Source organism: Mustela nivalis (assembly GCF_964662115.1).
Source record: "Mustela nivalis genome assembly, chromosome: 2".
NCBI lineage: Eukaryota > Metazoa > Chordata > Mammalia > Carnivora > Mustelidae > Mustela > Mustela nivalis.
This window is the reverse complement of record NC_139021.1, coordinates 179,669,358-179,739,946: the sequence shown is the minus strand read 5'-3', so window position 1 is coordinate 179,739,946 and position 70,589 is coordinate 179,669,358. Positions and strand designations below refer to the sequence as shown.

General features: G+C 51.3%; 2 long non-coding RNA genes across 3 annotated transcripts; one reads left to right on the top strand and one right to left on the bottom strand.

The window, feature by feature from the left end:
• The first annotated feature begins 43,988 nt into the window (after positions 1–43,988).
• On the top strand, positions 43,989–64,589 carry LOC309860122. 2 transcript variants are annotated; one of them, XR_014309172.1, is made up of 4 exons: positions 43,989–45,111; positions 60,781–60,949; positions 62,103–62,803; positions 64,509–64,589. It is a non-coding gene; the product is annotated as an uncharacterized lncRNA (long non-coding RNA). The 2 variants fall into 2 exon arrangements; XR_014309173.1 differs by lacking the exon at positions 43,989–45,111 and having other exon boundaries at positions 60,593–60,949.
• Positions 63,842–69,160, bottom strand: LOC309860123. Its single transcript, XR_014309174.1, has 2 exons — positions 67,754–69,160; positions 63,842–67,658 (listed from the first exon to the last, which is right to left on the bottom strand). It is a non-coding gene; the product is annotated as an uncharacterized lncRNA (long non-coding RNA).
• Between the last annotated feature and the right edge of the window lie 1,429 nt (positions 69,161–70,589).

The window sequence follows — 70,589 nt, the reverse complement described above, 5'->3', positions numbered from 1 at the left end:
GAAATGTGTCGTCAGTTTTGCTGACGGCAAAAATCCCCAAGTCAGTGGCAAATGTCCCCCCTGCAGGAAAGGCAGGAGGAACGTTCTGCCCAAAGTCTAGGCGTCTTCAAAGCAAGGAGTGGGTAAGGCAGTGTGGGGTTTGGCGATGCCGGGCATCAGTGCCATCGCTCAGGGCCTCCCCCTGCCCTCCAGCACCTCCCCCGCCCCGGGGGGGGGTGGGAATGGCGAAGGGGTTGGGAGTGAGCCCCCCGCCTGCCTGGGTCTGAATCCTGGCTCAGCCTCGGCTCCATGGACTGGGTGACTCACTGTCCTTCTCTGTTCTCCTGGGATTACGATCGAAGCTCAGAATGTGCCCCGACGGCTAACCACAGTCTCAACAAGGGGCTCCCCCTCCGTTCCCATACCTGATGCAGGCGTGGGGTCCAGGGCTGCAGGGGTCAAATGTCTGACTGGAGGTCCCGGCCGCTGGCTCGGATGCGGAGAGCGGATGGGGCCAAGCCATTCCCCAAAGACGGGGTCTGCAGGGAGGTGGGGAGCCCACCAGCTCTGAACCGGCAGCGTGCTCGGTACCCACCCCAGGAGAAAGGCAGGCCCGGGTGCCTGTGCGGGAATCCTCCCGGTTTTAAAAAATTTTAATTCCAGTGTATTAACATCCAGTGTTGTATTAGTTTCAGGCGTCCAGTGTAGTGGCTCAGCGGTTCCATCCATCCCTGGTATAAGTGCTCTCCTTAACCCCCCATCTCACTCCCCTTGCCCATTGCCCACCACCCACCGCCCCTCTGGTCACCATCTGGTTGCTCCCTACGGTCAATAGTCTGTTTTTTTGTTTTGTCTCTCTCCCTCTTTTCCCTTTTTTCACTTATGAAATTGCACGCATGAAATCATACAGTATTTGTCTTTCTCTGAGTTATTTCTCTTTGCATTATACTCTCTAGCTCCATCCATGTGGTTGCAAATGGCAAGATTCCATTCTTTTTTTCTGGCTCAGTAGTATTCCACTGTGTATGTAAAGCCACATCTTCTTTATTCATCCCTCAGTCCATGGACACGTGGGCTCCTTCTGTGCCAGGGTTGTTGTCAATAATGTTGCTATAAACAGCGGTGTTCATATCTCTTTCCGAATTAGTGTTTCTCACATTTAGGTCCTTAATCCACGTCACGTTTATTTTTGTATATGACGTAAGACGGTGGTCCGGTTTCGTTCTTTTGCACGTTGCTGTTCAGTCTTCCCAACACCGTTAGTTGAAGACTGTCCTTTCCCACTGTATATTCTTGCTTTCTTTGTCAAAGGTGAATTGACCATATAACTATGGATTTATTTCTGGGATTTCTGTTCTGTTCCATTGATCTATGTGTGTATTTTTGTGCCAGTCCTGTTTTGATGACTACAGATTTGTAATATAACTTGAAATCTGGAATCGTGATGCCTCCAGCTTTGTTTTTCTTTTTCAAGATTGCTTTGACGATTCGGGGTCTTTTGGGGTTTCACACAAACTTCAGGATTGTTTTTTGTAGCTCTGAAAAATGCTCTGGGTATTTTGATAGAGATTGGATTAAATCTATAGGTTGCTTCGGGTGGTATAGACATTGTAACATTATTTGTTCTTCCGGTCCGTGAGCAGTCTTTCCATTTCTTTGTATTCTCTTCAATTTCTTTCATCAGTGTTTTATGGTTTTCAGAATATAGGTCGTTCACCTCGTTGGTTAAGTTTATTCCCAGATATTTTATTACTTTTGGTGAAATTATAAATGGGATTGTTTTCTTAATTACTTCTCCTGCTGTTTCATTATTACTGTGTAGAAATGCTATGGGTTTCTCTACATTGATTTGTATCCTGCGACCTTACTGAACTCATGTATCACTTCTAGCAGTGTTCTGGTGGAGTCTTCAGGGTTTTCTATATATAGCATCATGACATCTGCAAATTGTGTAAGTTTGACTTCTTTCTTACCGATCTGGATGCTTTTTATCTTTTGTTGTTGTCGTCTGATTGCTGGGACTTCCAGGACTATGTTGTATAAAAGCGGTGGGAGTAGAGAGCCTTGTCTTGCTCCTGACCTTAGGGAAAAAGTTCTCCGTTTCCCCCCATTAAGAATGATGTGAGCTGTGGGTTTTTCACACAAGGTCTTTATTATGTTGAGGTATGTTCCTTTTAGACCTATTTTGTTGAGGGTGTTTTTTTTTTTTAAAATCATGAATGGATGTCATACTTTGTCAAATGCTTTTTCTGCATCTCTTGAAATGACCATATGGCTTTTATCCTTTCTCTTGTGGATGTGACATATCATGTTGATTGATTTGCCAGAAATCTCCCAATTTTTAAGTGATAGAACCACTTCAAATTTCTGTAAGATGGTACGAGGAGCCAAGCCAGGTGCAGTGGTAGAGCAGATGGGCGCAGCAGACAGAGAGACAGGAGATCACACCCCTCCCTTCCTTCCCCGGGGCTGGCTGGTGCACGTCCTGTGTGGGGGGGTGCCCTCCGGTTCCTCTCCCCAGCTGCTCCTCCCCAGGACACACCACATCTTCCCCCCTCCCCTCCCATGTCTGCCTTCTTGTCCCCTCCCTGAGCATCACTCTACCGTCCCTTTGCCCCCTTCCAGGTCCACCTTTGGATCTTGCCTGGTCTTCCCCTCCGGACTTCCCTGCCATGTGGCTCTTGGGGTGACTGGTTAAGCAGCAATAGTGAGCTGAGCGCAGGGCTCTCCCTGTTGTCTCCTACTGAGCTTCCGGGTGCATCTGCAGGGGGAAGATAGAAAGGGTGTGGGAGAGGACATCCGGAGGGACTTTCTGAGGCCAGCTGGGGTAGCCTGAAGAGTGGTACACCCAGAACTTCCAGGACGATGCCGGGAACAGCGGCTGGGGAGCGGGAGGTGTTGTTGCTTCCAAACATGTTTTCCAAAGGACACACCTTGGAGTTAGCGGTTTTTGATGAAGACTGTGGGCGAGCCACTGGAGTTAGCTGAATGGACAGGCCAGGAGAGGGAGGCGGTGGTGGGTGCACCCGTCACATGCTTCCTTCCCACCAGTCCCTGGCCTGCTCCTCTGGGTTAGAACCAGGCGGAGCCTTAGACTGCGAGGCCATGGAATGTCAGGACAGCAGCACGGCCAAGTCAGTTCTGATGGTGACTCTACACAAGGGCAAGCCCAGTGTGCCTCGCTCAAGGAAGATGTTTTGCAGTGAGTCCAACACGGCACAGTCTGAGGAGCTTGTCGGGGGCTCTCTGGAGCCTGGCAGGCTGCACCCTGGAGGGACAAAAGTGTGCATGTGTGAGTGCACACAAACCTGCCTTCCTGCGCGTTTACGCAGTGCCTGGGCCCTGGAGCTTTGTATTGGGTTAGTCTGAAGAAGTACAAGTCTAGCCTCAGACACCAATGGAGGGCCAGAGAGGCAGCTTGGGGCTCTCCAGTGAGCGAGTGTGAGGGTGCACACTCTCTTGCCTGTGGATACTGTAGTGTGGGTTGGTGTAGACGGGACCTCCCCCTTACCTTTCTCTTCAACATTCCAGAAGGGCCAAGGTGTCTAGAACTCCATGCTCTCCTGCGCATTCTGCGTGCCATGTCTACAATGTGAATGAAGCCCCCTCAGTTAAGGCACCCATGTGCAGGGTGCAACCTAAACACCCATATAAGGCCATCCTGGGTTATAAGTATAGGTTTGGATAATAGACTCTTGGGCTTGAATCTGGGCTCTGCTAATAGTTAGCGTAAAGCAGTGCTTTGCATAAATTAATCACTCAACGTGTTTGGCTATTACTATCACTGAATTACAAAAACAGGCAAATCCTGGCTAAAAGGGTCTTGGGTATTGCCAGTGTTACAGCTTTCAATGGACAAGTCAGGCCGAGGGTCCTTGAATGTGGAGGTCGGGGCTGAAAGAGGAGGCAATGCTGAGTCTTTTTAAAGGGTGCCCTGGGTATTCTGGCAAACACACCCTCAGCCCATTGCCCCCAGATGAACTAGATTAGCAAAAGTTCTCCAAACTTCTAGGTCTTCCAGGACTTCTGCCTTTACTCCTGCTGTCCCCTGCCTGGGCCATTCAGACCTGGTGAGCTGAGCTTGTCCCTCTAGCCTCCGTGTGAATGCCTTGGTCCCTGCGTAGTTAGTCCTCCCTTGTCTGAGCAGCTGGCCCTGGGCTTGGTCTCCTAGGACCAGACTGTGGGCAGCCCTGGGGCCGCTGGGGCCGGGCAGACTCATCATTGAGCCTCAGCATGGCCCCAGCATCCAGGACCCCGGCAAATGGAGCGTCACCGTGCAGGTCTACGTGTCCCCTGGGCTGGGAGCTCCCGAGGGGCAGACACTGGCGTCTGTGTAGTTTGGAATCGCCTGACCTCTGACAGGAGGCAGGGGTGGAGAGGCACTGGGGCAAACGGGCTCAGAAAGCCCCGGGTGGAAGCTGCTGAGGTAGGGGGCAGCCTCCCCATCCAGAGAGCAGAGCGGGAGGGGCCGCCCAGCTTCTGGGCTGCCCGACAGGAGCGCGTGAACTCCTCCAGAAATCGCTTCACCAGGGGCGTTGGGGCTGGAATTCCTGCCGGACACCAGAGATGGTTCTATGAAAATACCCTTTTAAAAATAGCAGCAGGTTTTGTTTTGTTTTGTTTCCTAAAGGCAATGGAGTGTGTCTTCCTGATTTGGGAAGATAAGTGTCCGGGCAGCGTGGGGAAGACCAGGGTTTGGGCCCCGCAGAGTCTGGCGGGGAGTTCCAGGTCCCCTCCGTACTCCCCTGCGAGTCCTGGGGGCCACGCGTGGGCGCCTCACCCGGCAGCCCGGCCAGTGGGCAGGGACACAGGGACGGAGAGGCATGGAGGCTTTCAGCCTCGCATCCTTCACTGACTCTTCCTCTTCCCGTCTCTGCTCCCTCCCCTTCCCATCCTCCCCCCATTCTCCCTCCCCCTCCCCCCACGCCCCTTCCCTCCCTCCCCCTCCCATCTCCTCCCTCGCCCCTCCTCTCCCCTTCCCCACTTGTACTCCCTCCCTCTTCCCCTTCCCTCCCCCAACTTCCCCCTCCCCTCCCCTCCCCTGCCCTCCCTGCTCCTTGCACAGCCACGAGGTTCTGAGGTTCCGAGAGCTCCGGAGACTGGCACCCTGACGTGTGAGGCTCGTTCTATCACTTCGCAGCTCTGAGATCGTGGTGGAATAACTGTGCCTCTCTGGCCCCCTTTCCTTCAGCTATAAAATGGGAATAACAGGAGTCCGAACCTGGTGGGCCCCTGTGGGGATGAGAGAAGCACAGCCTCCCCTGGGAGCCGATGGTGGAGAAGCCCCGGGGGTCCCTGGGGCTGTCAGGGCCTGTCGGGGGCCGGTCTGCAGCTGGGAGACCTGAGCGTCCCTGCTCGGTGGAGTGAGAGCGATGTGTCTCCCTCTCGCTTTTCCTTTCCCGAAAGTTCTGCCTTTGGCTGCGCTGTATTTGTGGTCAGAAAGACAAAAGCAATAAGTACCATTTGGGAAAAAAAAGCATTTGTGGAGCTCTTCTGCTTTCTGACCTCAGCCGGAACGCCTGGGTCCAGGAGAGAGGGCGTCTCGGGGGCTTCAGATCTCTGTGGGGAGGTGGCAGCTGCCAGGCAGCGGGGTGGGGGTGGGGCTGGCAGGGGGGCCACAGACCTGCTGTCCCCAGCCCACGTCTCTGCCGGGACCTGACCAGCACCCTGGGCCGGGAGGCCTGCAGGGAAGATCTGTGCTGGGATCTGCTCCTGTGTCCCCCACTCCCTCCCTCCAGGGCTTGTCCAGACAGATTCCGACCCCTGCTGCTCTGCTTTGGGAGGTGGTGCACCCCCCCACCTTCCCTGCCCTTTGGGGCTGCTGATAAAACCCCAACCCCTTGATCAGAGCTGGGAATATTTTGACCCGAGGCTCTATTCCTGTGGACATTTTGACCCCAAGGCAATTTGAATGCAAGCATTTTAATCAGAATTAGTCAACAGTGATGAGTTTTCCCCTAGAAAGTACCAGAATCCCACAGGGAACTCCAGTAAGCCATTTAATCCTTCTATGAATCTTCTGCACAGCACAGTTAAACCATTTCCACTGCTTCCGTTTCCATTTTGCTGAAATCATTTTCATAGAGATCAATTCTTTTGCATTTAGATTTTCACGGTGGAGGTTTGCTCCATAAATCAGTTTTTCTCCATGTTGGACTTTACTAATCGCAGCTGTTGTTGTGGCGAGTAGCATGGTGTCCGTCAAGGACAGTTTTCCTGGGTGTGTTATAGTCCACGTTTCTCCAAGTTAATCCATGAGGACACGGTGAGCAGTTTTAGGAGAGGGGGAGCTAGTGGGGCGGGGGAGGGGTGGCCCGGGAGGGGAGGGGGAAGGAACACCGGGAGACAGAGGGGCCGCTGCACGGAAACAGGGCCACAGCTGGCCGGGTGGCCGGGGTGGGAGGAGCCAGAGGTCAGAGTGTCCCCTCGGCCCCAGAGGCATCCTGTGGCACAGTCCTGGTGAAAAACCATTGTCCTCTCTCTCTGCCAACCTGAAGCATCTTCCAGGAGCATTGGAGCTGCTAGTGATGGAGAAGGCGTGTGTCCACTTGGCACACACGCTGGAAAGTGAGCCTGAAGGGCTGCCAGCGGCCACGTTCTGCTGCATGAACAGAACCTAAGTAGGAGAGTCAAGGGGCACAGAAGAACAGTGGGCCAGGAGACAGCCAAGAAGGGAAGTCCAAGGGCCCTAATCACTTCAGACCCTGGATCCAGCTCTGCCTGACAGCAACTCTCCCAAGCTGCTCTCTTATATCAGCCAATTACCTTCTCCAGTGTTTTTTTCTTAAGGTAATTGATTTAAGATTCCCCCGCACACCCTCCAGCTCTGTGCTCATGAGTCTTCGGTGTCTGCCTCAGCTCGTGTGACTTGGTGTTCCTAAATGCCTTGCAGGAACCCGCTTGTCCTCTCCTCACAGCCCCCTCTGCTCAGTGGTGACATATCAGGGGTCCGTTTACTATTTCTTTTCAGAGGACTATTGAGTGCCCAGCACGTTCCAAACGGCAGGCTGGGGACGGAGAATGGGGTGGGGGACATCAAGACAAATGTCTTACTCGATCTCACTTCTCTGCTGCCTTCTGCATAAAACAGGTCAGTCACAAGGACCGAGACTGTGGCTAGCAGGGCTATCCAGGTCAGAGAAGACAGTGGAGTGTTGACAGAAAGAACTCCCCTGGGCCTGGGGAAGGAGCCTCAGGATGGCTTCCAAGGTTTCTCCGCTGTTAGACGACAGGGAGTGAGTGACCCGTGACCCACCCTCGTGAAGGGAAACCTCTGGATGGAGAGGCCAAGAGGGGTCAGAGTTCCCCGAGGGACAGGCTGGGTGCCCGGCACATGCCCGCGGTGGCGAGTGGGGCCGCAGGTGGGCAGCCTGGGAGATGGGCACGCCCGCTCGGCTCCCTGGAGCCCTGGTCTGGGGCTTGGATATTATTCCACATGCTGCGTCTGCATTTTTGGGCTGCGCAGTGGAAGCCAAAGCCTCAGAAATGAGCTGGCACCTTCCTTTCTCTTGGCGCCTCTAACCACAAGCACATCAGTCTCTGTTGTTTACCAGAGGCCAGAAGGGCACCTTCTGTGGCATCTTGGACCCCGGTTCTGGCGAAGATGTTTGTTGGAAACAGGGAGGGAGCCTCCGCAGGGCTCCCTGGCAGTGTGGCCGTCCACGCAGCATTACGCATCTGTGGGGTGTTGCCCTGCATTCTGGGGGTGTCTGCTCAGTGGTGGTGAGTTAACCTCTATGTTTGTTGAAATCTGGGTTGGGGGGAAGCTTTGACAGGTGTTTTTGGAGCAGCCTACGCAATACTCAAATGTAATTTTATATTTTGGAAACTAAAAAGCAAAACCAAACAGCTTCTATAGTTTTAATAAAACAAAGAAAGTAAAGCTGGAAAAATGTGCCCGGGCTGCGGAGGCGCCGGATGACAGAGCATACTCACAGGTGCAGGGGTGCGGCAGAAGCATGGCTGGGGTCAGAGTGCGCCACCAGGGAGAGCTATCTCCCGTCCTGCTCCAGTCCGCCTCGCCTGGATTAGCCTGGACCTGATGCAGGATCAGCTGTCCTTGCCCCACATCCTCAGGCAGCAGAGTTGAAACATGTCAGAAATGTCCTTCCTTACCACAAAGAGCATGTCTTGTGTTACAGAGAGGGAGGATGATAGGTTTGTGTAAGCCACGTGTTCCATCCAAGAATGCCAGGGAGGGGTGGGGCTTGAGCCTCTGCAGGGGAGCTGGGGGGAAGACAGTGAGGGGCAGAGGAGTCTACCATGGGTGTCCTGGGAAGGTCTGTCCCCTTTCCTGGAGTCCTGGCTGAGCCTTGGACCTCAGAAGACCCTCTCAGAGAAGGCCAGGAGCCCTGGACTGTGGTCCCCAGCTCAGAAAGACAGGAGACAGATGAGATGACCTGGTCGGAGCTGCAGGTGTGGCAGTCATCAGCTGCGTGAACTTGGACAACTCCCTTGACCTTGGGTTCCATTTCTATAAGTTGGGGCGGCAGCTCCTCCCCTGTTCCTCTGGTTAGCACCAAGACAACCTGTGTTCTCCCTCCCTGAAAGACTGTAGGCAGTGAATAGATCTCGAAGGTCCTTGACTCGAATAACCAATATCCGTGGAGGGCATCTGTGGGCCGGGCATCATTCAGATGCCTCTATCTGCGCGTAGTCCACAAACTCTCCCCACAACCCCGTGGCACAGGGGCTATCCCTCTTCTTTTTTACAGGGGGGCCACCCAGGCAGAAAGCTGAGAGAGGAGGCGCCAGTGCTTGAAGTTGGCAGTCTGGCCTCGAGTCGGAGCTGCTGGGCGCCGACCCACCGGTTGGTGGGTGAGTGACAGCACACCCTGGAGGCCTCCGCTGGCGCAAAGGGAAAAGGACATCCCAGATCTTCCGAACTCTCGGCTCTCCGTGGACGGAACCGTCAGTGTTTCTCTCTCCACCTCCTTCTCCTCTTCGGCTTTCTTCAAGCTTCCAAGATGAATTTTTGATCTATTTGTGTTTTATTCCTTAGAGGGCAAGCTCCCAGCCAAGGAAGGTGAGGCACAGAGAGGGGTGACTTGTCCAAGGTCACGCGGCGCCCTGCTGGCAAGAGCGGTTCTCGGGCGCACGTCGCACGGCGTTGTGGCCCAGCCCAAGTCCCTTTTAAGCTACAGCGTATGACAGACGGACTGGGAGGGAAGGAAAGGCGGAGAGGGAAGAGCTCCTTGTTTCAGACCGAGACCCCCCGAGACCCCCCATTTGGGGAAATCTGCCTAGTGGGCAGGTGCCTCTTAGCACGAGGACCAGCAGAGCAAGAGTGTAAAGGTAAAGGCTGTCTGTCTGCAGGCTCAGGGACAGAGCCTAGCTACAGACGGGGGGACGGCAGTCCGGCCTCACACTCCCTTCCCTCTGACAGCTGACAGACATGGCGCCTGGAGGAACCTGCCTGGCCCGAGGGTGGAAGGGAATCATCGAAGGAGCTTTGTTCCCGAGGCATGGGGACGCACACCTGAGCTGCTGACCTCACTCCTGCCCACGGCTGCGTAGCTAGCACGTGGCTTCAGGGCCAGGTTTAGAACCCTAGCTCTAGGGTTCTTCACTGGGGGTAGCAGAATGCTCAGTGACACTGGTAGAGATGAAGAGGGATTATTTTTTAAGCTGGCCTCACCAGAAGTTTGGTGTCGACGGTCCACACTTATTGCAATGGCAGGGGCCCAAATTCTTTTTTTTTTTTTTCTTTCTCCCCTCCCTTAGAATGTTGGCTCTGTCCTCATGGCTTCAAAACGGTTGCTCCAACTCCAGCCTCTGGTCTGCGTCCCAGTCAGAAAGAAGAACGAGGCATTCATTCTGGTTCAGAAGGGAAGCCTGCCTTTGCCTGATGTCTTGTTGGCTAGAATGACAGTGAATGGTCACCCCTATCTTCAGCGGGATCTGGGAAATAAACTATTTTAGCTCCCTAGACTCATCAGCAAGGGGAAGGCAATTGTGGGTGCCTTTAGGTAACACATCTCCCCATGCTGGGCCTTACAGAGGATGTATCTAAAATGCTAACTCCAGTGCCTGACACAGATTAAGTGCCTGAGGAGGGAACATTTCATCCTTATTAGCTAAATTCACTAAGGAATGAATTTTAAAAAGGGGAAGGATTAATACCTTACAGTGCAAATGAGGCCTTAGTAAATAGATTTCCTTCTAGTTCTTCTCTTGGCTTCCACTGGCTGGCGTGGGGCTGCTCTCGTGTCTCCCATCTCAGACAAAGCTTCCACTGAAATCCCCAGCATGGGGGGCCATTCTGAGCCCCCACCCCTCTTCCTGGGCTCTCTGCAGACTGGACGCTTTGTGCTGCCTGGAGAAACTTGGCTTTGCACACCAGTTACAAAACAACTGGAGAGTGTGTTAGGCCAGGGGAAGGCTGGATTGCCCTCAGACCTATCAGTGAGAAACGGGGTTCACCTGCACATTTGTACCCCGCCCTGATTTAATTGATGATGTCACCATGGAGACCCTGAGGCATATTCCTTTCAGCCTCCTGACTTCTCCAGAAAGCCACCATTCTGTTCTACATGGTCTTGTTTTTAAGCGTATTTTTAAAAAAATGTGTTCATCCAGATAGAACTCAGAATTCATGATAAATTCATGATTACATCGCGGGTGTTTACCGCAGTAAGTTTTCTTTGGGCTCCTGATTGTTTACTGCCTGGGGTAGATTATGCATGCAGCAGGTTAAGGAAGGAAATTCATTAATTTCACAGCTAACCACAGGTCTCACCGTGCAGCTCGCACCTCACCTCCAACCTGTCTCAGCAGCTAATGAACCTGAACCTCAAACTGGGAGCCATGCTTCTGGAACTTGAACGGAGGTAGTTCTCCATTGGTTTGGGAGCCAGGCTTGAGGGGTTGGGTGGGTGGTGATGGGGAACTACCCCGAGGACTAATCAGACTGACATGCTGATTCCCAGGTGCCAACGACCTCCAGACAGCGCGGAGGCATTGATCTGTGTGTCTCCCCCTGAGCAGGCGCTGATGACGGCAGCTTGTGATTAACTCTAGGACAGAAGGGGGTTGAGTTGAGTAACAACCCCTTGGAAAGTGGGAATTAAAAAGATCCTTCTGCCTAGCCTCCCCTGCTTTGTGCGCCCTGCTCACAAATCACAGGCTCGGGTGCCCGGCCATCAACACTGCTGAGGGAGATGGGGCGGCTGGGTTTTGACGGCAGACTTGGTTGATGCTTGGACCGAGGGTGTCATCAATCTTGGAACTTTTGGAAAGCTGTATGGATTTTGTTGGGGGAGGAGACAAGCTATATTTGTAGGTTAGGAAGGCTTATAAATTAAAGGCATATTCCTGGTCGTACTTTTGAAGTTCTCCGTGGCATTTTATATCTACGCTTAACATAACATCAAACAGTTACCTGCGTACCCGCCGGGCGCCGCTATGCCGAGGTCTTCCCTGGGTGAGACCCCTGTTATTTATCCTCACTATGATTCTCTGAGGGGGAGCAGTTCTTTTTTTTTTTAAAGTTTTTAAAAGATTTTATTTATTTATTAGAGAGAGGGAAAGGGAGTGAGAGAGAGCGAGAGAGAGCGAGAGCGAGCTAGCATGAGCAGGGGGAGGGGCAGAGGGAGAAGGACAAGCAGATTCCTCACTGAGCAGGGAGCATGATGTGGGACCTGATCCCAGGACCCCAGGATCGTGACCTGAGCTGAAGGCAGATGCTTAGCTAAGGGAGCCACCCAGGTACCCCAGGAGGAGCAACTTTTATCCTCACATTGAAGACGATGAAATTTTGGCTCCAAAAAGGGAAGGTGCTCATCTTGGGCCACACTGTAAGTGTCGGACCTGGCCTGAGAGTGACATTTTCTTCCTTTAGCGTTTGATGGCTGTTGACGACAACTGGCAGTCCTTAGAATTACCATTATCTCCGTGTCTCTCCAGTGCTAGAGCTATTGTGTTAGCAATATTAATAATTAGTAACTAATAATTATTCTTAATAATTATATTACAGTTAACTATAATAATATCACTAAGTGATAATAATTAGCAATGGCTGGTGTATCATCACCCACCTGTACTCTGCCTTAGCTCACCAAGGTGAGGGTTACTTGTTTATTTATTTATTTTTTAGGTAAGCTCCATTACCAGCATGGAGCCAAAGGTGGGACTTGAATTCATAACCCTGAGATCAAGACCCGAACTGAGATCAAGAGTTGGACACTTAATTGACTGAGCTTTCCAGGTGCCCACCCCAAAAGATGAAGGTGCTTAACCGTTGTGCCACACAGAACACTGGGGGTCATCTGGTCACCCCCGTGGCACTCTTTTGCTATTAGGCAGGCAAATGATCCAGTTCTAGAATCAGAGTTTGCTTTCTACAACCACTTCTTTCTTTCTTTCTTTCTTTCTTTCTTTCTTTCTTTCTTTCTTTCTTTCTTTCTCTCTCTCTCTCTCTCTCTCTCTCTCTCTTTCTTTCTTTCTTTCATTTGTCAGAGACACAGCGAGAGAGGGAACACAAGCAGGAGGTGCGGGAGAGGGAGAAGCAGGCGGACGCTTAGCCGACTGAGCCACCCAGGTGCCTCCTTTACAACCACTTCTTAAACCATCTTGGGTCGGTCTCCCCCAGAAGAAGACCCTTGTGAGCAGTTTATTTAGGAGGTGATCTAAGGGAGCATCTGCAGGTAGAGGAGAGAGGAAAGGTACAGCAGCTGGGGACGGTGTCCTATTGAGTCGGGTTCTAGCTTCGAGCGAGTGGAGCCCATTTCCACTGGAGAACTGTGCCGCCGGTCCTAACGCAGCCCAGAGTCACTGTTCACGGGGTGTGGCAGCTGGGATCTTACCCTCCAGGCTGTGTCAGTGAGGGCTGGAGGGCTGCTTCTGGAGGCTTCTTATCCTGCAGCCCTTCTGGTGTATACAGCCCACGGGCTAAGACTGTGCCTAGAGCGGAAGGGACCCCTCAGGCAGCGTCCTGGGCTTGGCAGTAAGCAGCCTTTGGCATCTGGAGAAGAATGTTGAGGGGATCTGTGTGGGTTGCTGACTGCCTCTGCCCTGGGAGGGGGGCGGTCCCCAGCTCCCAAGCAGTCTATTCTGACCTTGGACTCCAGGTTGCTGGAAAGCCCTTTCTCCAGATCCAAAATCAGTCTGTGGCCCCTCCAAGGGTATCAAGCCCTAATGCCTAGAACCTGTAAATGCTGCCTTATTGGGGAAAGCAAATCAAAGATCTTGTGATGAAAGATTATTCAGGATTTTGGGGGCGGATCCTAATTATTAGCACAAGCGTCCTTGTGAGATGGGCATGGGGATCTGAGGGCAGAACAGGAGAAGACAAGGGGACTGCGGGGTGGAGATTAGAACACTGTCGCTGCAAGCCCAGGAATGCAGCGGCCCCAGAAGCTGGAAGAGGCGGGGGAGGAATTCTCTCCTGGAGCACCTGGAGGGATGCAGCCTTGCCCACACCTTGATTTTCGAGCAGGGATACTAAGTTTGGCATTTTGGCCTCCAGAGCTGGGAAAAAATAAATTTCTCTTGTTTTAAGCTGCCAAGCTTGTGCTCATTTGTTCCAGAAGGCCTAGGAAATTCACATAGTGTTTCCGGATTTTATCTCATGGCTTCGAGCTTCTCAGCTCTGCCAGGACAGTTCCTTCAACATCCTTAGAAGGGCCCGTGCTCCCTGGATCTCTCTCCCTACAGGCAAAACACAATACCCCGTGGTCCTCTGTGTGGTCCTCCCGCGGACAGGCTCCCTCCTCTCCATTCCTTTACATGGGTAAAGAAAGTAGGTGTAGCAAGAGACAACAGCCAGACCATCCCTGAACCTTCTCCCAGATTCTGGAAGCTGAGCCCAAGAATTGATGCTAGCCCCAACCACGCCTGAGCTTGCCAGGCTCATCATGTGTGGAAGATCATGCCTCTGTGTCCACCTTCGTGGCTGCCTGGGCTGGAGGTCTTGTCTCTCTACGGTCTCACAGTCCTGGTCCGAGGTCCCAGAATGCCTAGTGGCCGAGTCCAAAAATCACTAACTTCCAAAGAGTGACCGACTGAGAAATCACAGGTCACTGGTCCTCTGCAGGTCTCAAAACCCTGACTGAATCCTGCCAAGTTTCCTGCCTCAGTCAACCAGGACCCCAAGGCCTTCATATGAATCATCTAGAGATCCTGTCACAATGCGGCTTCCATCTGGCGGATCTGGGGTGGGGCCCGGATCCTGGCTTTCTAACAAGCTTCTAGGTGGTGCCGAGGCTGCTGGGCTGCAGATCACACCTTGAGTAGGACAGATCTAGAGACACCAAGTTAGTTCACTGGCTGAATATTTACCACGCCTCGAACGCAGGTCATTTTTCTGCAAAGCTTTAGCAAATCTCAAACACAAATCTCTCTTTTCTATTGTGTAGAATGCTGTTTTCATGGGTTTGTTTCCAAGATTGTTAGGAAACACCTCATCCGTGGCTTGCCTGGAACGGAACACGGACTTGAGTTTGCTCCAAGAGACCCTATCTGGCCTTGGTCCTCATTCCCTGTTGGGCTATAGAGTCCGAGTAGATTAACAATGTGCCCTTCTGCAGACTCTCTAGGACTTGAGTTTGAGAAGGACTTTGGAAGAGAACTTCCAGAATGAAGGTCAAAACAATCATGACTCCACGTTTAAATAGAAGGCACCAGAGAATGGAGAAGACAATGACACTTCCCTTGAGCTTGGGCATGTGCCAAAGCAAGAGATTCCGAATAGAGCTCACTGCCTTTCCACCCAAACCCACACCCTCCCCACCTCGCCTTGGTGGGGACATCACTGTGCTCCCAGCCTCCTGCTGCTAAAGCCTGCCTCCCTCCCTGGCCCCTGGTGTCTCTGGACAGGAATGGTGTTGGCCCACCTCTGTGACTCTGGTACCTGTCTCGTTAGGGGCCTAAATAAATGTGTGCATTAAATATATATCTCCCCAAAGGCTTTTACTTTATGTCCCTGCCTGAGAGGCCCCACAGCAACAGTGACAGGGAAGGCAGGTGCCCCATGGCTATGCTGAACCAGCCTATAAACTCATGGAGAAGGAGACTTCGTCCAACCTGATTAGCTGATAAACTGAGGCCAGGGAGGGCCAAGGAGTTGACCCGGATCCTACAGTAAGTCAGACATTAACTGGGCCTGGATTCTGGCTATCCTGGAGTAGGTCTCTGCCCAGATATCCTTTGGGATTCTATATGATTCCACTTAAAATGTCAAGAGGAACGATGATGAAGAACATCTCCCAAGCTCTATAAAGAGAGGAGGGGGCTGAGCCTGTGAGTCATCTTGTCTTCTGGGTTTGGGGTTGCCACCAGAGGCCCTGCATCGGTTTCCTGCGTGGGACTGAGGGAGTGCTCCCGCCATCTGTGTCAGCGGGAAGGGCGAGACCCTGTGATTTTGTTTGTCTGAGGGAGCAGGGGTGCCCTGGAAAGAACAAGCGCCAGACTTCAGAAAATGTCTGCCTTGTACCCAGCAATTCCGTTTCTCGGGCTCTTTTACAGAAATTCTTAGATAAACACACCAACATTTATGTACAAGGATACTCGTTGCAGTTGTGTTGGAAACAAACTCTACCCCTCGGAATGTTGTGAAGTCATTGGCAAGAAGGCTGGAGAAGCTTCTTTTATGTACCTCCATGGGGAGATCCAAGACAGGCTATTAAATGACAAAAGCAAATCGCAGAAATGTATGTATGGGGTACCCTGTTCATTATTTATAAATTTGCGTATGTGTCTACAAATATGTAGGAAAGTCCTCAAGGGACTCAGAACTGTGTGGTTGCTCTCGGGAGGAGGAGTACGATTAGTTGTGAGGGAAGGGTGAAGAGGAGCTTCTGATTTTAATTGTATGTATTTTTTTGTTTGAATTCTAAACAAAGAATTAATAAAATATCCCTTCCGTGGGTAAAAAAAAACCATACAGAGGGCAGCCAACAATGGCTTTGGCACTGTCCCAAGATATGCTTGATCCCTGTGTTTGTTCTCTGGGCCCCAAACCCAGGGACACGCATTTATTACCTCACGGTTTTTCTGGGTCAGGAATCTGGGCATGGCTGAGCCTGGTCCTCTGGCCTGTGGTCTCTCACAAGGCCGCAACCAAGACGTCAGCTGGGACATTTGTCTCATCTGAGAGCTCCCCCCAGAGGAAGGTGCTCTTCCGAGGCCACTCATGTAGCTGTTTGCAGGTTTCAGGTACCTGTGGGTTGTTGGCCGGAGACCACCCTCCAAGGGCAGCTCACAACATGGCGGCTGGCTTTCCTCAGCAGGAGTGAGCAAGTGAGAGAACGGGGAAAGTGAGCTAGGCGAAGCCAGAGTCTTTTTGTAACCGAATCTATGCGGTGACCTCCCCTCACCTTTGCCATATTCTACTCAGAGCACAGCTGTCACTGGCTCCCACCCACACTCGTGGAGAAGGGATTATACTAGGAGGTGGAGGCTATTGAGAGTCAACCTAGGAGTTGCCTATCATACTCCTAGTCTCTTCTCTTCAGTGTTCGCTAGCTGTGAGACACTGGGCAGGTCACTTAAAACCTTGGAACTCCAATTCCTTATCTGTAAAATGGGATTCTAGCGGTTGTCTTTTGAGGCCATTGTGAGGATGACGTCCGATGGCATGTGTGTGAAATAGCCAAGCAAGCACTTCCATGGGGCAAGTCCCCATGTCCTTCTCTCCATAGAAGGACCACAGATCCAACATTTTTCATGATGGTCTCTACAAGTTAGAGATCTATCCACACAGACTCTGCTTCTCCAGAAACTCACTTTCAGGGGAATCTCTAGAAAAAATTATGCTTATGTCAAGGAGCCTGGAATAAAGAGTTCTCTATTTAAAGGCTGCCAGCACGGGAGGAGGCAGGATGGAGAGCAGTGTTAATAATTGCTATGTGGGCATGGAGGTGCCATAGATTATGGAACACTTGGAGAAAATGGGGTCTTTTGCTGTGGGTCTCAGTCATTAGCAAAATTTCACATTCAAAATTAGTCAGAAAAGGTAATTAGTGTCAAGGAGTGATTGCAGCCGTACCGTTAACATGACGGATGCTGGTGCGGGCTCATGCTAATGACTTATGGAATTTTCATTCGGGAGAGACAATCGGAGCAGTTTGGTGGCCAGCAGAGAGTCTGGGAATCAATCACCAGGATAGTCAATAATTTATCATCTCTATTTCAAGTCTGGAATCTTGTATCCGCTTAAATAGAAATGAGCGTCGATGAAGGAAGGTTAATATCCAGCAAAATCCTGGGTCCTGGGTCCCTCTGTGTAGGAGACATCCATTTCTCCCCAGCGCAGAGGAAACAGCGTGGTTTGAAGGATCTGCTTCTGACTCCGTGTTGGGGTGAACTGGATAGGCTTCGGGCTGCTGAGACATCAGGATCTAGATGTTAAACTAGATTTAACTTCACAAGTTTGTCTCTTGTGATTGGAAAAACAGCTCCGACCATTCAGGGATCCCCTAATGATGTCATCAGTAACTATGAGGTAGGGAGGGGTCAGCTCCCCCCAACAGGGAGGACATGGACTCAGAGACCACAGTCCTGACCTTGGTCATGTCCTTTCAGCACGAACAACGTTGATGATGACAATAATAGTAATGACACCAGCTAACAGTTCTTGGGGGCTTACCGTGGGCCTGCTGTTTGCTGAGGATCTGGCACATATTTAGATGAGATCTTTACAGATGGAGGCTTAGAGAGGTTGAGGACGCTGCTCAAGGTCATACAGCAAGCAATTACTGGGTGGCTCTTCACACCCAAATCCTGGTCTCCTAAGTACTGTGTTATATTCAGCCACTGGATACAGGAAATTGAAGCTCAAGTCTCATTACCTCAGCCATCTCATCTATAAATTATGAATAACAATGGGCTCCATACACAACTTCAGGAATAGGTTGCCTGGCGAGCTGTTGTGCGGGGCGTCTAATGCCTGAAGGTAACTGTGATCTGCTAATTGGAATACCCGGTCACACAGCGGGCACCCGTGTGCTGTGGGTTTGGATCGAGGCTGCACATGTCCACTCCCTCCCTCCTCACACCCACAGCCCCCTCCCCCACCCACCAAGTCCTGCCCCGTTCTTCCCTGCAGTCTCCCGTGTCCACACTGTTTGCACTCATATCGCCCGTGGTCTATATAGATGCTGCCACATTAATTTTCTACTACTGTCTGTCTCTGAGTCCCCTCTCCTAAAGCTTCCGGTGGTTCCCCGTTTCCTTTAGGATTAAATGAGGCCTCTTCAGGGTAGCATTCAAGGTGCCCCATCTCCTTGCATAATCTGCCTCCAATCTGTGTCCAGAGCATGCTCAGCTCAAGTCTCAAGTCCCCCCCTTCCTCCTCCACCTCCTCCTCTCCGCCATCATCATCACAGTTAGCGCCCTCCTCATGATAATGACAGCAGCCCGTCAGTTCCTCGGGACCCCCACCAACAGCCCCAGCCCATCAGGTTCCTAGGAAAGGGTTCCTGTCCCCGCCCCCAAGCAGGGACCATGTTCTTGGTCCCGTTCTCTAGACTACAGCTGCTCTAATACAATCTGGCACCATTTGCAGGTCCAGGAAGCCCCGGAGCCATGGCTGGGGCTGGAGACAGGCTGGACTGGAGGGAGGCAGAGCGCTCTGCCCATGGATCAATCTTCCCTGCTCCACGGGGTGACGTGGTCACCACGTGGTCCAAATTTACAACATTTCCTTTGTCTTCTTCTCTGTTTTTCATATCACCTGTCCAGCTACAAATTCACATTTTTGGTTCAAAATAATAGCCACCAAACTTCCATTCTGGGATAGCAAACTTTCAGGATGAGAGAATCCCCTGAAATCACATACAAATACAGATTTAAGGCAAAGGCTTCAAGCTTCCACAATTAATCCCAGAAGCCCCTGACCCAGTATGACTTCCCCAAGAGACTTGAGGTTCTGGGGGCGAGTCCCACACCAGAACCTTGGGACACACGAAAGAGGCATAAGCAGGCCTTGACTGCACCACAAAGAATTACAAATGCGCAATCACAGCAGATTTTAACATGCTTCCCTCAGCAACCGTTAGATCAGGCAGACATAAAAGTAACAAGGTTGTAGAAAAGTTGAACCACACATTGATCCAACGACAAAAAAAAAAAAAGAGCTCTGCTACCCGCCAATGAGAGAATGCATATTTTCCCCCGGACATGATTATATTTACCAAAATGGATCATATTAAGCCAGAGAATTCATCTCGACAGATGCCGAGTCATCACATCCTATAGAAATGATGTTCCTGGCTCACATGTAATAAAATTAGAGAGCAAAACCTTCTATATGCTTGGGAATAAAAAAATTAGTATATAATTCATGTATCAAAGAAGAAATTATAATGGAAATGTTATGATACTTAAAACTGAACAATAACAGAACACCGTGTGTATCGGCCAGGACAGGCGAGGTTATGTTAGGATAACACACAGTTTCCAAGTCTGCGTGGCTTACACACCGAAGAGTTGTTTCTCCTTTCCGTTACGTGTCTCTTGTTGGCCGGGAAGACATTCTGCTTCACACCTTCTTCACTCAGAGACAAGGGCTGAAGGAGCCTCAACCAACTGGAATGTCACTAATCCCTGTGGCTCGGGGAGGAGAGCTCTGGAAAGTCTGGAAAAGAGGAGAGCCCTGGGAAGTGGAAGCGTCTGGAAAATGCTTCCACCCAAGGGCAGCACTCGCCAGTTCTAGTCGCTTTTCTGCACAGGGAGGTCCAGCTTGAAGTGGGTGAAGGGATTCAGTCCTCTTGTCGGTAGGAGGACCCCAGCCACCAGCAGGAGGTAGTAACGAGTAATGGTGGCACCACTCACGAAAACACGTGGGATTCAACTCGGTCACTGGTTTGAGAGAAACAGACGGCCTCACGGGCAAAAATTAGAAAGCAAGAAAGGCCGAGAATGGATGAACTAGGAGTTCAGCTTGAGAAGTAGAAGGATCATGAAGCAGAGAAACCACAAGAAAGCAAAAGAAAATGATGACATGGGCAGGAATGAGTGAGACCGAAAATAAAGGGATAATTGAAAGGATGAAAACCTAAAACCGATTCATTAAAAAAAACCAAAAACCTAGCAAAATAGAGAAAGGTATGTCAAGTTAGAGTAATTAAAAGAGAGAGGAAAAAAAACCCCACCAATCCACAGTATTAAGCATTTCTTATGATAAAGTCAGAAGGGGTCAGCTTCAGTGGCAGTGGCAGCCAAGAGTCTGTTCGCTACAAGCAGGGAGGAATATTGTGAGATGTGGGGTGTGTGGGGGGGCGATTAGGAAGGGAGGGCACAGCCATGCTTGCTGCTGGAAATCAGGGAAGGAGGTGCACCCTTAGCTTCTGAGGAGGGCTGGGAGGGAAAGAAACCTGCAGCCAACTTGCTGCCTGGGCTTTGGTTTTTTGATGAGCTGTGAGCCTTTGCAAGTGAGAGCGCACATTAACTGAGGTTCTAGAATGTTCTAGGCACTGATCTAAACCTTTCATATACAGAAATTCATTTATTCCTCCTCAAAACTCCAGGACTAGGTGCTGGTGCTATCCGTTGATTGTAGACGATGAAATTAAGGTCTAGAGAGTTGGAACATTTCCCCAACATGGCTGGTAAGTGGTGAAGTTGGATTCAAACACAGGTACCAGACCCCAGACCCAGCGTGGTCAGCCAGGTCACTTCTATGGCCTCTGGTCTAGAAAACGAGTCCAACTGCCTATCAATCCAGGTGCAGACTTACCCGGAGACAGGAGCCCTCAGCCCTGATGTCACCTGTCTGTACTTATAGATGCTTGGTTTGCCATGACAAAGCGTTTGATGTCAATGTCAAATTCTACAGTCTGTTCTCTTGTTGCTTCTGGTTAAGTGTGTTCCGTTCCCAGGTTATACAGGCCTTCCCCCATGTTTTCCTGTAGTACCTATAGGGTTTCAGCTTTTATATTTAAATGTCTGATCCATTTTGGATTTTGCCTCAGTGTGCAGTGCGAGCTCCAGGTCTGACTTTTTCCATATGGCTATCCAATTATCTTAACACCGCTTTAAAAAAAAAAATCATCTCTCCACATAGACTTGCGAAGCCGCCTTTCTCATATAATGACTTTCCAGATACAGTTGGATCTATTTCTGGATTTTCTTTCAGTCCCACTGGTCTGTTTCTTCATGTGCCAACACCAAACTCCTAATTACAGAATTGACAGTATGTGTTAATGGTTGGTAGCCCTGCCCCCCATATGGCTCTTCTTTTTCGGGGTTCTTCTGGCTCGCTCTGCTTTTTTGTTCTTCAGGATAAACTTTTTAATCAACTCGCCTAGCTCCAGAAAAAAAAAACCTGGTGGGTTCTTTTTTTTTTTTTTTAATTGGCAGTGCATTCGATCTGTAAATTAACTTAGACAGAAGTGACGTCTTTCTGAGAATGAGTCTTTAGTCAAGGGGATCGTATGTCTCTCCAGCCAAAATAAAATTTTGAGGGGAAAGGTAAGTTCTTACAGAAGAATTCCTACTTAGATGAACTTAAAGAAACATACAAGTTAACAGTCTATTCAGTGTACGGATTCGTACGAAAATTAGCATGTGAGTGATTCACATCATTTCAGGGCAGGAGTTACTTGTGGGGAAAGAGGGAAAAATGGAATGCATGGCTCTAGCTGATTTTAAGTGATTTCAGAGGGAGAGAGAGAGAGAGAGAAATCTGAAGCAATTATGGCAGATGTTTGATCTTGGTGGAGGATAGTCTGTTATATTCTCTATAATTTTCTATATGTTTGAAATGTTTCACACATTAAAAACGAAAAAAAAAAAAAAAAAGGAAATATAGCTGTTCCCATGGCTTACGGGGACTCCCCAGAAAACAGCACAGTTCAATTTTTTTTTATGTGGCTAAGGAGTCGCGCCTGCCGGTTAGGCCTCTGTCGGGGGAAGCCTGTAGTTCTTTCTATGGAAAGGGATTTTATTAAAGACTTTGCAGCCGGCTCAGCAGCTGGAGTGGGAAGATTTCCTTCCTTTAAATGGGCATCTTTAGCAGCTCCAAAGCAGACATGAGATGGTGTGAAATTTGGAGTTGAATGAAATCTTCCTGCAGTCGCCTGAATTTGTGATAGGAAGGGTCTCACGGTATTAAAAACCGGTTTCTCAGTATGTTGTAAACATCTCATTTTCTTCCTCTACATCCAGCCACGAGATTTAAAATCCCCAGAAAAAAAGCCCAACAACTTCCAAATGGAAGAGGGAGTTGTTTCTCCTCCTGACTATACAATAGTCTTAAAAGGACCTTATTTAGAACAGCTGACAGGAAATTGTATTTTCCTAAACTGATTTATTGTGCCGTCCTAATACCTCCCGTTTCAATAGGACTTAAGAAAACAGTTTCAAAATTGAGTTACTGAGGCGGTTCTTTTCGGAACAATTTTCTTCTATGAGGAAAAGTTTTCATTACTGAAAGTGGCCCAAATTGAGGCAATCATGTTTTTCTGGATTCATCGCCTCCCAGGAACGCCCTTCAGGGGGGCTTGGTGGCCTTGGTTCGACATTCCGAGCTGGGTTTGTTTTCTGAAGCAAGTGAGCTTAGTGTGAGCCCAGCCACTGGACACAATTCCTTCATTTCTATTCTCGCATATATTACAACTGCCTCCTCAGGTCCACACAAGATTTCTAGAGAAATGAGCATTGCATTAGACACCCCATTTTATGTGAGGAGAAACACTGGTAGGTAATGAGGCCTGGCAGCGCACCTCATCTCCACAGATGCCAGAGGGAAGGCCCCCAGGGAGCCTCCTCTGCCTCAGGGAATCCTTCTCCCACTCCCTGTCTTCCTTGAGGAAAAGTCCCCACCAGAATCCTTAAATAAAAAAAAAAGAAGAAGACTTAAATTGCTGGTGAGATGGTTAATTCTGAGAAAGAGCTGCTAATAAATGTGAGACAACCCTTTGCGAAACATGCTAAGTCAAGCTGACATTCCCAAGAAGGGCTTGAGGGAATCTTGAGCGTCTCAAGGAAGGGAGAATCTTGAGCGAAGCCAGCATAAGTCGCTTTTCCCCAAACTGGAAACAGAGAATGGAGGACGGCTCTTAATGCAAGTATTTACCAACAAAAATTTCCTGAGGAAAATAGTTGACCTTGATTGAGTTTTTAATTGAAATCATGAACATCAAGAAAAGGACAGGAAAGGAAACGACACCAGTTTCCCATTTAATTGTTGGTCTTTCTGTGGGACTAGACGTGGAAATGCTCAGTGTCGCCCTGTGTGAGGGAGTCGAGACAGAACCGGGGCCCTGCCAGTTTGGGTTGCCCAGCTCCAGCCATTCTGGCCTCTTCTTGGTTCCTGAGTTCTGAAAGCTCTTTCCTACCTCAGGACATTTACACATGCTGTTTTCTTTCCCTGGGACGCGGCCTTCTCCTTTTGTCCCAGCTGGTTCTTCGTGCTTCAGATCTTGGCTTCGACCTTACCCTCTCGGTGGAAATTCTGTGAGCATCTATTAGCAATTCTGTTATGATACCACATGAATGCGACATCCATCTTAGGAATGACAATTCATGTTTATTTACTGGCTTATTTCCTTATTTACTATCTGTTTTATCGTGCAATTGTAAACTCTGCTTGTTGACTGTGTTTTATCATTGAATCGTAAACTCCACGGGGCAGGAAATATGTCTTTTTTTTTACTCACCCATGAATATTCAGTATCCAGCACAGCAAAGGGCAGGTAGCAGATAATCACAATGATTTACTGAATACATGAATGAATATTTAGCATTAATTATTAGAAGTAGAATTATTACATCAAATGGACTGTGCACATTTTGGAAGTTTTTGATGCATGTTTCCAAACTGCTTTCCAGAGAAGTATACAAATTTACATTCTGCTAGTCGTGTGTGCAACTGACCGTCTCTCTCCATGTCTGCCAGCATGGTGTATTCTTTTTTTTTAAAGATTTTATTTATTTATTTGACAGACAGAGATCACAAGTAGGCAGAGTCAGACAGAGAGAGGCGGAAGCAGGCTCTCTGCTCAGCAGGGATGCTGAGGCAGATGCAGGACTCGATCCCAGGACCCTGAGACCATGACCGGAGCCGAAGGCAGTGGCTTAATCCACTGAGCCACCCAGGAGCTCCACTGTGTATTCTTTTTATAAACATTTGCCTTTGTGAAGGTGAAAACAGTTTATGTGATAACTAATAGAGTTCAGTGGTTTTTCTTATTTTCCGTTTTCCCTAAATTTTACTTATTTCTTTTATTCTTCTTCTTTTGGGGCTTTGGGGGAGCTGTTCATACATGCTTCTGTGGGGCTCACTCACTTGACTGGAGGACGGTAGCTTCCGATTACCGCTGCAGAACAACACGCACACTTTTCACAGACACTTAGCAGGGGATCCTTTCCTCTGTTTTCAAATGTGGTTTGTATTTAAGACTCTGCAGACGTCATCTGTTGTCTGTGTCTCCGTGACCTCTAAGCCAGTACGGCAAAAACAAAAACCCTCAGACCAGTGGGTTGACATGACGGATTATGTTTTGTGTGTCTCCTCTGGAGTTCTGGGTGTTGTGCACACAGAGACTCTGGCTCCCCGGGGAAAGCTAAAGAACACTAAAAACAGTTGCCTTTTCTGTGTTTGTTTTGTTTTCCTCAGAAGAATGTCCGGCTTTTTTTTTTTTTTTTTTTTTAAATGTGGCCGACGAGATGGGGTGGGTCCTTAAAAGTCAGGGAATGCGCCTGTGGCAAAGCAGATACTATATGGATGCCGTGTCTTTGCACACTGCTGCGGACAGAGGCTACTGAGTTGCCTGGGGATGGCCCCAGATTGGGCCATAAGCTTGCTAATGTTTTCATAGTGGTTTCCTAGTGACGGGTCCCTGCATGAACGTGTCCTTGACCATGGGCAAGTGTCAGAGTCTATGCCAGGCTCCCTCCTTCATTCAGCAAGTAGTCGCGAGACAGTATTTCAGAGCAGTCTGCCTCACAGACTCTGTCTTTTGTTGGGAAGGACAGATAACTAAGAAGTTGGCAAATAAGTAGGGTGCCAGGGAGAGAATCCAGGTAGGGTATGAGTCTGAGGAAGTGTTTGCAAAGAGAACACTGACTCTTTCAGCCAAGCACCAAGAGCAGCAAAGAGATGCATCAGGCAGGTGTGTCTGTGGGCTGGAGACCTGTGAGGCCTCTGCCAGGCCCTGGGAAAGAAATTGTTCATTGCCCACTGATACCCTTTCTCTCCTTTCCTAATATTGGAACCCCCTAGTTTTATCTGGACACAAGACTACCACGAATAAAAACTGGCCCTATGACTAAGTTCTGGCCAATGGGATAGAAGCAGAAAGGGGATGTATAATGTGTGCCAACTGTCTTTTGTGCAAGAGGGTGTACCTTTCCCTTATTTCTTCCTTCTTCCTTTTGAGATCAAAGGAATGTAATGGCTGGCACTCACGCAGCCTTCTTGGATTAGGAGGTAGATGGATCTTGCTGATGATGGAAAGTTACCAAGACAGAAGGAGCCTGGGTCACTGACCTGGTGGAGTGCCATTGTAGATCTAGATTGTCCACCTCTGACCTTGTTTACTTAAGAGACACAAAAGTCTATCTTGTTTAAGTTACTCTTCCTGTGTGACCAATAGCAGTATGGTACATGCAGCCAAAGTGATGCAGGCCCCGTGGTGGCATCCCCTTGAGAACAGGGATCATGCTCTGACCCATCTAGGACACTGATGGGTGCGGGGGTGGGGGGCGCAACTTCAAGGAGCTCACTCATACTGCTGGCAGGAGGCACCAGTTCTTCTCACGTGGTTGTTTCCAGGGACGAGGACATGGCGGCTGCCTCCTCCCTGGGAGAGTGGTTCAGCAGAGAGCAAGGCAGAAGCTCTCTGCCTTTCATGGCTAAGTCTCCCAAGGTCTCTCCTGTTGTTTCATGTTGTCCTCTTCCACCCTATTCAGTGTGGGAGGAACGATTCCCTGTGTCAGCACCAGGAGGCTGGAATCCTTGGAATCGTTGGACGCCATCTTGGGTCCTGTTCCATTTCATTCTTCAGACCCTTCTCCATCTTACAGGAGGGTACCTCAAGGTTCTCTTTTTGTCCCACAGCAAAGAGAGTCTTAGCTGGAGGTGCCACATAGAGGCCTCGTGGGCCTTTGGGTCAGTGGGATAGAGCCAATATTTGACACAGGGCCGCCTTTGAGATGATCCCATGGAGGAGGAGGATACGTATGCATGAAGGATGAGCACATTAGTGTCCAAATATCCTTCTTACAGGAGTTGGAAATAGAGTTCAGGGACCAGATCTCATCTGTGGAGGGAGCAAAAATATGTGATAGCATTTGAGCTCAGCAGGTGCTCAGGCTGACTGATGAGAAAAGGAAGTACCAGCCAATGATCGGTCCTTCTGGGCCAGTGTCTTTGTAGCCGAGCCTGCGAGCCAGACCATGGCCCTTTCTCAAGTATGTCCACACTAATAAAGGTGATGTGTGGCCAGTGACTTTCAGCTGAGGGGGCAGTGGCGTGCTCCAGCCAGACTGAGCTGATTGTCTGACTTTCAGGAATTTTGAGAACTGGTTGTTAACTACAGTCATTACTAAAAATTAAATTACATAAACTAATAATGAAATTCTATTAAAAACAAAAAGCGATAGATGCTCAAAACTCATCACCTGCTAATTCGTTTACTACAAGGCACGTTGTTGAGGTCACTCGGGACTCTTGTATCTGTGTGGTGAAGATACTGTGTGAGGCTGAGCGTCTCTCCAGGGCCCGCCCCAGGGACCTCACGCTGGTAGCCCCAAGTTGGCGAATTCTTCCAGTGAATGACACCTCTGCCCCCGGAGTCTGTCGCTCAACATTCTGCCAGCACACAGTTGTGAGGGACATGGCGAGGAAGGATCGCCTGGCTTGATGGGTGTGTCACCCAGGGAAGAGGGCACTCAGGTGGCAGTAACATCTCTCAGGCTTTCGTCCCTGATCTACCTTGACCTTGACTGAAAAGGTGACTTCTTCCCTCTGAACCTTAGGGGGAGCTGGCCATCTCTGGGTGTAGACAGAGACCCCTCTGACCCTCGAGTGTAGACAGGCGCTATTAATTTTAAGAGAGCTATTAATTTTAAAGGGTGGGCCTTTAAAATATCCCAGATGTCAGCCACCAGAGACTTCCTGTCTCGTGGAGGGTTATTAATTCTGGGTCTGGGTGGCACTGAGCTTGCGAAGGTGAACTCCTGGTGGACTTTGAAGGAGAGAAAGATGAGCTGGATCTGATCAGAAGGTTACGTCCTACCCGAGTATCGACGATGCAGCCGAAGCAGGAGAACCCCAGAAGCTTTCAGGTAAACCTGTTCCTAACTTCAGAACGCGCTGTCTTGACAACCCGGTGTGCTGTGCCCCAATTTGCTTCCCTGGAAGATGGAAAGAGACCAGAAAAGAAGGAGTTAATCTGTTGCCACCACAGGAATGATCCCTCATTCTGCCTTGGGTGCTGCAGACCATTAAAATGTAATATGGCGTGTATCACGGTCCATTTCCTGTGTGTGTGGAGTGTGGCAGTGGGTCTGGGACTGCAGGATTCTGCGGGCTATGCTCCGACTCCCCAGAGCCATAGATCAGGCTGGGATGGGCAGGGGGGGAGGCCTGGGCATGAGGGTCAGCTTGGTGGGGTTTGGAGCAATTTGGCTTTCCCTCAGAGAACCCCCACCCCCACCGCCTTGCAAACCCTGCTGAAGCCCAGTCAGGGAATGGGAATGGGGAATCCAGGAGCCATTTTGCTTTCCCCGAGGTGAGAGTGGGGGTGTTATTCACACCGGAAGGGACCCTGGAGAGCCCATTGTTCAGATGACAAAGCTGAGGGGCTCAGACCAGAGCTGCCAGGGGTAGAGAGGCAAGGGGGAGGCCCTGGGCTCCTGGTCTGCTGCTCAGGAGACAAGGCTGAAAATCTGTTAGTTACTAGCTTGGGGTTCCAGGATGCAAAGTCAGAGCACCCCAAAGCTGTTTATGCGCCATCGCCCCTTAAGTGCAAATCTATAATCCTTTCAGTTACAACTGCCAGCTCCAACCCGGAATGCCTGGGAAGCAATGTGGGATTGGGAACCAGGAGAGACCCCCCGTCACCCTCACTGTCACTGCCAACCCCGGGCAGCTCCAGCCCTCCCTAAGGGCGGGGCTGCCTCTGGGCGGGGCTTTGCAGCCCTCCTGGGGAGAGCAGGTGGAGAGGAGGGTGAGCGCCGTGTGCTCCCGAGGCTGGGGCCGGTCTGCGTGGCAGGGGTAGCCTTGCTCTGCGTGGCAGCGACTGGCAAGCCAGACTCAGCCACCTCCATGGCTGAACAGAGCCTGCTTGTGTTCCTTGCTGCATGTCACTTGGGACCGTCCCTTCCTCCCCCTCTCCCTCAAGGTCATTGCCCAAGTGCCAGCATGTTCATCTTCTTTTTAAAAGAAAAGTTATTTATTTGAGAGAGAGAGAGGCGGGGGAGCAGCAGAGGGAGAGGGAGAAGCAGACTCCCCACTGAGCGTGGAGCCTGATGTGGGGCTGGACCGCACAGCCCCAACATCACGATCTCAGCTGAAATCGAGAGTCCGATGCTCAACCGACAGAGCCACCCAGGCACCCCTGCACCTTCTGACTGGACCTGGGCAGAGGCTCACCCACCACCCACCTCCAGCCCCCCACTCCAGCTGCCACGGTTGCTCCTTACGCTCCCTCCTCCTGGCCTTGGGTGGATCAGGTCACTAATCCCTGACCGTCCTCAGGGGGTCCCTGGGGCCCACATCAAAGTCCAGCAACTTTCCAGCCTTGCTTGTCCAGGGGAGATTCTGCCCTGCACATCTCTCCTGGGTCCTAGCGGTCCCCTGAGCCTGAAATCGTCTCCCAACCTTGGGCGTAGCAGGCTCCCCCGCTCCTGGGCTGTTTCTTCCTGCCATTCCCTCTGCTCAGAATACTCTTCCCCCTCTCTTTACTGGACTGATGAACTAACTAATCCACCAAGGCCCAGTCTTCTGTTTCTGTAGCCTTGGAGCTTCCACGTTAGGGTCTCTCATCACAGCATGTGGAGCTTTGCTTTGCTCTGGGCTGCTTTCCGCTCTAGTCTGGACATCGTGGCATCAGGGTCCGCCTCTATCCTGGTGGCTGTTAGGATGAAGACCCAGCACGGGGCTTGGCACAGAGCATCCTTAGCTGAACTAACTTCGACCAAGGGACACAAACTACCAGGGACAGAACTTTCTAGAACTTTCCACAGATGCTGCACTCTACCTTGGAAGGTAGTGAGTTTTCTGGCTCTGTAGATACACCAGGAGAAATTAGACACTCCCTGGCAAGTTGATGCACTGTAGTGGGCGATGAGTTTGGATGGATAACGAAGATTCTAGAGTTTTCCTCATGTCTCAACATGGAAGCTGAAGAATGGGGAGTGTGGGGCAGCATAGGCCAGAGTTGGGAGGGAAGAGGTTGGCATCAGAGAGGAGAGAATTTGGATGGTGGCTTCTCTTCACTGGGATGTGCCCGATGGCTTCATTCACTGATGTGCTTCTGTGTCGGGGCTTTACACGTATGTGCTCAGCTAAGTCCTGACTGTGGACCTATGAGAGAGGTTCCATTATTATACTCCTTTGACAGAGAAAGAACGAGGCCCAAGTCATCCAGCAGGTGGATAGTGGAGGTGACATGTGACGGGGCTGTCTGCATCCAGAACCTGGGTTCTTAGCTAAGATACCCTACCACCTCCCCGAGTATTGAAAAATGCCTCCATTGCTTTGTCCCCTCCAGGCTTTAACTGCTCTATCCGGACCTCGCTTCCACGGGCTCCTGCCCTCACTCTGCTATGCTGTTTCTTGAACCTGCCATGTCTAGACCTGTCCCTGGACCCTACCTTCAGGTGCAGGAGACAATTTTCTCTTACTGGCACCTGATTACTGATTACATGACCTTTCCGTGTATCTCCGCTCAGAGACTTCCCCAGAGACAGTCATGGTCAGTTTCCTCCACCGTTGCCTGAGGGATGCCTCCCACCAAGCAATAACTTCCTTTCCAATTTTTTTTTTAAAGATTTTATTTATTTGAGGGGGGAGGGGGAGAGAGCGAGCATGAGAGGGGAGAAGGTCAGAGGGAGAAGCAGACTCCCCGTGGAGCAGGGAGCCTGATGCGGGACTCGATCCCGGGACTCCAGGATCATAACCTGAGCCGAAGGCAGTCGCTTAACCAACTGAGCCGCCCAGGCGCCCGATAACCTCCTTTCCTATGTGAACCCTACACAGTGACGATGAAAGGTAGAAGGCTAGAGGTTGGGTTCAGGGGCTGATCCCCCTTTGACCCAAAGAGTAACTTCCTAATTGGAGTTGAAGAAGGAAAACAATGTTCTCCCTCAAACCCTGCGTGGAAACAGCTCTTCAGGAGAGTACTAAAAACTGCAGTAAAAGCATGGACGCAATCGCTCTGGGCATGGGCCACTCTGTGTGTATCCTCTCATCTCACCTCCTCATCATCCTATGAGCCGAGATCCCCTTCTCTTCACTTTAAAATCTCATTTTACAGAAAATAAACTAAGGCTAAAGAGGTAAGGTCCCCACAGTGCGACACTGAAGGGTCAGAGCCGGGACGCCAGCCTGTGGTCCATTTGGTTCCCAAACTTGAACGCCTAACTTCCTGGTCAGCTACCTTCTGGAAGAAGGCTGTTAGCAGCTAGAGTGGCCCTTGCTGGCGGAGACTGGAATCGGGCGATGACAGACCTCAGGCCTGGATGGGCACCCGCTTGGATTCCCCCAGGCCTCTGCTGTCCTCTGCGGTACAACATGCTGGAGGCAGTCACTTGGAAAATTGAAAAATGATGAAGGCCCAAGCGAGGTGACCGTTTTGATATCAGTCAATGGTTTTATGTTGTGGGAGAGCCTGGGCAAAAGCAGAAAGGCCTTTTGTCAAAGTTGTCTGCAGGGAGATGAAATGAGCCGTAAGATGGAGCGAGGGCCAAATAGAAGGGGCTGGAGCTTGGCCATTTATTCCCTGTGGGAGCCCACTTAGCGGACAGCCTCTCCAACCCTCGGTTGGGGCTCCCTCCTGGCACAGAGCTTTGGGGGGTGGAGTTCCCAGCTCTGCTCTCTCCCTGGGAGCCGGGACCATACCAGGAAGGGAGGAATTTGCCCTTTCACCGAGAGCTCCCCTTTCTCAGGGATCTGGCTGCATGGGTTTTATTTTTAGTAAGAGTACAGATGATGGAATTGACAAAATGGGCTTTAGTTAAAGGGCAGTAGGAGTAGTGCAGGGAGATTTGGGAGGATTCTCGGAAGACAGAGAGGCAGCCTGGGCTGGCCGGCGCTGGCAGGAAGGCCCATCGGTGCAAGGGCTTTGGTCCTGGCGGTCTCAGGGCCACCCTGAGCCCAGGGCCCCAGAATCCCAGCTGGCAAGGGGCCTGGCCTTGACCTGTGCAGCCAGCGCCCACCCCAGCTCCTGAGACAGGCTGATGTTTGTCAGCATTTAGTCCCACCGTAGTGCCCAGAAACACAAACTCGAGTGAAAGACGAGGTAGTGGGCAGTCCCTCCGAAGAGCGGCTCTGTTTACTGAGTGTCTGCTGGCGCCAGGAACTGCGCTAGGTTCTTTATAATTTCATTCAATCATCGTTGCATTCCTCTGAGACACATATTAAAGGAGACAGGAATGTGAACTGTTGGGTCTCTGCCCTGGACCAAAGCACTGTCACGCGTGTTATTTATTTCCCCATCACAACAGCTCCCTGTGGTTAGGAGCACGAACCCAGACTCAGGGAGGTCAAGGTACTCGCCAAGCCCCCGGAGCTCTGACCTGGCAGAACAGCATTTAGCCTGTTCCTGCTTCCAAAGCCCATGTTGCCAGTCGTCGGGGCTGCCTTGTTCCTCCCCAGTGCAATAGCGACAGGCCCCGGGTTAGGAGTGAAGCCCCTGGGGTTGGGGCCCAGGGAATGAGAATGAGTAAATCCAGTGCCATAAGAGGAAAACAGGGATCGGACAGCGCTGCTAGGTTCTGGGGGTGACGGAGGCGAGGCAGAAACAACACCTTCATGGTTATGAGCACCCTCGCCCACTGAGCATAGATGGGAGATATAGGATAGAGGTTGACTTGCATAAGTAGCAGAGTCACGGTTGACTGGGGCAATGGGTCCTGACCGAGGTTGGAGGCTGATGGAGAGATTGAGAGTATAGAACAACGGTACTTTGAAGGCTAAGGTTGAGAGTGCATTCACGTGCTTGGAAGATTCCCACGGCCCGGGCTCCTTACTTAATAGTCCTCAGCGTCAGCATGGGGCCCCACAGGAGGTGTGTTTCTTTTGACCCGGGATAGATTTGGTTAGACACAAGGATAGTGTTGTCAGCCCTTAAAGGAAGGGACTGGTCTCGAGAAACCTGCGATGCTGAGTGTACAACCACGCAACCCCGTGTATCATACAGTGCAGGCCATGTGCATCCACGCGGATCTCAAGTCCCAGCTGCAACGGTGAGCAGCTGTGTGAGTGCAGGCAATCCGGGTAACCTCTCTAAGTTCCAGGAAGCCTCAGTTCCCTTGAGTGCTCAAGAGGTAGGCTAATATACCTTCCGGAGTTATCTTGCAGTGTCCTTAGCAGAGTGCCTGGCCTAGAGCACACAAGGGATGGGAGCCACTGGCAGAATAGTCAAGGCAGAAAGTGGGGACCTGGAGATAAGTCATAGGTGAGGAGACAAAGCCCTAGGCTTGGGCAAAGTGTTTCCCATCTGAAAACTGGGGTGGGTTGGGTGAGCTTCACTATCATATGGGCCCTTTATGCCCCTTCCAGCTAGTCTAGTTTCAGATTCTGGGATTTCCAAGATGTGAGTCAGTAAGTTATGGAAAGATCACCTCTGCATGATGGAAAGATTGTGATGGGAATCCCGGGTAGACCAGTTGGCTAATTGCTCAGGGACACAAGAGTTGAGCCTCTGGTAAGGTGTGTGTCTCTCTCCCCACAGTGACACTGATGGCTGGTGTCTCCACTACGCCACTCCCCTGAGGGAGCCCTCTGATGGGCAGAACCTACTCCCTGCATCAGAGAGTTTTCAAGCTGTCTGCATCAATAGGAGAATCACAAATGGGAAAGTGATGAAATGGGGTCTGATTTCGTCTTGACTGCATCTACTATTCCTCTACAGCACCTCTATTCCTACTCTTTACAGCTGCTAATTGCCTTCTCTGGCCCAAGCTGTTGGGACTTAAAGCTTTGTAACAGGTCCCTGCTTCAACACCAGCCAGTATCTGCTGTCTTTGTTGGAATAGGTCATCTTTGAGCCAGGACCGAAATAGCCCTAAAGTTTGGGGTAAAGGGTATAGGCGCTCAGGGTTTCTTTTTGGTTCTTTCCAGTTATTTTTCCCCAGGGAATGGAGAAGATGGAATATATTAAAAAAAAAAAACCAGTCTCAAAATACAAAAGGCCTTAGTTTAAGCTTCTTTATGGTTTGTTTCCGATTCTCATGAATTACAGAAAAAAAATAGAATATTGTCACTTTTTCTTTAGTAGTTTTATAGGGCTCTTAAGTAAATGTAGAATTCTATCACAATCTGTTTAGATTATGTAAAAATATCCTACCTTGGATAGAGGGATAATTTCTTTAAACCCCTCCTTTCCTCAAAAATCATCACTGGATTCCCATTGCTCACGAAGAAAGTCTAAACTCCTTAGTGCCCTGTAGACTGGATTCAACTACTTCACCAGGCTCCGGTCTTCTCACCATCTTCTATGGTTGAAGACGGAATGCTCACCGGTCTTTCCAGCTGACACAATCCATCCATTCTTCAAAGCCTCCCCCGAATGCTCCCCCGCCCCCAAAGCCCCTCCCCTCCCCACGATATTCGGCTCCTTCCATCCTACAGCACACTAATACTCCCCCCCCCCCCCCTTAACCCTTGAGTCCTTCCCTGGGTGCTGTGGGTCTCTGAGCACATGTCTGTCTTCCTTTCCCAACCTCCTCCCAGATTCGAAGTGACGGAGAGCCGTGGCCAGGGACAGTCACCCTCACTGACCAGCATTTAGCAGAGAGGTGGCGTTCAGCCTCTGAGTAAGAAGCCCAGGGACCCTTACCAAGAAGACCCTGATGGGTAGTTGGTCCAGTGAGGAATGAAGAAACAGAACTACTCCCAAGTCTTAAACCAGTGAGTCAGTCAGGGGTTTGGCAGGCAGGAGAGGGACTCATTTAAAGCAGTGATCTAAGAGAGCTAAATGACGGGTCCATTTACAAAATGGGGGCAGGATGGAACCCGACAGGGCGTGGGATGCCATCCTGGAGCTGGGCACAGGAAGAAGCCTTTGCCACCTCTAAGCTAGCACGAGAGGAGGTGGAAGGGCTTCCTAGAAAGGGCTGTAGGAAAGCTTTAGGAAAAGAGATTTGTGTCTCTCAGGCTGTGCCTGGTAGGCAAGAAACAGGATAAATAAATACCCTTGGCTTTCTCTGCTCCCACCCTCCCATCTCCAGCCTGTTCCTCCCACTGGCCTAGACCAAAGGCAAAGAGGGCTTGGCTGATGCACCCTACAAGGACAAGCCTCCCGGGCCACAGTACAGAATGGGAGAAACACCTGGAAAATGCCCAGCCAACACAGTTACTGGGTGTCCTTGTGCCTGGCTTTACCCATTATATAAGGGATGGCTGGTTTACCCATCATGAGTCTCCAAGGAAATCGGTCATCAGTACCGCCCTTACACCTGTTCAAGCCATGCCCCTGCCCAGGTCCAGACTTTGGAGGGCCTTGCAAAAACATTTTAAAATCTGTCTCCAGTGCTTGGAAGAGCTGGGGTGGCAGTGCTGGCTGGGCAGGAAGCCCAAAGCCTGGACTGGGACCGAGATGGGCCCCAAATCCCATCTCTTTTCTTTGACGATCTCTCCAGTCCTTTACTCTCTGCTCCTCCCTGACCCCACATCTCTTGTGTGACCAGATGCTCCAAGGAGCTCTGGGACTCCCTCCTAGGCAGTCGTCCTAGAGCCTGGCACGGCATCCCCGTTCGCTGGGCAGGGAGAAGGGGAGGACCTTGAGGGAGGATTGTTTCCATTCACAGGTGTAATATTTATTTTTCTGCTTCAGTGACATAAAATTGACATATGGTGGAAGTTTAAGATGTATAATGTGTTGATTTGATACATTTATATATTGCAAAATGATTACCACTGCAGAATTAGCTAATGCCTCCATCCTGTAACATAGCTACTCTGTGTGTGTGTGTGTGTGTTGGTGTGGTGAATACATTTGAGATCTTCTTTTACCTACTTTCAAGTATATTATACAGTATCACTAAATACCATCACCATGCTGTACATTGGACCTCTGGGACTTCCTTATTTTGTAACTGAAAGTTTCTACCCTTTGACTAGTATCTTCCCATTTCTGCCTCCCCCAGGCCCTAATAACCACCATCTACTTTTTGTTTCTATGACTTTGGTTTTTTAAGTTTTTTTAAAAAATTTTTTATTTAAATTCAATTAATTAACATACAATGTATTTTCAGAGGTAGAGGTCAGTGATTCATCAGTCTGATGCCCAGCGCTCATTACATCGAGTGTCCTTCTTAATGCCCATCACCCTCTCCTCTCCCTCCCCTCCAGCAACCCTCAGTTTGTTTCCTATGAGTCTCTTACGGTTTGTCTCTCCCTGATTTTGTCTACCCCTTTCCCGCTCTTTCCCTATGATCCTCTGTTTTGTTTCTTAAATTCCACATATGAGTGAGATCATATGAAAATCGTCTTTCTTTGATTGACTCATTTTGCTTAGCATGATACCTTCTAGTTTCATCCATGTCATTGCAAATGGAATGATTTCATATTTTGATGGCTGAGTAGTGTTCCATTGTATATATATACTACATCTTTTTTTTAATCTGTGCAACTTTCAATGGACATCTGGGGTCTTTCCACAGTTTGGCTATTGTGGACATTGCTGCTATAAACATTCAGGTGCATGTGCCCCTTCGGATCACTACATTTGTATCTTTAGGGTAAATACCCAGTAGTGCAATTGCTAGGTCATAGGGTTGTTCTATTTTCAACTTTTTGAGGAACCTCCATGCTGTTTTCCAGAGTGGCTGCACCAGCTTGCATTCCCACCAGCAGCATAAGAGGGTTCCCCTTTTTCCTTATTCTTGCCAACATTTGTCGTTTCTTGACTTGTTAATTTTAGCCATTCTGGCTGGTGTGAGGCAGTAGCTCATTGTGGTTTTGATTTGTATTTCCCTGATGCCGAGGGATGTTGAGCACTTTTCCATGTGTCTGTGGCCATTTGTATGTCTTCTTTGGAGAAGTGTCTATTCATGTCTTCTGCCCATTTCTTGATTGGATTGTTTGTTCTTTGGGTATTGATAAGTTCTTTATAGATTTTGAATACTAGCCCTTTATCTGATAAGACATTTGCAAATATCTTCTCCCATTCTGTTGGTTGTTTCCTTTGCCGTGCGAAAGTTTTCGATCTTAATGAAGTCCCAATAGTTCGTTTTTGTCTTTGTTTCCCTTGCCTTTGTAGACATATCTGACAAGAAGTGCTGCGGCCGAGGTCATAGAGGTTGCTGCCTGTGCTCTCCTCTAGGATTTGGAGGGACTTTTGTCTCACTTTGGGTCTTCCATCCATTTTGAGTCTAGTTTTATGTATGGTGTGAGGAAATGGTCCAGTTTCATTCTTCTGCATGTGGCTGTCCAATTTTCCCAATACCATTTCTTGAAAAGACTCTTTTCTGAGCTTGCCTTTTTTAGATTCCACGCATAAGTGAGCTCATACGGCATTAGTCTTTCTTTGTCTGACTTATTGTATTTAACATGATGTCTTCAGGTTTTATCTGTGTTGTCATGAATGCAGATGTCCTTTCTCATGGCTGATAGCATTCCATTGTATATGCACATCACGTCTTCTTTATCCATTTATCCTTTGACAGACACTTAGGTTGTTTCCATGTCTTGGCTACTGTGAATAATGCTGCAATGGACACGGAAGAGCAGATTCCTCTTCGAGACCCTGATTTCCATTCCTATGGCTGTATGCCTGGAAGAGGCTGGACTCCTCCATATTGCTGGATCATCTGGTAGTTCTATTTTCAGTTTGTTGAAGAACCTCCATACCGTTTTCCACAATAACTATACCAAATTATGTCCCCCGCATCAACGCATGAAGGTTCCCTTTTCTCCACATCCTCAAAAGTATTTGTGATCTCTGGGCGCCTGGGTGGCTCAGTGGATTAAGCCGTTGCCTTCAGCTCAGGTCATGATCTCAGGGTCCTGGGATCGAGTCCCGCATTGGGTTCTCTGCTCAGTGGGGAACCTGTTTCCCTCTCTCTCTCTCTGCCTACTTGTGATCTCCGTCTGTCAAATAAATAAATAAAATCTTTTTTTAAAAAAAAAAGTATTTGTGATCTCTTGTCTGGCCATTCTAATGGGTACAAGGTAATACTGTGGTTTTGATTTACATTTCTGGTATGGGTTTTTTTTTTTTTTTTTTTTTTTTTTTTTTTTTTTAAAGGATCGTGTGAGATAGGGCTGCTGATTTGGGGTGACTCAAATTGTTTATATAGACGGAAACCTGAAAGCAACATTTGCTCAGGGACCCACACCCCAGGGACAGTGCCATCTGTCATCTTTAGGTGCCCCTTTCTGGGGTTCTCAAGTTCGACCCCCTTACTCTTGGACATAGCTTTGGCTCATTGGCATGGCTGGAACGGGTCTCTGCTAGTTGAGTTCACAGACGTGACCCACATAATAGAAACCTGAGAAATCACTGGCCCCCAGTGGGCACCAATCCCCCCAACCCAGTGACAGGCTCCTTCCAAGTGCAGCCAGGTCAGCGGGAGAAACATTATCCCTCCTACGCCTGACTTCCTCTGACCACCATTTACTGGGACCCCTGTCACAATTCTGAGCTATTACAATATTCCAAGGGATGTTTTGATTTCACAAATGATTTACCCACAAGAAATTAATACATTCATTAACCTTTTGGGGCTCCTGGAGTGCAATTTTTTTTTTTTTTAAAGGAGAGAAAAGAGCCAAGAAATAGCTAATATTTCAATAGCTATTTTTCCTGCTCTCATTGGCTGGTGGGAGGACAAGCCATTCTAATCTTTCCGAAAGGCAATTTGGCAACACTTACTAAAGCCTTTAAAATGTACTTATCCGGCAGTCCAACTGTTTTTCTAGGAATTTACCTGAAAGAGAGAATCCAGGATGCGTTCAGAGATGGGTCTCCGAGGATACTTTTCAAGTGTGGTTTACAATAGCGAGCCCTCAAAAAATACGTGTTTGGAAACCAACAACCCGGAGTGGGTTATCTAAAGCTTACATGCTGTGGGCCCTGTCCCATCCCTGAGAATGTTGTTGCTGGAGAACAATTGTTCACATGGAGAGGTATTTATGATGCATTTTATATGTGCATGAAGTAACGAAGTGGAACAGGTAGTGGGGTCTTAGTTTTGATTTTTGGAAAAAATCTATGTCTGGGTCTTATACTCAACTGATAAATGGTTGAACATTGCATCTGAGACTAATGATGTCCTCCTATGTCTTAGCTAATTGAATTTAAATTTTAAAAAACCTAGGTCTGGATATGTCTGGGGGAGAAAAGATGGAAAAACTATATATAACAGTGGGATGATGTTTCTTGTCCTTGATGGGAATACTTCAGTAAGTCTCCTACATGCCATCTTTTTGAAGTAGTGGGGAATTATGCTCTGGCTTCCTTCAGGGCTTCCCATAAGCAAGTCCAGCTGAGCCGCCTGCTTGGTGAAGCTGCTTGAAAAATCAGTAATTCCTGGGTCTGTGGGACCCGCGTGGTCCTGATGGGGACTGTGGAGTGAAGTGAGATGGTGGTCCCGTGCTTGCCTTCAAGAAGCCTGAAGTTGAGAAGCGGGGAAGCCTGGGTGTGTGTGGGGAGCATGTTAAGAGGAGGTTCCTGCAGAACCGGGCAAGTCAGAGCGACTGCGTGTGACACTGCCGCGGACAAATGGGCAGGGGTCAAGGTCCCAGACCTGGAGGAGAGGCAGAGACTTGTGCTGGAGGAAAGCGTCTTCCAAAGGCGTGGAGGACAAGAAGCTTGTAGCTCTGCAGTGGTGCCCCACCAGGTGGGTCCTCCCTTAGGTGTGACTCCACGGAGAGCTCAGCACAGGGTCGGTGCTCCGTCAGGGAGATGCTGGGTTCGCAGAGCAGGCGGGGGGAGCTGGCCAGGAGCCCGTGGGCTGGATCCCTCTGCTGGGCGCCCCTGCCCCGTTGGCCCTCCCCGAGTCAGAGTGTCACCCGCAGCTGCTAGCACCAAGCTTCCTGGCCTCTTGCTCTTCTTTTTGGGGAATCTGAGTCCCGCCCGGGGAGGACTGTTTCGGGGTTAGTGGGATCCCTCCCGCGTGCTCACTCTGGTTAGTGGTGCCGACTCTGGGCGAGCCTCCCCTGAATCTGACCTCCAGGGAGAACTGCAGATGGGAATGAAGAAGTAAGACCTGAGACCCTGGTGGGAAACAACACCCCGACCACAAGTTATGGGAAAGGATATTCGCTCAGTGATAGCGCTTCTGTTTTACTCTCTTGGACAGTCACTGCAGACTGAGCCATTGTCCCGAGGCCCTGTTCTTTCTCTCCTTGCGGCCAAATCAGCCTGAGAGTTGGGGGTCCTGAGCCCTGCCCTGAAGGGAGCTGTGTTCTGTGGCCGCCGGGGGCACAGACAAAGTCCTGGTGCTGCCACCAGGGGCCCCCCTCCCAGGGGCACACCCACACGGGTGCACCTGCGCGCTGGCCCGCGTGGGTCAGGCTGTCCCAGAGGCGGCAGACAGAAGCGAAACGAGCCCTGCTGTTGGCATCCCAGGCCCACGCCTCACGACCTAGGGGCTTACTGAGTGAATTCGCCTTTTTGGGCCTCAGTTTCCTCCTCTGAATAATGGGGATCCTAAGAGGATCCCGCTTAGAGGGTTGGTGTGCGATGACGGGTGCTTGCAGGAGGGCCGATGCCATGACTAGACGTGTGCGCCCTGGCGTGAGCAAGGCCCCGGGGGACATGTGGGCCTGTGGGTGGTGCCCACGTGCACAGGAAGCCGGCACTGAAGAGGGGTCCCAGGTGACCCTGGGGGGAGGGTGTGGGGACTGGGAAGCACTCTAGCTGTGTGGAAACTAGGAGGAAAAGGCAGGAGCCAGCCAAGAGAATGGACAGACTGAGCAGACTCCATGGAGAAGCCTGGTGGCCTGGGGGACAGAGGACTGCTTGGGTCAGGATGCCAGGCTGGGGGAGGCGGGGGGCTGCATGAAGGAGGCAGTGGCCTAGGTTGGGGGGTTTTATCCACCAGTAAGGCTTTGGCCCTGAGTCAGGGGTAAGGGAGGCGAGGCCCAGATTTTTGGATTGGCCTGGAGGACGTCCTTGGTAGCATTCCCTAGTCCTGGGCCCCCTCCCATGGGAATGGGTCACTTGGGCCTCCCAGAGCTCTCCCAGAAGATTTTTAGGGTGACTCGGACCACATACAACAGAGAGTGGAGGGAAAGCCCAGGCCCCGGACATGAGGAAAGGCAGGGACTTCGCCTGGCCTGGGGAAGGGCTCTGGGGTCCCCCCTGGGCAGCAGGCCGTAGCAGAGATCCTCTCTGCTGTCAGGTAGGGGCCGGCAGAAGGGCCCTCTCTGCTTCTCTGGGGCCCGCACAGCTTCCGTAAGAGGAGGAAGCACAAGAGGAATTGGAAGGAAACTAACAGGACGGCGGCAGATCATCATGACCTTGGTAGGATCTCTTCCCAGGAGCGTCTCCCAGCAACTGTGCACGGGTTCTCCAGCCCAGGCTGCGCCAACCCCTACCTCCCCCCGACCGTGCAGGCACAGGAGGCCCTGCAGACATGCCCCTGACAGGTGCCGGTCTGCTCGGCTGAGGACGGTGGCCCAGAGACCCTGGCCCCATTTCCCCTTGGAGCTTTAATGAGGCTCCAGCATGTATTTTTGGAAGCAATAATGAAGGCTTTCCAGGAAATGAGGGGCACGGTGAAATATATTGCTGCTGCCACAAATTTGTGGTTGGTTTGTTTTTATTTTTAAAATAACGATGCTATTGAATTCAATTATTTCCAACTCTGAGAGTGCCTGGATTCTGATGCAGTCGGAGTGTGTGGTCTGGAGTCAGGAGTAGGCATCGGGGCGAGTTTTGGGGGGAGTGAGAGGTTGGGGTCCAGATTAAGGAGGGCAGGAAATGAGGAAGGAGAGGCAGATGGGTCAGAAGCCACATAGGTCTTCGTAGGGACTTGTCAGTTGTCCTGTGGCCATTTTGCCTGTGGAGAAGCTGAGCCGAAAGGAGTTCTTCATTTGTCCCACTAGGGCCTCTGGACTGCCTGGCTCCCCTGACCCCTCCCTGATGGGGGTTTCTGGATGCCGGGCAGGGGCTGAGGATTTCTGGCTGTGGGTCCTGCACGGAGGGACTCTTGGGATCAGTGTTGACCCCGGGGCGAGGGTGTGGGGACTGGGAAGCACTCTAGCTGTGTGGAAACTAGGAGGAAAAGGCAGGAGCCAGCCAAGAGAATGGACAGACTGAGCAGACTCCACGGAGAAGCCTGGTGGCCTGGGGGACAGAGGACTGCTTGGGTCAGGATGCCAGGCTGGGGGAGGCGAGGGGCTGCATGAAGGAGGCAGTGGCCTAGGTTGGGGGTTTTATCCCTCAGAAGGTGCCTGTGGGCCGAAGACAGCACCTGTGGGCATCTCTGCCCTGCCGTCCTACCCGCAAATCCCACGCACGTTCTTATTCACGCTCTCTGATCGCTCCGGGGGGCACACCCCCAATCTCAGCCTTTCTCCCTGTGTCTTCCTAACTCTGGGGTGGCTCGGGCTTAATGGTTCCTTCTCCTGTGACTTCTGTCCTTCTTGGCTGTAAACCTTCCCGGGAACTGGAGGGCACTGGGGTCCCCCGCTGGCTGGATACGCAACACCATTGCCCACAGTCGCCTGCCCCTGCGTGAGGAGGGGTGAGCGAGTCAGGCCCGCCCAGTGCCAGCTCTGCCCTCCACCCACTGCACCCTTAGGCAGGCGCTGGGCCTTCCTCAAGCCACAGTGTCCTCAGACCCACAGACCTGCTGTCTGGGGGTGGATGTGGGAGGTCAGCAGATCAATATTCCACGGTGAGATCTGGAATACTTGCGCATGTGACGCTGGTCCCCTGTGTACCACTGGGTTGAAAAGTCTTTTGATGACTGCATGGGTGTCCTAGGACTGCTGCAACAAATGGCCATGAGCTTGGCTTCAAACAGCAGAATTGTATCTGTAGCGTCCCAGAGGCCAGAGCCCTGAGTCAGGTGTCAGCACGGCCCACACCCTCTCTCTGGAAGCTCTAGAGGAAGAGTCCTCCTCGCCTCTTCCAGACTATGGTGGCCCACGGCGTCCCTGGGCTTGTGGCCGCATGGCTCCCTCTCTCCTCTGTGTTCATGCGGGCTGCTCCCCGGGTCTCTTTTCTGTCTCTTATGAGGACACTCATTGGATGTTGGGTCCAACCTAATCCAGGATGATCTCATCTCGAGATCCTTACCTTAACTACATCTGCAAAGACCGTTCTTCCAAATAGGTCAGCTTCTAAGGTTCTGGGCGAGCATGTACTTTGGGGACCACAGTTCCACCTGCTACAGTGATGTTTTCTTACTCTTCGGGAACATTCTCGCCCCTTCACACAGGCCAGACACGCTCCACGCCCTGCCCCAGTCTGGCCTCACCCTGCACGTCCCTTTCTCTAAGCTCTTTCCTAGTCGTCGCCTGGCCCATGCCGCCCATGGCTCTGCCTGGCTCCAGGCGGCCTCCGGGCCTCTGCTGGAATGTTCTAGTTCCTTGCAGATGCCTCAGTCTGGCACAGCGGTCTTCTTTGACCACCGCCCCCCTCAGGTGGGTGTGCTGATAATTGTGTAGCGATTTGTTAAACATCTGCTTTCCCCAGTGGAGGGAAGACTGTAGAAGGCCAGACACTGTGTTCTGTGCTGTTGACTTCTTGTAGCTCCCAACGTCCAAGGCTCTGGCCTCTGTTTCTGCTCCAAAACTCTTTGCTGGATGCCCGAGAAAGAAGCTGGTACCAAAGGGAAGTGGGCACCCGGGCTTGGGTTCGGTCTAGTTACCCCAGACAGGGACTGCCCTTCCTGTCTCCTGACGCATCTCAGATTCACCTTCCATCCTGCACCTGGAGGAGCCAATGAGACCCGAGTCTGTCCCTGCCTCTCTCTTCACTCAAAAGCTTCCCATGGCTCCCTATTGCCAACTGGAAATGTCCAAACCCATTAATCTGCTGCAAAGGAAGCTTAATGGCGGTGTAGCCTCAGCTGACAGCTGAGCCCCTTCCCACAACCTGCCCTCGTCACCCAGGGGTCAAGTCACCCTGGACTCTTTGCAGTTCCCTGAACATGTCAGACGCTCCCGTATTTCATGCTGTTCACACACGCCATTCCCTCTCCCTGGAACTGCTTTCCCCATGATTCACCTGGAAACCTTTATCTATCCCTTAAGCCTCCGGTTGAAATCACCTCCCAGGATGGCCCTAGCTGAACTTCCTGGAGTGAGGGTGGGGCAGCACGGCCTTGGCTGGGTGTCTGCCCTACCTGGGCCTGGCGCAAATACTCCCAAGTGAACTAGCGTGTGGTCCCCTGTGTAGACAGTCTCCAGTCCGCCCCAGCAGGGTGGGGCCTGATTCGGGGTTCTCTGTGAGGCTGGAGGTCCTTTCTGGGTCTCCCGAGGCTGCCCAGGGGACCGTGGTGTCAGGAAGTGGCGAAGCCTGTCCCCTAGCCGGCCTGCCGAGGGCTCTGAGATGGGAGGAGGTGGGGCTCTTCCAGCCCTGACTTTCCTCTTCCACCACCAGCCACCGGCGGAGAGCAGGGGCACCTGCTTCTCTCTGATAACAGAACGGATCAGTCTGCGGCCGTCACTGGAGCAGCTGTGATGACAGTGGGCAAAGCAGGCCCGTCAGGGGCGCCAACAGCAAGGATGTGGACGCTGCACATTTGCACACATCCCAGCTATAATTTTTCCCCTTGAGAGAACGGGATGTCACAAGTCTGACAGGCGTTCAGCAACCAGGGTAGGAAGGGGGAAAAATATAGCAAGCTGCCAGGGCTTCAAAAGCACCGTTTTCTTGGCAGAAAGAACGGGAGAGCAACTTGACACGATAAAGAGTGTCGCGTTCGGAGCGGCACGGCCGTGGATGTTACAGACGCAGCTGGCCCCGGGAAGACCAGGCAGAGCCGGCGGTGGCTCTGGAAGCATCGGAGACAGAGGACCATGTGGCGGCAGCGGGGAGCGTCCTGTCTCCTGGGATGGTGACCACTTGTATTCACTGAAAAGGGATGTGTGTGTGTGTGTGTGTGTTCCATGACTCTGTATGAGCTTGGCTATTGCATCAGTCAGCTACTACCGCGAGAGTGCTGCGTAACGAGCCACCACCAAATCCAGTAGCTTCAAACAACAATTGCTCAATCTCACTCGTGGCTCTTCGGATCACCTGCAACTCAGTGGGGCTGGCGGAGGCTTTGCGCTCCTGGTTCTGAGCTTTCCGGCTGGGCTGCAGTCTGGGGTTCCGTGTGCCCGTAGGTCAGGCATCGCATTTGACCTGGAAGCCACCAGGGCACGTGGTCTGCTCCGTGTCTCATTCTGGGACGTGGCTGAAGGGGCAGCAGCTCCTGAAGCATGCTCTCTCACGAGGACCCCCGGGGTGAGATGGCGGACCCCACCAACCACACGGGCCCATTTCGGGCTGTTTGCTGGACCTAGTGAACACAACCACATGGCCAAGCCCAGGGACACATATTCTCTGCTCCATATGCAGCCATCGTGGAGTGGGAACGGGACCACAGATCTCTCTGTGTGTAAGACTCTGAGCCACATGAGCGTCCGGAGCACCCGCCTACACGTGGTCACACATCTCCGTGTGGCGGAACCACTCTGCTTTGCTCAACGATCAATACTCTTCCGGAGGAGCGTCAAAAAATTATTTTAGTGAGCGGCTGATGGCGGCTGCGTGAGAGAAAGGCCGCGGGTCCCTGCTGGGAATTCAGTGCAAAGTGGGACAATCTGGCCTCGGTCTCTGCTCCCGTCATCAACTGTGTGAAGCGGCCCGGTGTGTCCATCACCTTGAAGGCATGTGATTTCTGGCCTCGTCGCCCGCTCACAGGAACAGAGGGGCACAAGCCAAGGAGACTGAACTTTCCAACCTATTCGGGTGAGCTCAGCCGTCTGGGATTCGGAGGCCACCGGGGAGCAGCTGGAATGAAAATTCGGCTTGAGGAACCGCTCCCACGCCCGCAGAGTTGAAAGCATCCCCGCAGGTAAGGAGAAAAGCTGGGTCTCCACTGGGGCCTGTTCTCTGGGGCAGGAGGGGGGCAGGAAAAAGGGCGTTGATCGCAGTATCTCAGGTAAGAGGGGACCATGTGTTCCCAGCGCAGATGCGTGGAGGGCCGCCCGCATCAGCTTTCAGGCAACGGAGCCCACTTCCCGGTGAGTTACACTTGCCTTTTGTTTTTCACAAGATGAATTTTTAATCTTTATGGCAGCATTGGGAACGTTCCAAACTATCTCCACATGGCGGCCTCCAAATGTGCTGTGTATTTGGTCAAACTGTCAGGGCTTCCAGAAGGGTCGATCCAGCCCCAGACACAGAAATGGGAGCGGGTTCCTCCAGCCCTCAGAAGTGGCGGGGCGGGGGGGTCTCCGACAGGGTGTCACCTGAGGTCCTCGGGCAGAGGCCCCGCTGGTTTCTGCAGCTGGAACACAGAACAAGAGAGGCAGGTGGGCTCTTCGCCCCATGGAGCTGACAAGCTGGTGGGCAGCCAGACCTCAGAGAAAGAGGCTGATAAACTTAATACCTGGGCTGTGGATGAAGCCCCTAGGAGCAGACGGCAGGTGACAGCAGAGGCCTCGTTAGACTTGCTCTGGCCTGAGGGTGAAGGGTGGGCGGAGCTGCCTGGCCCCTGGAACAGCACACCCCAGCTGCCAGGCTACCGGGAGGGGGCCCGAGTTAGCCCAGCTTCACCTAGGACGGAAGCCCATCAGAGTCAGTCCCTCGCCATCTCTGAGGCTGTGTTGGGAGGCACCCTGGTCCTGGCTGTTTGAGCCCCTCCAGACCCGGGTGGCCATGAGCACCACCACCCCCTGCACATTCTACCCCTCTCTCCTCCCTCTCTTTTCCCTCCTATGGGCCAAGTCCGCATTGCCCCGCAGTCCCAAGGCTCGGAATGCGGAGGAAATGGAAAGCGGCCTCAGGAGCACTGCCTTCTCTTCCCGTCCTGTCCTGCTCCCTCCATGTCCTGCTTGGTGCCTGCAGATTCCAGGTGGTAAGAGCCCGTGACGTAGAGTCCCTACTTAGGGCCTTCAGGGAGGAACTTGATAATTCAGGAAAAGGTCCATCGCTGCAATGGAAGTCCTTTCAGACCCCAGGAGCATAGGGGGCCTGAGCCAGAGGGCATTTTCGTACTCACGTGGTGGCCTCCCCAGCAGGATCCATCGAGCACGCGGCCAGGTGCCCAGAGCGGGTCTGGCAGACACAGGGCAATCCTGGGCACAGGCAGGCGCAGCCCTCTTGCTGGATGACAGGGCTCAGGTTGTGTCCTGGGCCCCGGGACCTGTGTGCAGAGCCCAGAGGAGGTGGGAGGTGGGCAGGAACCCCACATCTTCCCCACGGTTTAGGGGAGATTGGACGAAGGGAGGATGAGGATGCAAAGTTAACCAGGTGGGTGTGATGATGCTCCTCTGGGGTCCTCCTTTATGTGTCCTCCCGCCCTCTTCCGAGGGGGGCAGGACCTCAGAGTCTGGGCCTCAGCAGGAGAGGAGGAGTCTGGCCTGAGGTCGTGGCCTAATGACAGTTTTGATGATTACTTGTGAGCTGGTTTTTCACCACCAGGGGGGAGGGGAAAATTCTCCAGGCTGGGAGAGGGGAGGGGTTTAGAGCTAGACACTGGTCTTTGTCTGAGATGCATCCTGCCCTGACCCAGATCCTGGGGAGAGAGGATAATGGGTTTGGAGACCTAGGAACACAGAGGACCCCTCCCACCTTCCGCACCCTGCCCCCACTCCCGCCCTGGCTCTCTACCATACCGAAGCGCAACATCTCCTATGTCCAGTGACACTTGACTTCTCGGCAGGAAGAGAACTTCACTATTGCGCAGCAATGTGGCTCAGACGCCTTCCAGGTTTTTACCATGTTTTCCAGTCTCTTACGGATGGCGGCCTACCTCTGGTCGGATCGGGAGGCTTTTTAACACCTTGTCTTTATATGGTCTCGCCCGTGTACTCAGCTTCACTGCCGTAGAAGCAGCAACTCTCTTTTTACATTCATATTTCATTAGCTTGTATCACATTTAATACGGCGACGGCACCGCAATAACAAAACTGGCGCAGACAGGTCTGGGACCATCACCTCCACTCCGGGCAAATTCAGGGCTGGACGCGTGGGAGCAGAGGTGGCCGAGGGACCCGAAGGCGTCCCCTCCCGCCCAGCGCAGTCATGTGTTGACAACATCGGGCCACCTTGTCCAGGGGGAGAGCAGAGGGGCGCTACTGCAGAGCCTTGCTAAGTAGAAGTTGGTTAAGAGAGTTCCACTGTGTTTGCAAGAGAATGTTTGCCTCTAAGACTGGGTTCCTCCAAAGCAGACCTTGAAGCCAAGGATTTGAGAGCAAGTAAAGCTCGTGTTTATTTGGGGGGTGATACTAAGAGGTGCGGGTTGGGTGGGGGAAGCCAGGCGAGGATGGGAAGCAAGCTGGCTCGGTGAAGGCTCCCTGACTGCAGGTTTCCACCATGGGCAACAGGGGCTCACGCTCACTGCGGACTTCTACAAGAGCACGCGGAACGCTTCAGAATATTCCCTCCCAAAGGCAGGGACGAGGGGGTCATCTACTTCCGCTGACCCCGACCCATCCTTAGCTGGGGCTGCTCCTGGGGGGCAGAGAGGACAGCCTCCTTGCAGCTGAGCACCCTGCTGTGGCCCCAGAGAAGCCCTGGGTTGCACCATCTGGTCCATCAACCTTCATAGACGCAATGCCCAGGACCTGAGATCCTTCTGGGGCTCATGAAAATGGTTCCTTTTTTTTTTATTAGAAGGGAAAAAATGAACTTTATAGTTAAAGAAAATGTTTTAATATATAATATTTGTATGTCTATCTTGATAACTATACAGTCATAAAATAATTTTTAATATTTTCGTAGGGAGTGTGTAAGTCTGGTTGAACTGTCGTAACATGACATCACAGACTGAGTGGCTTCAATGACAGAACTCACAGTTTTGGAGGCTGAAGTCCAAGGTCAAGATGTTGGCAGATTAGTTTGTCGTGAGATCCCACTTCCTGGCTTGTAGATGCCACCTTCCTGCTGTGTGCTTCTATGACCTTTCCCCAGTGTATGCACATGGAGAGAGCGAGAGAGTTCTCCCTTCCTTGTATAAGGGCCCCAGTCCTATCAGATTAGAATTTCACCCTTACGACTCTAATAATCCGCAATTACCTCCTAAAAGCCCTTTCTCCAAGTGCATTCACACTGAAGGTTGGAGCTCCAACATATGAATGTGGGGAAGACAAAATTCAGTCCATAGCATGGAGGAAGGGCCCACGAAGGTCAGGCTGAGGCCCTGGTTGGGGGTGCTCGCAGGGAGAAGCAATGGGTGCGTGGAGCATGGGGGTGGGGGCCAAGGGGCTGTCGCGTGGCCCTGGCAGCCTCTAGCCGTCCGTCAAGATTGTAGACTTGACCTGGTATGAGCAAGGTGAGTGAATATGGGGGGACCACTTGGGTAGTGAGACAATGAAGGGGTCAGTGGTTAGGGGGTCTCCGCAGGGTCACAGAGCACTGAGCATGGCATCCTGTAAGCTAGCAGGCTGAAAAGATGGAAGGCGGTAGAAATTTGTGTTTTTGGAGGCCACGTAGTTTGAGGGTGGTGATGGGAGTCGGAGGCTGAGATTCAGATCATCGCAGGCAAGGGGTCAGGGTCATCCGGTGTCCAATGACACTGTGTCATTGTCACTTGGATATGAGGTAGATGGGGCAGGAGGAAAGGGTTATCTCCAGTGGCAGATAAGAAGAACTCTTTGGAAGAAGGAAGACCAACCTATCCCTGACCTGAGCAGCAGGCGGTGAGAGAGAAGAAACCAGCATTTGCTGCTTCTCTAAACAATTAACCCATGCAACCCCTCATTGTCAGGGTGGAGAAAGGAGCACTTGCTGGAATTCTGGCACCAGAGAGAGGCCGAGCTGGAACTGGAACACAGCCCTTCAAACTGAATTACTCAGGCTAATTTTTAAAGGGAGTTTATGGGATAGACAGGTAAGCTATGCTCTTGGTCGGCAAGATAAAATATTGAATAGATGTCTATCTTCCCCCAAGCTAATGTATGGATTCAACGCAATTCCAATCAAAATCCCCAAAAGATGTTTTAAAATCAATAAGCTTTGAAGTCCTCTCTGAAAAACAGGAATAAGCAAGACTTTCAAAGAATGTTCTTGAAATTAAGAGCAACAAAGTGAGGGGTAGAGAGGAGGTGTGAGCTGAGGCTGCCGTGCCCGAGAACATGCTATCAGGCAAAATTATTGAAACCTCAGAGCTGGCGCGGGCCCAGAGAAATGGAGTATGGAAAATGTTCGCATTGATAAAGTCCACTTTCCAAAGTAAGTGCTAAGGAAGTAGTGTGTTTAAATCGTGTTGGCTAATAACATAGTTATTTGGAAGAAAAGATTAGCTTGGATCCACAAAGCACCATACACCTCCTAAAGCCCAGGCAGATTCAAGTATTAAATACGGAAAACTAAATTTTAGATAAACGGGCAGAACAGAAAATAGAGTATTTATCACCTCTCTGGATGAATTGCTCATCTCACAAGCAGTAGAAACAACCACAGTGACAGAGATGAGTTCCATAAGTACGGTCTACAAACTTCAGGTTGATGACAACAATAGAAAAGAAATTTAAGGGATAATGCACTGGGGTGATACTTACACCAGAAATGAAAATAACGTGATTTTCAAAATATGACTGGTGAAGAATATAATATAATATAATATAATATAATATAATATAATATAATGTAATATAATATAATTAATACAACACAATATAACATATAATAATGTAAATAACAAATATAGTATAATTAACACAATATAATAATATCCAAGTCCGAGTCCACTTGAATTTATAAAAACAACAAGACTCCCAAGAATATCCAAGCAAAGACGACTGAAATCATTCATGAGGTACGAACAAATCGCTACCAACAAAAGAGATGAAGCCGGGACACCGTTTGGACTTATTTAAGAATGTGTAGTTTTGAACAGTTTTGGTTTAACTCTGAGGCTGAGGTGATGCCTGCAGCGTGACGGATCCGTGGGCGCGGTGTATTCGGAAAACAAAATGGGGAGATAAAGCAAGAACTACAAAGATTTAGACAACTTGAGTGCTTATTCCAGCGTCTGAAACTCTATACGAACAAATGCCACACGTGCCAAGAGGCTCATTATCATGTGCATTTAATAGAAAAACAAAACACAGAGAACCAGAAACGACTGTAATCCAAAAATAAGAGCTTAGTTATATCGTGGCATGTCTACTCAATGGAACGTATCTGGTCGTCCAACCCTGTTAGAAAAAGGAAAAAAAAAAAGCCCCAAGTGGAGTCATTTTCCTCCCATGAGGCAGCCTACCAGGACCTAATTACAGTTTCAACCTATTCCAGGAATGCCACCTTTTCAAAGTCCATCTGAAATGTTCTGATCAGCTTTAGGGAGGCAATCACTTAAAAAAAAAAAAAAAAAAAAAAAAAAGGAGATTAAAAAAAAGACAAAAGACTTGCTGTTCCCTTCCCCCCCTAAAAGACTAAAAGACATGTCCTGGCCTGGCACAATCATTTCTTTTGCTAATGAGGTTCCTGCCCCACCCTCCTGCCTATAAAAACCTTCCATTTTGACCAACTTCTTGGAACACCCGTCTGGTTGCTAGTGGGATGCTGCGCCATTCATGAATGGCTTGATAAAGCCAATTAGATCTTCACATTTACTCACTTGAATTATTTTTTTAAAAAAACAAACCTGTGTGGGGAAATGTAGGGAAATGTTAAGAAAATGTTAAGATAAAAACACATCATCTCGGGCGCCTGGGTGGCTCAGTGGGTTAAGCCGCTGCTTTCGGCTCAGGTCATGATCTCAGGGTCCTGGGATCGAGTCCCGCATCGGGCTCTCTGCTCAGCAGGGAACCTGCTTCCTCCTCTCTCTCTCTCTGCCTGCCTCTCTACCTACTTGTGATCTCTCTCTGTCAAATAAATAAATAAAATCTTAAAAAAAAAATCATCTCATGGATGGAAAGATTATAACTCTTAAGATACATATGTGTAAAATTAACATGTGCATAGAAAAGGACCAAAATGTAAGCGAGAAAAATAAAAATGGTCCCTGTGCTAGAACCAAGGATTTAAAGATTATGCTGTAAATGATTTTGGGGGAAAAGTCTTGTAGTAACATCTTTCCTTCCTTTTCCTCCTTTCTTCCTTCCCAAGCAGAGTAGACCATGTACCCGATGGAGACACCAGAACTTAAACCCCAGCCTTCTATGGTGGTCTCCCAGGGTCCGCCGAGTGGTGTTGGGGGGCGGGCGCTGGGAGTGGAGACCTTTCATCTGCCGAACGTGCGCACACGCCTTCGTATGAAACATTAGAAATACAACCCTTATATTTAGAAAACCCATGCATGCCAGTTATACTAGATATATTGCCAGATGAGCCTAAAATACTATTTTGGGTCTGTCTGAAAAGAATTTCACCTCCTGGTGAAAATGAGTCACGTTTGCTGCAAAACCACAACTCTCGGCGTGGATTTCTCCACCCTGCGTTCACACCAGAGCTCGTCTTGCCTGGGATCTTCCTAGCTACCTCTGCCCTCTGGGAGTTGCCATTGTGGGGTTGAGGTCCCCTTGTGTCCCCAGAGGTGTGATGTTCTGCCCTGCGGACCCTCCTTCTCCGGTATCTGCCGCGTTCACCTTTCTGCTGCCCGCGGTGTGCTGCTGCTCTCAGACAGCGGCTAACTCTGCCCACATCCCCACTGCCCACCCCCTCACCCCAGCTGAGCTGGTGCCTTGGCTCCTTCTCTGCCTTGTCATGGTCCACATCTCAATGCCAGCTCTTGAGAGGCCTTCCATCAACGGGGCTGCTGGTGCCTGGGGCAGGGGCCTGTTCCGCTCTACCGTGGATTTCTCCTCTCAGAGTGCAAGACCCCGCTGGGTCAGGGAACTGGCAGGTCAGCCTCCCTCTGTGTGCGTCACCTCCTTCACTTTTGGTGGTTTCTCTCAGAATGTCACTGCCGCTCCTCTTCCTCAGACCCCTTTTTATGGACCCGTCCCCCAAGTTCATCATTGAGGATGTTCGAAGAGGTGTTGCTGCAATGGCTGACTTGGTTCAAGTTCTTACTCCCAGGCTCCGGGGTCCCACATAAGTCCTCAGAGGTGGTTGGGCAATTGTTTCTGTGTTTCAGAGCCTTCTGTGAGAACTAGAGGCCTTCTCTGTCCAGGACACATAGAGACTCTGGGGAAGTGTGGCCTCGGTCTCAAAGCAGCCTGATGGAGCCCCACCATTAAGGGGGAACCACAGAGGTGTCCTGACCCCCACTGCCTATCTGCATGGGGGAGGGGGCCACACCCGTAAAGAGAAAGAAGAGGAAGGAAGAGGGAAGAGGAAGAGACAGACAAACAGACGGACCCTGAATGAATCCTTGGGTATAGTCAAGCCAGAAGCCAACTCTGCCCTTCACCTTATGCAAGACGCTGTTTCACTGAAGGGGAGCAGGATATGTCATCCCAAATATGTCTCTTTGGCACAAGGATAATTTTAGGCTGATTTCTTTTAAGAAATAGCTCTGAAAACTGAATGGACATTGCCCTTTTGTAGGAGACACTAGTCTCCATGTATAAGGGACAGCTGCCTGTGTAGGACTGTCTGTTTCCCTCTCTGCACCAGGAAGGGAGCATGGCTGAGCCTCTAGCAGCTCTTACCCACGTGGAGGGCAAGGACTTTTATCTGCCAACAACCTTAGCCTTGTTTACTGTGCTTCTCCTGATAACCTCCTTAACCGGCCACCCCCTCCCAGACCTAACTTCTTCTTCTGCCTTTGGCTGGAGATGGCATTTAAGGGATTGACTTGGGCCATTCTGGAGAGTGACTCAGTTTCATCGGGTTTCTTCCGTGTATGCAGGAAGTATACATGTTACTAAGCTTCTGTTTGATTTTCTCCCATTCATCCGTTTTGCTCATAAGAGGGGGAGCTCAGTGAAGAGCCTAGAAGGATAGAGGGAAAATGATTTTTCCACATCCACAAAGCTAACCCAAGCACGGTTTCTGACATGCAATGAAGAGAGTCGCGAGTGTAGTATTAATTATTATTTCTTAACTATTGCAATTCATCTGTTGTGCGTGATCGTGGGGGGTGAAGGTGTGGTTGCCACAGGCCTGGGATGACGGTGGGGAGGGAGCAGCGAGGTGCCCCAGAAGAGCCCAATGGCCACTGTGTGTCTCAGTAGCGGGAGCAGACAGAAACAATGACCCTTTGTGGCAGCACAGGCTCAACAGTTGGCAAGCGGTGCCTGAAACCCTCTTTGGGTCAGTGTGTGGTGACAGCAGCCAGGCTGGTCCCATGGGGGGCAAGGGTGACGTCTGAGTCCCATAGCGTGTTCCTGAGAGACTCCAAGTGGGCTCCAGGAGCCTCGTCCCGGTGCCATCCCCAAGGGCTGCTGCTGGATATCTGACAGCGTGAACCTGGCTGATAAATTCGTCTCAAATCCTGAGAAGGACCCAGCATATCTCTTCCAGAAATGTGAACTTTAATTTATTTAAATTTAATGGAAAAGCATATGGAGGGGAACGGAAAGCTAATTTAAAATAGTGCTCAAAGCAATCAATATGTTAACAGATTCCCTTCAACTTTTTGTGCTTGGCTGCAGAGGAAAAAAAAAACAACAACCCACAACAAACCTTTAAAATGTAAGTGGGTCCTTTCCGTCTTTCTCCTTCTATTTTATCAAAACACAGTTTTTGATGTCTGGTGCTGAGTCCTGGGGAGTTAAAAATCAGTCAGTCTTGGAAACATTAAAATATGCTTTTGGAAACATACATCATCTGATGAAGTCAGAAGTGGTACTGGAGAGAACTTTAAGTCAAAAAACCACTTTTTTGGGTTATGCTGAAGCAGACAAGGAGTATGAGGTCTTTCGCATCCAGATATCATTGTTTTCTTTGTGCACTTGAGTTTTCTCATCTACAGAGTAGGCATGACGATCCCCTCTCAATGTTCTTGTGAGAATTCCGTGGGCAGAGGAGCAGGAGCCTGTTTTGCAAACTGCAAAGCTGTGCGGTTGTTCCTTTAGAAGACACTTCTCACCACCCCTCTCGGAAGAGACAGCCTGGGCCCAGCACCACGGGTGTCCCGCAGACATGCTGGTGTCACCTGAGCAGACCTGAGTGGCTGCTTTGTAGCCTGTTGGGACACAAGAGCCAGCGGTGAAAGTCCCACCATTAGAGAGTCATTCCTTTGTTGTGATCCCCGCTTAGTCTTTTCTTGGGAGGGAGCAAAGTATGGGGGAAAGAACAGAGGCTTTGCCACAAAGATTTGGTTTGAATCCTGCCTCCAGCAGGCTTCCTAGCCACGTGGACTTCTCCAGGTCGCTCCAGCACGCCCCAGTTTATTTTCTGTGATGTGTTAAGGGTAGTTGTACGGAAAGAATCAGACAGAGTAAGTGCTCAGCAAGCACTTTGTTCCTTCCAAAGAACAGGTCCCCCCGGGGAAAGCTGCACTGAGAAAACGCCCTGCTGTAGTGACAAGAATGGAAAAAGCCTATTTGGAGATGGCATAGGGCTCCTGGAAGGTCTTCTGGAAGCAGATGCAGTGAACAAAACTGGGCAGGTTTGGAGGTCTTGGTCCTTAAACTGCCACCCCCCATCTTTCCACTGGGGTGCAAAGGGAGGCCTTTGTAATGGTGACAGAGCCCTTTCTCAGCTCCACGTTGCCTTATTCCTTAAAGCGGCTCAAGGTCAACTGTTTCCAGATTGAAATTTGGATCCCACTGGCAGACGCCAGCAGAATCCTGATTCTCCTGGCCTCCCCTCCCCCCAGTGCTGACCTTCACAGGCCTGGATGGTGTTAAGATTCTAGGCTTCTCCCTGCTCTGCTGCCAGGTGCGAAGAGCCCTCATTTGCTTATATCTTTTAAAAAGGGAGAAAAAGGCTGCAGGACCATTTTAGAATTTCATATGTAATCAAAATCTGCCTAATTGCATTTTCTCCTGGAAAAAGGAGAATTTCTGGGCTATTGAGTTACCTCCCTGACGCACGTAAAGGTGGGTTTAATTTCCATAATGTGGCTGCACCAGAGTTTCCCCGTTTGAGAGGTCACGACTGAGACACTGCACTCTTCTTCCGGGAGGGGTATCTCAGCTTGCCAGGAATTTGCCAGCTTAAATGTTATTGGGTTGAAGGAAGCGTATTTCACCATGTGTCCAGAGGTGGCTTCTGGAAGGTTAAAAGGTTATGGGGCTGTTCCCCCAGCACAAGGTGAGACCTGGAAAGGCAAGGCGGTTTCTTTCTCGCAGGTAGATAAACATCCCTCCCAGAGGGAGAGGACTGTGGAGATCCAACAACCGGGCTCCAGGTCTGAGGATCCAGAAAAGGCATCTCGGAAAGTGGTAAAAAAAAAAATTGTTTGCAAATTGTCAAAAAGCCAGGAGGGGCCATAAATGCATATGCCAGGAGAGATACAAAGAATACCTTCTGTACTAAGGAAGAAGCAGGGTCCTGGGCTCAGCCCCACACGGTTCTGTGCAGCAGCTAGAACAGGAGCACAAGAACCAGAGCCACAGAAACACCGAGGACACAGGCCCCAGCCTCCTGCGCTGTCGGGGAATTCGTGATTCACACACAAACCTGGATGCCGAGAAATGACGGCTCTGCCACCAGAAGCGTGAGGCACAGTAGAGTGGGCTCTAGAAAATCAGCCATAAAAGGAGCATCTGAACCAGCTTATGGCCGAAAGCTTCCTTGAGGCCAGGCCTCTGACAACGGGGCTGGGCAGCCGTATTTGAAGGTTGCTGCATGCTTCCAGGCAAGGGGATTCTCAGGAGACGCTCTGGGCACGTTCCAGGTCTGACCTGGCGGTCACCAGGTTGGGAGCTTGCCTGCTGCAATGCCCCCAAGCCACGCGGCCGTGCATCTGGTCGCTAAGACTCAACCAGAATGGGGGTCGTGGGGTGCCTACCAGCGGCTGCGAGCGCTACATTAGATGACGTGTTACACGACTTTGTGAGTACACGTGGCCCGATGGCGTGCGGAGAACCGCGTTCCCTCTTCCTTGCTGTCACCAGTGTTATCAGCGTTGTTTCTTCGAACTAATCCCTTGGCTGGTTTATAAGGATCTGGTTAAAGAACTCTTTTGGGTGTTATTAAGGAGGACTTTAGCCCTGTGACCCCCACACTGTGTCATTGCGGGGGGGCGCAGGTCCCCTCTCCCCCCACCCCCGGGGAGTGCCCAGGTCTCAGTCCTGCAGCCCAGCGCGTTCCTGAAGTGGGTGTTTCTGGACCTTTGATTCCAGACTCGCTCTTCCTCTGGGAGGGGACACTCTGGCAAGTCCCCTGCCCCCCACCCCCGCTCACATGTAACACAGAGCAGCATGCCACTGTGACATATAATATGGGAACTATAAATGGGAGGCTGGCTCTATTTTTAGAAATGGCATTCACAAGTGTGCAGTGTTGTGAAGGGTCTGTAACTTCTCCCGGGTTGAAGAGTGTGGCTTGCACCAGGGCTGGGGAGTGTGCATCCAGAATGAAATCTGAGGCGGCGGTGGGAAGAAAGGAAGACAACATCAGACGGGGAGACAAACCATAAAAGACTCCACTCTAGGGGACAAACTGAGGGCTGCTGTGGGGCGAGGGGTAGGGGCATGGGGCGGCTGGGGACGGGCAGGAAGGAGGGCACGTGGTGGAGTGAGCGCCGGGTCTTCGTGCGGCTGATGAGTCACCCACCTCGACCCCTGAAACTAATAATACACTATGTGTTAATGAACTGAATTTAAATAAAAAAGGTGGTGGCTAACCTGCCTGGCAGCGGGGGCCTAGGGCACCCGGGTCAGAGAGCGGGACCCTGCTGGCCCCCGAGAGTTCGTCCAGGGGCCTCTGTGCAGGCAGAGCCACGGATACCACCAGGGTGGAGCCTCCTGGGGGTGGGGACCGAGGACCCTCCCCGTGGGGGTTTGTCAGGAGTCAAGTCCCCCAACGTGGCTGCAGCAGTCTTGTCCCCGGGGGCCGGGGGTTGGGGCTCAGGGAATGCCGGCTCTAAGTATGACGAGATTTGAGCTCCTTCCCATTCTGCCCCTCTCCAGTCCCAGCTGAATGTGCTCCTGGTTGTCATTGTCCCTCCTGTAGCCCAGCACGGATTAGGGGGCCAGGGGTGGGACCCCAAGTCCTGGGCTGTCATCGCGGCCTGCGGCCCACAGGGCTGGGTGGGAATGTGAGCCTTTGGCCATCAGGGACAGAGCACGTGGCTGTCTGCGGCCCGACCCTGGGGGCTAGAACGTCAGCACTCAGGCCTGGGGGGGAGCCTGGGAACCTGGGGAACCGGATGAGGCCCCCCATCACGCAGGCCGACTTGGAGCCTATCCGGTGTTATTCCAGCTGACACTTCCTCCCGCTTAACCCTGATCTCCTCTTCTGTAAAATGGGCGACTTGCTTCTGATGTGCTGAGCACGGATGGGCCGTCCCCGAGGGGCTGCGTGCGCTTTGTGGCAGAGGGGCTCTAAGCAGCCCCGCACCCCCGCACCCCGACTTCGGAACCTTCCTTCAACCCCCCAGGCACCTGTGAATCAGCCTCAGTGAGCAGATACGGGGACAGAATGAATTAAATGTAGGCCTGGGCCCCCACCCAGCCCGACCCCGTACAGGAATAAAAAATGTTGACCAAACGTCTCTTGCAGCTGTCCAGGTTTTCAGACTGCTGAGCTGGACATTTGGTTTCTAACCCGTATCAAAAATCCCACAGCAAACACACCAGCCTCGTGCCCAGGGAGTCGGGTGTCGGGGAAGTGTTCTGCTCTGGAAAGTCCAATTTAGAGGCAAGAAAACTGGGACAAAGGTGACAGGGCTGGGAGTGAGCCCTGGCCAGGGCTGCCGGGACCGCACGCACCCCGAGACGATGGGGGGGGCGACAACCCCTGGTGTGAGCTCCCTTCGATTCCACTGGCCGCTTTATCTCGGCTCCCAGAGCAGGAGCAGTGGCCATACTGGGTTTGGGGATCCCTCTTGAAATTAAACCTTGGGATGAGGGAAAAAGGAGAGAGAGGGAAAGCAGCAGATGCTGGGCAGAGCCGAGTGACCACACGCGTCTGCCTGCTCTGCATTCCACAGGCGCTGTGGCTCTGCGGCCACCTTTCCCGGCAGCAGCCTGGCCGGCGACTCTGGCACAGGTCCTGTGGGTGTCCCCCGCTGGAGTAGTGGCCTTGGCACAGGCCCTCCCTGGGGGGGTCTCCCTCTGTGGCTCTGGGAGAAGGAGCCTGCCACTGTCGAGGTGGTGAGTGTGCATGGGAGTGTGAGGATGCGTGTGAGTGTGTGCACGTGAGTGTGTGCGTGTGTGCATGTGAGTGTGTATGAGTGTGTGCGTGTGAGGATGTGTGTGAGTGTGTGCATGTGAGTGTATGTATGAGTGTGTGGCGTGAGTGTGAGTGTGTAAGACTTCCCACAGCACGGCTCCTGCTCTCCAACCCTTCAGTTCCCCTGCTCAGCTGCATTCCAGTCCTCCTGCCTTCTGGTCCTGGGGTCCTGAGGTCCCCACCTCTCCTTTCCTGCGTTGGGTGCACTGAGGGCCACCTGTTCTGTACTGGAAGGAGGTGGTGGCAAGAAGGTGCCTTTGGAGTGGAATCCTGGTGCTGCCATGTTCCAGCGGGGTGACCCCAGGCAGATTACTCTGATGCCTCGAGCATCAGGTGGAGACGAATTTCTGCCCTCAGGCTGTGGGAGGATTAGGGGAGAGAAGGCCCACCGCACAGGGACTGGGAGGGCACTGAATGCTCGCTCCCTGCTCCTTCTAACCTGGAGGGCAGGAGCCATGATGCTCATCTCCGGGCCCAGCTCCTGGCCCTCTGTGGGGCTGGGAAACACATGAACAAATGAACTTAATTCATGGTCTGGAGGGAGTCTCTCTGGTGTCAGGGGTTCGGGGCAGGGAACGGAGCAGGGCCGGGACTGGGCTTGAGTGTGACTTCACCTCTGATTAGCAGGGAACCTTGAGGCCCGTCTGTGGGGGTAACAGAGCTGGCCTCGCAGTGACCAGGTAATGTGCTGTGCCTGGCCTCATGCGAGGTAGCCTGAGTGGATTCCCACCTAAGCCTCCTTTTCTGCCTTCACCCCATTTCCTTTGTGTTTCCTCTCCTTTCGGCAAAGCGGCCCAGGCTGAGAGGCCTTGGCAGGGACCCTCTGGGTCTTCCTGAAGTGAGACAAGTAGAGGTGGCACTTTGGCAATGGCAGTGACCTGGTTTGTGGTTCCACTGGCGAGGCCTCAGGCTGCTTCTCAAGGTCATCAGGCTTCCTCCACTGTTAGCAACGGACATTCCGACTGGCGTAAGCAGAGAAGGAATGTTCTGGAAGGATACCAGATAGCTTGCAGATGGGATGGCATAGCGGGAAAGCTGCCTAGTTTCCCAAATCCGGGAAGAAAGCTCAGAGTGCCCTGGCTCGGGCCATGGGACCACCCTTGACTGGCAGCCGCACCGAGGCAGGAGCTCACCCGGAGGGCTGTTCCCCAAGTCAGAGCCTGCCAGGCTCCTCACAAACAAGGGCAGGCGAGTCACAGCGCCCGGTGCAGGACACTCCTGACCCCGGGAAGGCAGGGCTGGGCGCTGGCCCTCCTTCTCGGCTGACATCTGGTTTCCTCAGGTCTGGGATCCACCATGGGAGAGAAGTCCAGCGCGCGCCCACAAGGCTGTCTTGGGTGTCACAGCATGGCAAGTGTCTCATCCCCTGGGGACGCTGGCCTGTCAGGAGATGGAATCTCCTGGGCGTTGTGGGCTGAGGACAGCTCTGGCATCCTGGGGTCTGGCGTCCTGAGGGAGTCTGTCCATCTGGCTGTGAGGCCTCCTCCAGGCGCCTGAGCTCACCTTTCCAGGGTCAGACCCAGGAAGCCACCTCTGACTCGTTCTTCTCTTTTCTGGGCTGGGGGCCTGGGCTGCCATCTGTCCCGGCCTTTCCCACGTGTGCCCTCCGGCCGGGAGGCCAGCAGGGCCGTCCCCAGTCGTGTCCTTGTTTCACAGCTGCTCTCACAGGGCTGGTTTAGCGACAGCAGCGTTTATCTCGCAGCCCAGACACTCTGCCCGCCTCCGTCCCAGCGGCTCCGTGGCCGTCCGGGGCTCCGGCGGGACAGCGGCGGCCCGTTTCCCAACCCCGTGGAGCTGTGGGGTCGCTGACGTGATTTCGCAGGCATGTTGGGAGGGCGTGAGGAGAAACGTCCGTGTGACTCCCGTGCAGCTGGACCCCCATGAGCCCCAGGCCGCCCCTCGGGCCCACGGGCAGCACGCCAGCGCGCATGGGACCCCACGAGTGTTAAGAAAGATGTTTACAAGGTTTTATTGGGGTCACACATGGTCACACAAGGGGAAGTTGGTCCAGCAGCGCGGAACTTCCTCAAATTCCTGCTCGAGCTGCTCTCTCTGTAAACCCTCCACCTTCTCTCTGCAGGCACCTGCCCCTCAAGCGAAGCAATCTTTTTTTTTTTTTTTTTCTTTTTAAGAGATTTTATTTATGTATTTGAGAGACAGAGCGTGAGCGGGGAGAGAGGCAGAGGCAGAGGGAGAAGCAGGCTCCCTGCTGAGCAGGGAGTCCAGCGGGGCTGGATCCTGGGATCCCGGGATCATGACCTGAGCCGAAGGAGGGCTCCAGGCCCCCTGAAGCTAAGCAGTGCTTACCTCCTCTTCTCTTCTCCCATGTCATTTCCTCCAGAAGCGTCTGAGCCGTACGAAGGATTCCTTTCCCTTGTTGGATGAGGACGGGGTTCATGGAAGCATTCATGATTTCATTTGATTTTTTCTTTGTCACCTGTGTGAAGTTGCCCAGCGGTCCTTGGTCTCTTGTTGTGGCCGTGGAATCACCAGCACGTCCTGGTCCCCAGGTCAGGGGGCCCCTTCTTCCCCTGGGGAGAGGGCTTGCTGCGGAGATAGAAATTCGGGACTGCCCAGAGTCCCGCTGCCCTCTGCGGTGAGATTCCCCTCTGGGGCCGGAGCCTCAGACCCTGCCCAGACCCAGGGATTCATTACGGGGCTGGGTCTTCTTGAGCCTGTACAGCCCAGCGGGAATCAGGGCTCACGATGTTGGAATTACAAGTTTCCAGCCCAGTTCATTTTGGAGAGTACCTGGATACCAAGTGGGACTGCGATCTGGTCATGCGTCTGTCTAGGGCCTTCACTGGCTCCCCAGCACTGTCAGGGCAAAGGCCAGGCTCTTTGGGGCAGAATCCAGTGCCCTGGTGGTCTGGGCTGTGCTCACCTCTCCGTTGCCCCTGGTGGACCCTTGTCACGGGCTGCTTTCTGTCTGCACCAATCTTACAGTGCCTTCCTTCTCTTCCTGGGCTGGCTCTGACCCACACCCCTGGCTTGGCTTACCCTCCTCAGCCTCCCCTCTCTCTGCTCAGGAAAGGGGGGCAGGGGGTCCTCTTAGTGTCAAGGACACTTGTCCTTACTGGCCTGGCTCAGAATCACCTGCTTTCTTCCCTAGATTCCTCCCAGCAGAGTCTGAGCTCTATGAGGGCCGGGAGCGCTCTTGTCTTCTTACCCTGTGACCCCAGTACTTGGTATGTGGTGGGGACTCCGCAGGAGGCCCAATGGCCAGAGTGAAGGTTTTGTCCAGATGCCGCACTTGTAAGCAAAGAGGGTCTCCTTTCCGGTTCACATAGCTTCACTAGATGTTCATCTTTTACACGATGCCCTCATTGGCTGTAAGTCAGTTTTTTAAAAAAAATAATAAACATTTTGTTTTCGGTTCTTGGTTCAACACAAAATAGGCTTCGTTGAGTTTTTGGAATCCTGGTTTTGTCTGGTTTCTGTAAAAGTAAAGCTTCTCAGTCAAATTAATGATTTGTTCCTGAAAAATGAATTCATAGCCAGTGGTTTGATTAAATTAAATCCCCCCACCGAGTCCCCTACCCCTGCCCCAGCCCCAGACCGGGAATCCCCGGTGAGAGAGTCCTGCAGGGTGCGACATCAGCGCATCCTGAAGGGCAGGGGAGGAGCTCCTGATACCACTGCCTTTTCTGTTTCCACTTTCAGATGATTTAATGCTTCGATGGAGAGTGCTTTGAAAAGAACTCCTGCCCCCCCCACCCCCCCCCCCCCCCGTCCCCAGCCCTTCAGCAGGTTAGTTTAGCTTAGTAATTAGCAATCACAATATGAGCTGGGATAATTATCCCCAAAAGTCAAAAGAAAAACACAGATGTTTTTAAAGCTGCACAGTTGAGATTTTGCTTTTCGATTGTAAAAATTTAGCATGTGAAATGAATTAGATGCCGGCTTTTCCTGAGACTTAATTTCTAAGGTAAGTTAGGGAAAGCCCTGCTGTTTTTGAAAAGAATGGTCTTGGTTGGGGGGGGGTGGGAGGTGGGCAGCTGGGGTTGGCAGGGGGACGCCTATAAGCATGATAATTTTCAAAATCGAGAAGGAAGCAAGAGAAGCCAGATTGAATACATTAATGAGTTTTCTCCTCCTGGGATTTGAGTTAAAGCTTTCTCATAATTGAAAACTTGTGAGATGCTCCTCTGGGCCAGAATACAAAACTGTAGGTATGCACCCGTGGCCTGGCACGGCAGCGATGTGCCCGCGCGGAGGTCAGGAGTGAAATGGGTCTGGACAAAGGAATCCGTAGCCTCGGTCAGCTCTGAATGGGCTTGGGAGCTGCTCTCTCCGGGCTCTGGACCTTTCCCTCGATGGCCTCTCCCAAGTGCTCATCAGGATTTCTCCGTACCGGTGGGAAGGTATGTCCCAGAAGCATCCTCAGCAAAACAAAATGAGCCAACTCTGTTTTTGGAAACGGATAAGCGGATTGGATCTTTAGGAACATAGAGATGACACAGCCAAAGAGGGGGCCTGGTCAGGTGTTACACTGGGCCCTCCCTGTGGGCTCCATCCATGCTGCCTTGTGGGGCCCTCAGGAAGTTTTACTCCCCCGACGAAGCAGAACCAGGTACCGGCCTTGGGTCAAGGGCCTTGGGTTTGGGTTCCAGAGTTGTTACGGGCTTTGCTGTTTTTGGTGGGGTAGACCTTGTCCCCTTTCAGGACCTTAGGTCCTTCAACTCTGAAATGGAGGTTGGTTTCGACGAGCTATTTTCTAAATTCTGTTCTGCAGAATTGTAGTTCTAAGAGATGTTTAAAACACGAAACAAAGCCAAAAGCAGAACAGAAGGGGAAAAAACCAAAACGAGCTGTTGAAGATGATGTCCCCTAGGCCAATGGTTCTCAACACCGACCCCTGCCCCGGGGCGAGGGCATCTGGCAATGTCTGAGGCATTGTTTGGTCTCCATAAATTGGACTGGGGATTGAGTAGGTGGAGGCCGGGGGTGCTGGAACATTCTGTGTGCTCAGGACAGCCCACACAACAGCCCCCACAACAAAGACTTCTCCGGCCCCAAAGCCCACAGTGCTAGAGGTGGAAAATGGCTGTGTCTTGGTCCCACAACCTATTTGAATATGAAAGACAAAGAGCAGCGCAGAGATCCTTTTAACTTTGAGGCCAGAATTTCTGAAATGTATGTGCTGGCAGACTCCCTTAGGCTTGCCCACCTAGCGATGAGACGGATATGCCTCCGGACCCACCCTGGAAACTACTGATGTTGGTTTCCCTAGGCTCTGGCCATGTCGACAGCACATCCAAGGAGCAGAACCCCCAAGAAGGAGGCAGGGGCTTCTTGTTACCCGTGTCTGGGGTGGGGCATCATTCAGAGGGTGTGCTCAGGAATTGTCTGGGACTTAAAGCTGGTCTCAGTGTAGGTTCTCTGAAGCAGAGCCTGGAATAGAGATGCTCATTCGAGTGGTTTATTGGAAAAGCGTTCTCAGAAGAGTGAAGGGAGCGGGCGGGGCAGGGGACGGAGGGAAGGTAGGATGTGGTCTCTGCGGGAGACTTGCCTCCACCTGATCCCGCAGCCGTGGAGGGGAGCTCTGGTGCGGGAACCGCATCCCATGTTGGGGCCTGGAGTCAGGAGGCCTGTCTAGTGTGGAGTGCCTCCAACTCTGGCCCTGGTCTAGGGGAGGGCATCGTCCCACAGGCAAAGGTCGGTTCTCCAGAGAAGCGGGGAGGCTGGGTGCCGTGACCAGCTACCCCTCGCCCCTTCCAGGGCTGACTGCGCAGGCGGGTGGAGTGAGGCCCAAACAGCACAGAGCCTGATGCGGGGTCGCCCAGATGTGCCAGGACCCTCAAAGCAGGGAGCCCTTCAGGCTGGAGGAAAAATAAGTTCTGTGCTTAACAGCCTGCCTCAGCCACTTGCCTTAAATTGGGGAGGGATAGGGAGGTCAATCACACTGGCATACCACTAAGTCAAAATCCCTTCCAAAACTCACAGTGATGGAGAGGAGTGCGTGTGTGTGGCGGGGGTGGGGGTGAGGAGATGGGGGGGGGTCAGTGTTTTTCCCTCTTATGTGAGCCAATATTGAGCTTTTGAAATTTCTCTTCCCTGGCGTTCCAGCCGTTTCCAGATTGCTGCTGTCCACGGGAGTGGGATGGCTGGTGGGGAAGCAGCAGGAGAAGCAGCAGCAGCCAGTCAGCCACCCGGGAGCACCTGCCTAGGCCAGGCCCTGAGCTAGAGGTGGTCTGGAAGAGGAGCGTAGTGTTCCGAGTGGTCCAAGGCCAGACAGCTGCGAGGTGCCCAGGAACTGGGACTTCTGGCCTTCTCTTGGCGCGGCTTTCCACATGGGCCCTGTGTCCTCTGCAGAGCGGCAGGGGCAGCCCTGGAGATGGAGCACACAAGGGGGAAATACCCAAGATGCAATTTTGTTTCATTAGCTTCCTGTTTGAAAACACGTGGCTTCAAACCCATGCGAGTAGAAGACTCTGGCCCATGTCCCCTATTCTTCCAGGGCATCATTTGTTGACTGCTGCCACCTCTCGCGGGAATCACAGCCTTAGGAAGGAAGAGGCTCCAGGGCTGGCCTGAGAAGCAGCCGCCCCTCGTGGGAGGCCATCAGACTTGGCCTTACAGACCCCGTGGAATTGGAACAGTGGTATCATAGCTCTTCATATGGGGTTACTTTCATTTTCGGAGCACTGATTTATTGTCGGACACTTGGCCTGTTTTTTCCAGGCTTTTCAATAGTATACGTAACAACTCAATGACTACCTTTGTATATTCAGTTCTGCTGCTGTCTTGACTAATTCCCCTGGGAGACCGTCTTAAAATATTTACTGGGCCAAATTTATCCTCATCCTAAAGTCTTCTCGCACACACTGCCAGACCACCCTTCAGAAAGGCAGTGCCAATTTAAATGCCCAATGTCACTTTTGCCCAATGCCAAGGGCACGTTTCTTTGCTTCTTCACCGGGACCAGGTATTATCATTGGTAATCTAATAGAAAAATAACATCCTAAGGTTTTAATTTGCTTTTGTTTGTCTACAGGTGAGACTTTCCATTCTTCCCCTATGCTGCTTCATGGTTTCTGTCTCTTCCGTGAACTGCCGACTCATTGTGCTGCCCACTTTTCTCCTGGTTGTCCTTCTCGTGAGCCTGTTTCTTGAGGATATCAGCCCTTTGTGGTGATGTCCTACCTACTTCTCCTAGTTCGTGTTTGCCTTGTTTTCATTTTGCTGGACTCCCCCTTTGGATGTCTCTGGAAACGACCCTCCAGGAAGAGATGGTTCGCCAGGAAGAAGCAACTGTTGAATGCTTAGGTTAAAGGATTATCTTTCTCACCCAACCCCTATCCAAACAAAACAAAACAAAACAACCAAAAAACCCCAAAAAACAAAAAGCCACGGCAAAAAAACCCCTAAAGCTCAAGTAAGGCCAGAGAGTTCGGCGGGGAAGAAGTTCAAGGGGTCAGAGCATATCCTGTTCTTCATTTCACAAATCATGCAATTGCCCAATTTAGAGCCACTTGGTGGCAACTCTTGGCAGCAAGATGTGTGTTTCCTCACACACAAGGACAGCCCGGGATGTTTTCATTTTGTTGGGTGGCGTGTCAGGAAGTCCCACGGAGGCCTCTGGGGCTGAGTGACGAGGGTCCTGGTCACGGAGTCGGAAAGATCTGGGACAGGCCTGACTCGGTGTGACTGTGAGGACTCATTTGAAACGACCCCTCTCAGGTTTCCGGGTCTAAAACACAGGCTCGAACACAGCCTTCAGGGTTTGGGGCACCATCCAGGGGGCAGCCGATGTGAAAATGATTCTCTGCACGGCGAGTGGGTTGGAAAGGGCTCCCTTTCCCCCCCCGAGTTATGACCCTGCAGTACGAGAAATGTTGATTTACGTCTACCCTCTGTGGGCGGTGGTTCCATTTCCTCTCCCCAGCTACACAACACGACTGTTTCTCATGGCACTGAACGGACTGTGGCTCCCACGTGCCCTGGGTTGGTGGGTTCTCTGAACGGAACTGTGGGTCGTGCACTTCACGGGGATCCCTGCCGACTGCAAAGTCCCTTCGTCCACGGGGGCCGCTGTGTAGCAGAACACGGCCCACCGCCCACTGGGAGCATACACGCCGCAGAACCTGACTCTTCGCTGTTCTGGGAGTTGGGAGTCAGAGGAGAGGGTGTCCTGGAGGTCGGTCAGAGCTGCCTTCCCGGCTCGTAGGTGCACCTTCTTGCTGTGTCTTTCCAGGGCGGAAGGGGAGCAGGAACGCCGTGGGTCTACTTCACGAGGGGGCTGTCCTGTCCCGGGGGCTCCTCCCCCAGGACCTAATCCGCTCCTAAAGGCGCAGCTACTAGGATCATCTTTTGGAGCTAGAATTTCTACATGTGAATTTGGGGGGACACAAACACTTTGCCCACAGCGGGGACCCACCGAGCCACCAGGTCGCTCTCTCCCTCCCTAAGGAAATGGATAATCTAACAGGGGACCTTTGTCACGAGGTGGGGCCCAGGTCACACGCTGGTCTGGGACAACAGCGGTGGCTGAGTCTGCTGAGCTTTTCCTGGGGTCAGGCCCTGTGCTCGGGGCTTCCCAGACAAAGTCCCCACGTGCATGTGACTGTCTCAGAGACCCCCACTCAGACACGTGTGTACATACCACACACACACAGACATTCTCATGCACACAGACACTCACACACACAAACACAACACACAAAGACACACTCAGACAACCCATACAGCACACACCCACTCTTGCACAGACACAGACAACACTCACACACACTCATAGTCATTCTCATTCTCTCTCTCTCTCACACACAGACACACACACACACACACACACACACACAATGGCATCAGAGCCCCTTCTGTGCCTGCGGACATGACCTGGAGAGCTGGGCTGGTTCTTGACCATCCCGCATAAAGAAGAACAAACATAGGGGGTGAGCGGTGCAGTCCCCGTGTCTGTGGGGGAGCCAGGAGTGTGCTAGGGGTGTTGTTCTGGAGAAGGGAAAACTCGGAGGGGCTGGTGGGGGCTCTTCAAATAGTCCATGATCTTCCCTGTGCAAGAGGGTTCTCGGTGAGGCCCAAAGATCCACAGAATGAGAAGGGGGGTGGCGAGGGCGTCTTATAGGGGCAGATTCTAACCTGAAAAAAGGCAGAATTATTGGTCACTTCAGTCTGCAGGAGCATCGATCCTAGGCCAGGCGCGGGGACAAAGCGGTGAAGAGGCAGATCGGGGACTACCTTCCTCAGCTTCATGCTCTTCTGAAGAGGGAAGACAGCGGAAGAGTTATACGGTGTCTGTGAGGCCCGAGGGAGACGTGCAGGGCTCCAGAGGTGTGCTGTGGGCAGAACTCTACCGGCAGGAGTGAGCTCCCCGTCACAGGCTGTGGCCAAGCGCAAGCTGGGCAACCTGTTGGCAAGGACGCTGCTGGGGGCCATTGAGACCCAGACGAGGGTTTGAACTTGACGCTCTGCCAGTTCGCACTTATCCAGGGTCCGAAACTGCCAGAGTCGTCTGTTTCACACTGGGGAGGTCTTACAGAAAAGAGATCAGGAAGAGGAAGTCGGAATAATTTTGTCACCTCCCCCACCCCTTGTCCACTGTTCTCTTCAGGCGGCCAGCCCAGGTGACCATTGTCCGGCCAGAAGGAAGGAAGGAAGGACAGGGAGGATGGCGGAAGGTCCAACGTGCTTCCGCAGGTGACAGTTGCCCTCTGGAAGGACCTAAGCTGCAGAGTAGAGAAAGAAGGAATGTGGACCCTGGACCGGGAGGCAGGAAGACGGCTTTCAGGCTTCTGCTTTGTAACAGATCACTGTGTGCCTTTAGGCAAAGTCACTTGGCCTTTCTGGGCCTCTGCTATGATCTGAGGAAGTGGCACTGGTTGATTTTATGGCCACGCCAGCCCTGAAGGCCTGCAAGTAACCCTGTACTTACGGAGCCCAGGAGAGGCCACCACAAAGGGTGGGTGGGCCGGCCCGTCCCACAGCAGCTGCGGGGCTGAGATCAAACATCCTAACAGGCGTGTTTCGGGAGTGATGCTATTTATTCCTTTCTGGGTTTCAGAACAAAACCCCAGAAGCAGAAACCACTTCTCGGCTCCCAGAGGTTTCTTTCCAAGGATGATTATCTGCTAACCAAAGACAGACGCAAGAGAACTGGAGTTTTCTTTAAACTCTGCTCTGAAAAAGCCAGTGCCCAGCACACCATTCTTCTGCTGCAAAGGGCGGACGGCAGCTTTAAATAGATATCCTTAGGCCCTCACATTTCAATTGAGGGAAAATCCACTAACAGTGGGAAAATTAAGAGTTTCAGAATCCGTATTTCAAAATTGACCATGAACGTGCAACAAGTATTATGAAATGCCTCCATGGTTCTCAGCCCTCCCAATCCTTGGATTTAATGGATGCTGGTAACTCGCCAGCCAGTCAGCATGACCTTCGCAGAATTTCTCTAAAACTCGTGAGGAAGGTGGACTTCCGTCCTCTCAACCAGCCTCCTTCCTGGGGAATCCATGCAGGGCCCGCTTCGCAGGGGTCAAAGGGCCCCGCCGTGCTTGGTTTAATGCCTGGCTGTACTGTTTTAAAAGTCTTAGTAATTTTTGAACAAGGGGCTCTGCATTTTCATTTTGAACTAGGCCTTGTAAATGCTTGAGAAAACCCAACCCTTTCCCTGGGCCGTTACCGAACTGGGGCTAATTTGTGGCCCACGTCCATTTAGCTTTCAGAACTAAATGCGCAACTTTTGTCTTATTAGCGCATGATGTAGCCAACTGACCTGCCCAGAATGTGTCAAACACAATGGAAGGATGGGTCCTTTGGTTTTGTGAAATAAAATCGATCTGTTTCACGTATAACTGTTCTCATCTGTAATTCCAAATCCAATTGCCCAAACTTACACAGACTTGGTGGGGAACCTGTAAGACCGTAAGAAAGTGCTGATCTCCCAACCCTTGACTTAGATCATCTTGATCGGCATGAGCAAACTACGGCTTGTGGGCCAAACCTGGCTTGCCGCCTGTTTTTGTCAATAAAGTTTTATTGAAACACAGCCACACACACAGCCACTGACATACTGCCTATGGCTGTTTTCATGCTAAAATGGCAGAGTTGAGAATTTACAAGTGTTGGTAGGTCCAGCAAAGTCTAAAATATTTACTATCTGGCCCTTTACAGAAAAAGCTTGCCAACACCTCTCTAGCTATTAGAATTGCGAAGTTTCTAGAAGGCACTCGCAAACTTTGAAAACATGGCTTTTAAGAATAATGTTGTACTCTTGGGATAGGAAATGATTACTTAGACATAAACCATAAGTGAAAAAGATTTATAACGTTGGTTACGTTAAAATAAAAACTTTGGCATGACCAAAGCCACCATCAACAAAGTTAAAAACAATCAGCAGGCTGGGGAGAAAATGTTTCCAAAACTTTAAACAAATGTAATTCTGATTATTTGAAGAAATCCTGAAAAGCCAAGAAAAATAGAAAAAAGCAGGCAAAAGATATGTATAGAAAATTCTAAGAGAACTAAAAATGATCAAGAAACATATTAAAAGATACTCTCACTTAGGGGCACCTGTGTGGCTCACTGGGTTGTGCATTCAACTCTGTATTTTGGCTCAGGTCATGATCTCAGGATCGTGAGATCAAGCCCTGTGTTGGGATCTGTGCTGAGCGCGGAGCCTGCTTAAGATTCTCTCTCTCCCTTTCCCCCCTCCACTGCTTGCATGTTCTCTGTCTCTTTAAAATAAATAAATAAAATAAAATAAAATAAAATAAAATAAAATAAAATAAAGTAATAAAATTCACTACCTTGGGTAGTAGAGTTAAAAAACAAGAGATACTCTGATTTAATAATTGAGAATATGCAAATTAAAACACGACTGTTTTTCACCCATAAGATAGGCAAACAGTGTTGAATTCTGACAGATTCACATAAACAAGAATGCAGGAAAATTGTGGCTCTGCACCCTACTGATTGAAGAATAAGTTGGTACATCTCCTTCGGCATACCTAAACCCTAGAGAAACTTGCAACGGCATGCCCAGAAAGGATGTGTCAGAGTGTTTGCTGCAGCACCGTTTATACTGGGGGAATATGAGCCAAAAGTAACATCTATGAAGAATGGACAAATTCTACTACTATGTTTCCTCTCTTTGGCAATTCTTAGCCAGTTTTGTAGTGAAAGAGGCAACGT